Here is a 72,089-nt window from a genome sequence, read left to right as displayed (position 1 = left end):
GGGACAACACATCCATCCTAGGACAAGCCAAACAGAGACATGCACGAGAATTCCTAGAAGCATGGCATTCCAACCGGAACTCCATCAACAAACACAATGATTTGGAGCCAGTCTACCATCCCCTGACAAAAAGAACAGGAAATGACATCACTAATGCAGGAAATGACATCACCAACCCAAGGAAACCTAACCAGATAAATAGAAAGCGGGACATAACACCAGCGCTTCATCGGAGGCTCACTGATGATGTTCCCTAGAATGGTGACGAAACGTCTGAAAACTAACCTTCCAGCTCAGCGAGCAAACTCACATCCAGAACCTCAACCTGAGCTACAAATCTTCTCAAAACTTGCTAGCTTTTATTGCTTTTTCATTCTGATATTGAAAAGTTACCTCCAGACGTTGAATTCACAGAGGAAAAAAAATGAATTGGCTCCCGCTTCGTTTTGGAATTTTGACACACAAGTTCCTCAGTTTTTTTATTTGTCATGTAAAACTAACAGAATTACTTTTTTTAAATGTAACCTGCTGAATCAATCAATATAGCTTTTTCATTTGGTGAAAAGTAATGAAACATAAATGTTTGTTTTGGGTTCTTCCACTGGCTTTGTCAGTCTTCCACTTGAGTTGTCGTTATCTGTGTGTGGCCCAATTCTTGGTGTGCTTTGAGATTCCGGTGTAACATATTGAAAAAAGACCTCATCTATTTGTTTGGGTGGATGGTAAAGGTCCATGCTACAATTGGAAAGAGTGCAGGGAGGTCTTTTAGTGTCCTAGCTATCACTTAACCTACCAGCTACCGCATTAAAATATGATTTGCCTAATTGTTATTTGTGAGACATTGTTGTAATCAAATTGTTTGCTCTGTTCACATCAACAATCATCATATTATTTGTTCCATTCTGAAGCAAGTTGGGATACTGACTGATTATGAGAGTGCCAATTGTAAATTAAATTACTTCTTCCTTCTAAATATTAGGCTTCAATTACCCATATTATTTCAGGTGCTTTAAATTTCCATTGTTCATATTTTGCTATAAAAATCATAATGAATACTCAAAAGTAATACTATGAAGGATTATGCTTAAGGTCATTACAAAAGTACAGTGGAAATATGTTGACAACTCTTGGAATGTTACGATTCCCAAAATGTGCCATGGATTGCAGAAACTGTCTTTTCTACTGCTGTGTTTTCACAAATGACCTTTTGTTTAATACGTAATGACTTTATAGTACAGAAGAAGGCCCTTCAATCTATTGAGTCTGCACCAGTTAAAAACAACTACCGATTATTCTGATCACATTTTTTAGCACTTAACCCATAGCCTTACATGCTACAGCATCTGAAGTGTACATCTGAATACTTCTTAAATGCTATGAGAGTTTCTGCCTCATACGCCCTTATAGGCAGCGAATTTCAGATTCCTACCACCCTCCGAGTGCCAGAAATTTCTCTCATGTCCCCTTTCAACACCCTGCCCCTTACCTTAAATCTATGCCCCGGATATTGATGCCTCCAACAAAGGGAAATACTCCTTCCTTTCAGTCCTGTCTATGCCTCTCACGATTTAATACATCCCTGTCAAGTACCTCCTCAGTCTCCTCTGTTGCAAGGAGAGCAGCCTCAGTCCCTTCAATCTCGCTTCATCCTAGAACTGTCCAGTCCAGGCAACATTGTGGTAAATCTCCTTAGCGCCTTCTCCAGTGCAAATGCACCCCTCCTATAAAGTAGATTTCAGAATTGTACACAATACTCTATCCATGGCCTAACCAATTTCTTAATACATTTGCAGCATAACTTCCCTGCTCTTAAACTCTAAGCCTTGGCTAATAAAGGCAAGTATCCCATTTGACTTCTTTACCACTTTATCTTCTAGTCTTGCTACATTGAGGGACCAGTGAACATGCACACCTTTTGATCCTCGATGCTTCCCAGAGTCCTACTATTCATACATTCCCTTGCCTCATTTGTCCTGTCCAAGTGCATCACCTCACACTTATCCAAACTGAATTCCATTTGCCACTGATCAGTCCAATGGATCAATTCATCAATATCCTCTTCTAATCTAAGGCCGTGTCACTATTTACCATTTACCACCCAATCAGATTTTTTTTGTCATCCAAGAAATTACAGATCAACCTTCCTACATTGAATCCTAAGTCATTTACATATTTGAAAAACAGCAAGGGGCTAGCAGTGAAACCTGTGGAATCCCGTTGGAGACAGGCTTGTATTCACAAAGACGTGCAGGATTGAAACTGACGTGGGGAAGCCTGACTACAGAAAAACATGTCACTGTGGGGAAACTGATTGTACACAGATCTGAAACAGAAACAGAAATTACTGGAGAAACTCAGCAGATCTGGCAACATCTGTAGAGAGCAAGCAGAGGTAATACTTCGAGTCTAGTGGCCCTTCTTCTTAACTGGCTGCAGTTTGGAAAAGGAGATATTTATGCTCATGCCTGGGGGTGGGGTGGTTATGGATGGAAAGGATTGAGTTAGATGGAGCCCAGAGAAAGAAAGAGGAAGTTTGGCAGATGAAAGGATGGTTGATGGTAACCCAGGGAAGGAGAAAAGCCAACAATGGGAATAATGAACAGATGATGTGCCCGAAACCCCACCTCTTCCTCCATTACATTGATGACTGTATCGGCGCTACCTTGGGCTCACTTCACCAACACCTTCCACCCTAACCTTAAGTTCACCTGGACCACCTCCAACACATCCCTCACCTTCCTGGGCCTCTCTGTCTCCATCTCAGGCAACCACCTAGAAACCAATGTCCATTTCAAGCCCACCGACTCCCACAGCTACCTAGAATACACCTCCTCCCACCCACCTTCCTGCAAAAATTCCATCCCCTATTCCCAATTCCTTCCCCTCCGCCGCATCTGCTTCCAGGATGAGGCATTCTACTCCCTTACATCCCAGATGTCCTCGTTCTTCAAGGACCACAAACTCCCCCCCCTGCAGTGGTCGAGAACGCTCTTGACCGTGTCTCCCGCATTTCCCACAACTCATCCCTCACACCCTGTCCCCGCAATAACCGCCATAAGAGAATCCCCCTCATCCTCACATACCACCCCAACAACCTCTGGATATAACGCATCATCCTCGGACACTTCTGCCATCTACAATCTGACCCCACCACTAAAGACATTTTTCCATCCCCACCCTTGTCAGCCTTCCGGAGAGGCCACTCTCTCCACGACTCCCTTGCCCAGTCCACACTCCCCTCTAACCCACCACATCAGGCACCTTCCCCTGCAACCGCAGGAAGTGCTACACTTGCCCCCACACCTCCTCCCTCACTCCCATCCCAGTCCCCAAGATGACTTTCCACATCAAGCAGATGTCCACCTGCACATCCACCAATGTGGTATACTGCATCGCTGTACCCATTGTGGCTTCCTCTACATTGGGGAAACCAAGCAGAGGCTTGGGGACCTCGTGGCAGAACACCTACGCTCGGTTCACAATAAACAACTGCACCTCCCAGTCGCGAACCATTTCAACTCCCCCTCCCATTCTTTAGATGACATGTCCATCATGGGCCTCCTGCAGTGCCATAATGATGCCACCCAAAGGTTGCAGGAACAGCAACTCATATTCCACTTGGGAACCCTGCAGCCCAATGGTATCAATGTATATTTCACAAGCTTCAAAATCTCCCCCCACCACCACATCCCAAAACCAGCCCAGCTCATCCCCGCCTGCCTAATCTGTTCTTCCTCTCACCTATCCACTCCTCCCGCCTCAAGCAGCACCTCCATTTCCTACCTACCAACCTCATCCCGCCCCCTTGACCTGTCCACCCTCCCCGGACTGACCTATCCCCTCCCTACCTCCCCAAATATAGACTCCTCCCCACCTATCTTCTCCTCTATCCATCTTCGGTCCACCTCCCTCTCTCTCCCTATTTATTTCAGAATCCCCACCCCATCCCCCTTTTCTGATGAAGGGTCTAGGCCCAAAACATCAGCTTTTGTGCTCCTAAGATGCTGCTTGGCCTGCTGTGTTCATCCAGCTCCACACTTTTTTTATCTCTAATGAGCAGATGAAGATGGGTTAGCAACCCATGTCAAGATATGGCCAGGAGTGTGGGAATGGATAAAGGACATGAAAGGGGGTATTCAGGCTCTAAAATGATTGAACTCAATATTGAGTCCCGAAGGCTACAGGTCCACAGGCAGGAGATGAGATGCTAAGATTGAACCGAGCCACAGAAAGAAATTTTGGCATGGCGTTGAAGTAAACATTTTGGCTAAGTTTAATTTAATTGTGGACAAATCATAGGCTGATCAGATACTATTGGAGAAAGATCATCACTGAAGAAGAATTGGAAGGGTAAACAAAAGAACAGGCGCCATTTTAATGAGGAAACACTGCAGAAAAAAGGGACTTGGAGGTACTTGTGCACGAAACACAGGAAACTAGCATGTCGGTGCAGCAGATAATCTGAAATGTTAATGGAATGTTGGCCCTTATTTCAAGGGGCTTGGTGCATAAGGGTTCGGAAGTCTTCTTGCATCTGTAAACGCTGCTGATGAGACCACATCTGGAGCATTGTGAGCAGTTTTGATCCCCTTATTTAAGGAAAGATCTCTTTTTATTAGAGGCAATTCAGAGAAGATTCACTAGGATGATCCCTGGTAAGGAGGGATTTTCTTTTGCGCAAAGACTAAACAGGTTAGGACTCTAGTCACTGGAGTTTAGAAGTATGAGAGGTGATCTGACTGAGAAACTTACCAGCCATGAAGTTTATGGAGACACAGAAGAAACTATGATAATTCTCACTAGAGCAAAGAAGGCTGAGCAGATTTGATGAAGTGTTCGAAATAGCAAATGGTTTTGGTTGATTAAGTAAAGAAAACTACTCCCAGTAGCAGGAGGATTCATAAGCAAACTATACAAATTTACGTTGATTAGCAAAAAAAACTGAGGCAACATGATTTTTTTTAACCAGTGACTTGCTGTGATCTGGGAAACATTACCTCATAGGATGGTGAAGCAAATTTGATACTAACATTTAAAAGGGAGTTTGCTACATATTTGAGTAGAAGCTGCAGGTCTATAAGAAATGAACAGTTCTGTGAGATTAATTGGATAGTCCTAACAATGAGATAACATGGCCAGGATGGGCCAAACTGCCACCTTTGGCACTGTATCATAATATGGTTCTATGATAATTGGACATATTACTGAAGCAAAACACAATCAATCACCCCTTAGAGTTTTATCCCTTTCAGTATGAATTATTATCCACAGTGTTACTGGAATATTTTCCATGGAAAGTTTTCCACTTTGACCTTTACTAAATAATTCAACGTTTCAGGAATGACAAATGACTTCCTGCTTTTTTCTTACCTTTATTTACATACTCCCTAGACAAGGACTTCTCTTAGATTATAATGTTATCACTGAACACATTCATGTTGATAAATCAGAATCTATGATGATGGTGGAATCCACTAGTAAACATACAGATGTTGTAAATTTTACAAATGATCTGCTTAGTCACTAGATATGGTGTTTAATCATAACACTTAACTCTTACAAAGCTCCATTAGATATAAACACAAATGGATTTTATTTGGCCGTTACAAATGGAGCAGGCACAATCAAACACCGTAATAGTGTGAAGTCAAAAGAACAGTGAAAATCTTCCTCTTGAAAAGCTTACTTGTAAAAATGACATTTGGAAAAAGATAAGCAAAATATGATTATAAATTAATGACAGCTAAATTTTAATACATTTTTATTTTTTCAATAAAGATTTTATAGTTTTATGAGGAATTTAAAGAAAAAATGGTTATGTGCGAAGTTTCTCTGGTTTTAGTGTTTCTGTATTTGCATTGCATTAGCTGTGCAACACCCTCCAAGTCTAAAGATTTTCTATTTAATAGTTGGCAAAACTGTTTAGAAAACAGCATGAGGATTATGCATAACAGCAAAGTGTGGAGCTGGATGAACACCGCAGGCCAAGCAGCAGGCTATGCAGGAAGCTTAGGAGGATACTGACATGAGCGAGATTGAAGAGGCTGCAGAAATCTCATGAACCGAATAACATAAGTCCATAAAAGTGCTCAGGATCACGTACATTCAAATGTCTCATTTAATCCCAAATGCTTGTTCATTGTTGGCAAAACATGCAAATTAATTAGAAATAAAAATGTCATAGCAATTCTGTCTAATTCTTAGTGACCAATCTGTTTAGCTGCTTCTACGTCTCATTATTTGCCAAACCTTCTTTCACGTTTCCAATGACCATAGACCTGAACTTACTCTTGCTGTCTCCCATTGCTACTGAAGTGTTCTCTGAATTCATCTTAGCAATGTTACCCCTTAGCCTCCTGTATTCCAGGGAAATAAGTCCCAGCCTATCCAGCCTCTCCTTATAATTCAAGCCTTCTAGCCTCAGTAACATCCTTGTGAATCATCTTTGCACCCTTTCCAATCTAATAACATACTTTGTGTAGCAGACTGAGCAGAGTTGCATGCAGGCACAAACAAAGTCCATAATCTCAGAAGTCTTCAGGGCTATAGACTGGGGAGAGTGAGAGAGAGGAATAAAGAGCATCGGAAAGCAAGTGGAAGTGTCAATGGATAGGAGAAAGAGATGTACTCATATCAGAATACAGCCTCAAGTCAGAAGATCTTTAGAAGGTAAAAGAATTAGAGAAAACCCGCAGCCAAAAGCAGCATAGGTAGTATCTCATGGTTGGTGTCTTGTGCCTGATAAGTGTAAGTTACTTGTCAGGTCTGGAGGTGTCCGGCCTGTAGGTTGGAATGTAGGAGTGGGAGGCTGGGCTTTCGGGTCTGGGACATAGGCCAACAGTAGGGGCAGATCAGATCAGGGGCAGGATGGGGGTCAGGCCTCTGAGGAGTGAATGTTAATCAGGTCTGAGGGGTGGAGTGTGGGTCGGTTCGATGGGCAGGGTGCAGGTAAATGTCGGACTGTGTCAGGGTCCAGGTGGGAGTCAGGGCTGTTGGCTTGGAAAAGTGGGGAAGTATTGGTAGGTCTGGAAGCCGTCAGGCTGGTGGAGGTGATGTTGGCTCACAGATGAATGTTGGGCCTGGGAGTGTCAGATTAGAGAATAGATATGGGGGAGTTGGAATCATATCAGTTCCATGTGTGGCCTGGTGGGTAATTGGTTGGTTGTGGCCTTTGGGATGAAAGGGGATGGGGGATGGTATAGTTGTGAAGGGTGTTGAGGTCAATTTAATAGAAAACCCAGAGTTAGAGTAGGTTTAGATTTTCTAGCGTTTTCTGGCCAACAACTTAATTCCACTGAGGCAGAACCCTTCAAATTTTCTCACTCTGAGGGATTTTGTCAGACGTTTAGCAGATTCAGGAGAATTAGTCTTGACAAATTTCAACTTCCCTCTAGGTCTACAGTGTCATGAATGCCACATGGTGCCAATGTGCAACTCCAGTGGATGCTGCTCAATGGTAGTCTATCCTTCAGAGTATCAGGGCTTGTAGCATTAGGTTTCAGAAAATCTTTTAAAAGGTAAAAGGTGGATTTGTTTGCCTTGATGGAAAAATTTGACATTTCACAAACATATTGTCTTGCATTGTCAGTGACAGCAGTTACTATAAGATTGCTACTTTGCTCCTGCTTTTCTGAGCTATGACAATATGTTGGATTTCTGGCTGGGTCTCCCAATTCGAGCTTTCTCAGAAATGTGGAGCAATTGTTCAAAGGAAAGCTCCATTGTGGTGAAGAAGTGCAGGGGTGAAGAGAGGTCATACCTTCTTTTTGCAGCACTAGCTGCCATCTGGTATTTTTAAATATTCATAGGGAATGTTTGTTGATAGATGAATATTAGTGGATGAACAAGAGGTGAGTAAATGAATGAGTGAGCTTACATTTTGTCAGGGTGGATTAATTGATTAGGTAGTGTGGTATATAGGTGAAGGGGTAGGGTGGCAATTGCATAAGGTGCTGGGTGAGTGAGGTTAGAGGGTGAGGTGGAATGAGTCGGCTGGTTGGAGGATTGGACAGGTCATGAGAGGCTTTCAGGTCAGGGCCTAGTCAGTGGAGGTGAGTCAGACAGTGAGAATTCATCAGGCTAGGCAAATGTTGAGTGTTGTGGACTGGTCAGCTGAGGTTGGGAGGATAGTCGGGAGATGGGGGCTGGTGCTGTTGGGTTTGAGGAATCAGGTCTAGATTGGGGTGGAATCAAGAAGTCAATGATGGGAAAGTAGTGGGACTCAGAGTCAGTTATCACAATAACCAAGAATTGGGAAAAGACTTTTCTGTAACATGTTTTCTGGGTAACTATCGATATAATACCGATGAGAGTAAACCGGTTGATGTGGTGTATATGGATTTCAGCAAGGCATTCGATAAGGTTCCCCACAATAGGCTATTGTACAAAATGCGGAGGAATGGAATTGTGGGAGGTATAGCAGTTTGGATCAGACACTGTCTTGCTGAAAGAAGACAGAGGGTGGTAGTTGATGGGAAATGTTCATCCTGGAGACCAGTTACTAGTGGTGTACCACAAGGGTCAGCGTTGGGTCCACTGCTGTTTGTCATTTTTATAAATGACCTGGATGAGGGCGTAGAAGGACGGGTTAGTAAATTTGAAGACGACACTAAGGTCGGTGGAGTTACGGATAGTGACGAAGGATGCTGTAGGTTGCAGAGAGACATAGATAAGCTGCAGAGCTGGGCTGAGAGGTGGCAAATGGAGTTTAATGCAGACAAGTGTGAGGTGATGCACTTTGGTAGGAGTAACCGGAAGGCAAAGTACTGGGCTAATGGTAATATTCTTGGTAGTGTAGATGAGCAGAGAGATCTCAGTGTCCATGTACACAGATCCTTGAAAGTTGCCACCCAGGTTGACAGGGCCGTTAAGAAGGCAATACAGTGTTTTAGCTTTTATTAATAGAGGGATCGAGTTCCGGAACCAAGAGGTTATGCTGCAGCTGTACAAAACTCTGGTGCGGCCGCACTTGGAGTATTGTGTCCAGTTCTGGTCACCGCGTTATAAGAAGGATGTGGATGTGGACATTCCCAGGGAGTGTGGAAATTGCCTGTCAGAAGTGCAAACTTCCTTGCCAGTTTCCATGGAGGCAGTGTGCTGTAACCTCTGCAGAGCACCAACACATTTTCTGGGTCAGACATCCAGTCTCTGGTGATCAAGTTAAAAATGCTGTAATACCTTATGGAACAAGATGTAAATCTTTCACAATGTTTGCACTGAGATCAATGGCACACTAGTGGAAGTACTTATCGATTTAATTGATTCCCTAATTATTGCAGTTTGGGGATACATCAAGAATATGTCTTCTGGAGGAGCTGAAAGTTACTGACAGAAACTTCTTGATTTCTGTTTTCTTCTCTAAATACATAGATTTCCAAAATTATTGTCAGCTTAAATGGAGCAATGACAATAATTGTTGACAGAGTCCACTCATGACCACAGCAATGTTTGGAACAAAATTCCGGTTTTGCTTCAGCACCATTTCTTAAAAATTACATTTCTGGCAACATTTTGAATACATTTCCATGTTAAACACATAACATAAATGCAAGGTATTATTAGTCTTACAATTTACTTGAGGGAACCATTAGAGGAATATTTGGTGGGTGTGTTAAGACTTGTAATAAGTCATGAAGAGTTGAAAGTATATACAGGTATAAGCTTTAAGGGTATACACAACACTAAATGGCGTAGAAAAGTTATGTTTGAAAAAAAACTAAATTACATTGTAGAAATAGGATAAGTGAAAATATGTTGAAACTTGGAAAAGGTAATTCTAAGGCCGTTATCGGGAAGTTTATTTCCATGCGGGGGATGATCAGGATTTTCAGATATCAATAATCGGTAAAATATCATACACATTGAAGAAACGAACAACCAATGCAAGGGGGAAACTGTGAAGGGTTTCTGTATGGATGAATGGTCCTCATAATTTGTAATGAACTTGTAAACATATCATCATGGTAGGCCTTTTATCTCAGGACATGTCAATAAGTTATTGCCTTTATAACAAAACTAGAATTGTGATCTGTTTCACTGGAGATGGACATTTCTGTAAAAGTGCGGAGGAACTGTAAGACATTGAAAGGATTTAATTAACACTGGAGACATTCCTATATACTGGACTAAAACAAAGTTGCTGGGAAAGCTCAGCAGGCCTGGCAGCATCTGTGGAGGAGAAAACAGAGTTAACGTTTTGGGTCTGGCGACCCTTCCTCAGAACAGGAAGGGTCTGAGGAAGCGTCACCAGACCTGAAACGTTAACTCTGTTTTGTCCTCCACAGATGCTGCCAGACCTGCTGAGCTTTTCCAGCAACTTTGTTTTTGCTCCTGTATACTGGACTACCTGACTTCTGAGGTGCTCTTTCCAATCACCATCATTACCATGTGTGCTTTGCCTGAGGCAGGTCTTTTGCTCATTGATATCTTTCAATGCCTCCTTATTCAATACCAACTTTTCATTTGCAGCTAACTTAATTCAATTTTAAAGCACTCGACATTGATACTCTATCCTTTCTTCATTCTCTATCTTTTGCTGTGAAATATTGTTGTAGCGTCTCTTACTGGCCTGTGTAGGGTGTGCTGCCTGGTTTAATGTTCACCAGCTCCCTGGTTCTGACACTAGATTTATGTTGCAGAATGTGGTGTGATGGAAAACACGGAGACAAAGAAAATTGAATTTTATTGGAAAACATGCAAATTGAATGTATTTACATGAAAGCAAGAAAGTGAATATCAAACCCACCACCAGTGGTGGCTCAGTGGTTAGCACTGCAGCCTCACAGCGCCAGGGACCCAAGTTTGATTCCACCCTCAGGTGATAGCCTGTGTGGAGTTTGCAAATCTCGCCGTGTCTGTGTGGGTTTCCTCCGGGTGCTCCAGTTTCCTCCCACAGTTCAAAGATGTGCAGATTAGACGGATTGGGCACACAAAATTGCCCGCAGTGTCCAGGGATGTGTAGATTAGGTGGGTTATAGGGGGATGGGTTTGGACAGGATGCTCTGAGGGTCAACGTGGACTTGTTGGGAGAAAGAGCCTGTCTCCATACTGTAGGGATTCTAAGAATAATGACTGAGACCTGTCTCACAGTAACTTACAGCTAAGACTTGATACGCTGGGTGGCTGTTACCTATGTTAACAGGGAAAAGAGGGAGAGAGAGATTTCCTGCTAACCCAAAGTCCTATCCTGCTTCCCCTTCTTGGGGTTGCCCAACACCATTAGCCCCCAAATTCCACCTTCCCCAATCAAAGGCTAACCAAGCTGGGTTAGAGGGTCTCGATGACCTTAAGCTCAGTCCTGGAGTGAAAATGCAATTCATCTCGCTCTTGTCCACAGTCTCTTGCTATAGCCAGGCCTCTACAAAGGGCCGCAAGTGCTGCTAACAGTCAGAATAATGGTGTCCGCTGTGTTTAGGTGTGTTAGACCTGACAGGCGAGTACCTTGGGTTTCTTTTCTTTCTTGGATACTTGTTGCTAGTGGTTTGTTGTCTCAGATGGTGGTGGATTTTGCTGGTGTTGCCCCAGTTGGTGTCTTGTGACTCTGGATGCTTTTGGTTGCCTCCAGCTGTCGAATGGAGGCTCGTGGTTGGTGATGGCATTCGGTGATTGTGAAGGCTGCTCTCGAAGTGTTTGTGGAATCCTTGACTTGGAGGCATCTCCAGGAACTTTGCTTGGAGATGGTAAGTCAGACTGATCTCTTTTCCCTTCCTCACGGCATTAGCTCAAGGGTTTCTTCGCATGCAGGGCCTGCTGCTCATTCCGACTCTCAAACTTCTCTCGCGAACCACTCACACTAGGCACGTACAGAGCCCTCCTTGGAGCACACACACTTAGTTGGAATTGGGGTCTCCAGTTGTACCCAACTGCAGGCCCCTTTATCTCCCACCAAATCTGGTTTCAGCTGCCGAGCTACTGTTCCTCCTCTTAGGGCTGAATGAAGTAGGTGTGAATGGCTTTTTGATTAAGGTGAGTGGTTTTGATGGCTTGGAATGTCCAGTATTTCCCTCATTAGTAGCAAGAACAGCAGATGCTGGAGTCAGAGACTTGCATATTACCCAGTCTGTCCCAATGAGCCTTTTCCTGGTTCAGTTGTAGCCCATGCATTCTTGGGTCTAAAAGTTCACTGAATTTTAATCCGAACTATCTTCCACAAACTTCTGTCTTTGGAGAGTTTTAGCCCAGGTATGTCCATAAAGTGATTGGGATTTTTGCCCCACGTTACACCTGTTTCCAGTTCCAACTATCTCTCCTGTCTTTTGTATTGTTTTTCTTTTGTTAGTTGCATCTTCTATCAGCAGATACTTTTTATTCTCTCGATATACAATTTGATTCTTCAATATAAATTACTTTGATTTTGCCAATATTCACTTTCATTTCATGTGCTCCTTCTTCCATTCTGCCGAGAACCAGCTCCAAACACCTCCCTGCCATATTTATGGAAGGTAGCAGAACAGACCCAGGTAGCTCTAAGCCTTCCTGTACACATTAGGTAAGATGTATTCAGAAGGAGAAGAGCTTACCTGATAAATCTTCTTTAATGTTTTTGAGGGAATAGCATCCAAAGTTGGAAAGCCATATGATCTGTCTAAAAACCATGGTAGAAAACTTCAATAAGCCTAAAACTAATGGGATATTATGATAAATGATTGAAACACACTGATTGCTTCCTCTTTCGAGAGCACTTGACATTCAATCTGCCCAATCTGTTACATGATGTGGTGTGTATCCAGCACAAGGAATGTTGCTGAGTGGCAGCACATTTATGCAGCGTACAAGAAATTGTGAGAACCCAACTGAGTTTAAATTATAGCCCGGACTACTTGAAGTCAGTCTATAGCTCTTAAAGAGGAGCTGTATTTAAACTCAAACTGGGAGGTGATTGGACAAAAGCATCCAAGTGCAAGAAGAATGACTGCAGTGAAAACAGGAAAGAAAGTAGGCTCTATGCATCACCTGGCTGCCTTGGTTTAACTAGTTGACTGAAGGAAAGGCGTTTTCTATTCATTGAATATGAGAGTGCCCTCCATACTGCAAAAAGTGGGAGCAGAGAGCCTTCGCAGTCAATGACAGCAATAAGTCATTAGGGCATGAATACACAAGGTGTTCAAAGATATCAGTACTGGAATCAAAATAAGTGATTGCATCTTCAATGCTACATCACTAACCTCACTTTCTGCTCAATTCACTACCCCAATCACTCATCTATCCATAATCCCCCACAAACATGACTCAGACCTAGAAATTATAGCTTTAACTATGTGATCAAATTCTGCCCAGGTTGCACTTGCTCAAGTTTAAGATGCTCAGGATTAAAATGGGGAACAAATTAAAATCAAAATTTGAAGGGTAGGAATCATTGGGTACTTAGTGGACATGTTATGTTAGAAGGGTCAGTTGAATCTGAGGAGGCAGTACCACAGATAAAAATCTTCAGCAAGTGTATAAGTAAATAATACAATGGATGATAAATTTAATAAGAGCACAGGAACAAATAATCCCATCACTAGATTTTATGTCTGATACAATTATAAGTACATAAACAGTAAGTATATAATGACAATCAAATATTAAGTTAATCCTAACGGGTAGCTTCAGTAATTAAAATGCCCTACTAGTAAACAGAAGATTCTTTGTTTAATTCCCAGGAGAACCACTATTTACTATTTCAAATCCATGAATTTACAGAATAAATTAATGCAGATCAAAATGTCTAGTACTATGGAAGCTGCAAAGAAATTATTTTATAATTGCCTTGCAAAATTCTTCTTCATTGTCCAGATGAGAGAATGTTGTAACCAGGAGTGGGCCATCCTTCTTGACTGGGTCACAACCAGTCACAATTGGTAGTTGGATTTCCAGTTGAGGCTAAATCTCAGCCAATGAATGGGCGTAGCAGCCCACTGAACCCTGAATATACACACCGTGTTGTGTATATTCAAGGCCTGTAATAGGGTGTGCCTGTAACATGGTGTGTATATTCATGTTTTGTTATCACATTAACCCGCAAGTGTCACTTCTCCCGAAGCAGCCCTGTCTATCTTGAAATATGCCCAGTTCATTCTTCAACACATCATTCATTTCCATTAAATAAATTATTTCATGTGTTTTGGTTTTATGTATAATTTAAGTTTATTAAAGTGGCACAGGTGAGTGCAGAGGTAATTAAAATGCAGAAGTGAGGATCTGATCATACTAATCAGAATTGAAAAAAAATTAACTTTGTGTCACATGGTTGGCTCCTAAAGTTTCAACTTTATCAGGAAATCCTGGCATGAAGTACAAGCAGAAGCAGATGAAAGCTAAAAGTCATTTCTTCTTGTTGAAAATAATTTCTTCTGGAGGATTATTAATGTTCCTCAAGACTTCTTCTTCTCTCATCTGTACATTTAAAAAAAACACCAGGGTAAGTAGTTGTGGAGGAGCTATCTCCCCCATTCCTTTTTAATGTACCCATTTAGGAACTTTTATGCATACCTAAGAAGACAAATTGGTCCTCCCTGAAGGACATTATAAATATTCTAATGTATTTCCCCAGAACCATTTTCAATACATGCCAATCAGATGACTGAGCCACACAATACTGAAATCAGGTGGAGATCCACGCTGTGCCTGCATTTGGTCAGACTGGCATTTAGTTTCCACTCTGTTGCTCTCTGTTGAAAGTCCATTTTGGCTGCTACTTGCTGTGAAGCTGATCCTGAGGAATATTTAACTAATATTTTGATTTGATCACGTGAAATTATGAGTGCCAAAAGTTGTTGATATGTTACAGGTGTTAGTTAATCAAAGTTCCAAGAAAGTATATTATTCTTCATTTGTACTCTACATGTTAAGCTTGTTTCCCTACCCTACAGGAGAAAGAACAAGAAATTGCGCTGTGCTGTGGAGCAGATAGAGAGAGGCCTCGAATTACGTGAATTTCTTCAGGGCATGAAACTGTCTCACACTAAAAGGCAAGACTAACTAATTACTATTTAGGGCTCTCGGCAGGTAGAGCTGGGAGAGCCACAAAGGCAAGACCATGTTATCGGTTGACAGCAGCTTAGAAAGCCCCGCAGGTTGCCCTGAAAAGGAGAGCGACAGGAACCTTTCAGAAAACAGGTGCTAATTTAGATATGGTGCAGGGCTGTGAGCTGATTAAAGTGTATTATATTTCAGCAATGGAACAGGAAAACAGCCAAACGCTTCACACATCATAAAACACTTATTGTAGGAGGAAATACAGTCAGCAGATGATGGCAAGAAGTTTAAAAACAAAGCATTGGACTTTTTGAACTAGAATAAAGCAATAACTTGTCCCGTTATTTTGTACTGTTGTTGAGCATCTAGTGCACTCTTTTGGGTGCACCTTTTGGGTGGCTAACCTAGATAAACCAAAACAGAGCCCAGATCAAGCTCAAAACTGTCTGTACTTGGATTCAAGCATTGACAGAGTTTGGAGCCTGCATTAACATGTCTACTGCAGCAAAGAATATGATCTACTTGTGCCTGTGGCTCATTTATCGTGTAATGTCTAAGATTATGTTACTACACTCTGAAGGGCAGTTTTCAAATGATTTGTTCTATTTTAGGATGTGGTAGCTGCTGGATATAATTTAGCATCAAGTGGTATATGTTCATAAACTGTTGGTTTCGCATCATTTGCTACTCTCCACTTCAACATCATTAAAGTTAACCATGTAATCTTTAAAATTTTCAATGCCAAAGAACTGTGAATGCAGCATTCGAGGTAGAGCTCAATAGATGTTTGTGTCCTGAGGGCATCGAGTCCGATTTTCACAATTAAGGTGGATAGTTTGAAATTTCCAAATTGCCATCTCCTTATTACATACTATTAACTCCCGGCCTCACTCCCAGTCTCAAGTGACTAAAATGCACTTGATTTACACTTTTTTAGATACCTCTACAGATCTTTGCTCTTTATTTTTACATTTCTAGCCGGCTTCAATTAATTAATCTAACGGCCATTCTCTTTGCATTCTGACCAATTATCTGACCTACCATTCAACTTTGAGTAGTGTTATGCTTTCCCCTTAAGTTGGATTCTTTCCATAACTTTTTTAGTTAACCACAAATACTGCATCTTCCTTTTCAATTTTTTTTTAATGGGAGGGATATAGTTAGGCTTAAATATCCCCAATTTTGATGTATGTTTGAAGAGCAATGGATGTAGGAAAACACACTTTAGTTCATATCAGTTACAGAAACGTTGATTGACCTTGAAGAGCATTAGTATCTAGCCCATCAACTGTTGATTTCTATATTGTGGATTAAGGCTTTTGCAACTGCTAAAATTGGGTCTGTTACATTTCAAAAGGCTTGACTGAGTTCAAGTTTCCCTGATGAGTGAATCATGATTGCTGTAAATAGAGGCAGAGACTCCATCTCCAGCTCTATCCAGGTCCATGGAATTGGGAAAACTTTGCAAAAATTTGTCCCAGTGTGTGAATGTGGAGTAGATGAGCTATGTCCTTGTTAAATGGTGGAGCTGTCTTGAATTAGTACTCCTAGTTGCTTTGTTATAAGTGGACTTAAATAAATCTGTGAAATCCACTGAGGTTAAATTGCTTTTCTTCAAAAGCTCCATGCCTCTCAGTCAACTGAACTTACTTTGAAATTTTGGTTCTGCTGTCATGTAGGCAAACATGACTGCCATTTTGCACACAGCAAGTTTTATAAGTTTGATGATTATTAATTCTGTTTTTGCTTGCACAGGTTGAAGAGGAAATGTTGACCAACATGTTTTAACTGCCCCTTGAACTCACACCTAAAAGATAAAAGCCTAATATTTTTCAAACAAAATAGTTGTATGGCATGGTAAGATATGATTGCATGCCCCTAAATGCCCATGTCTCATATGATAGCTGTAATATGATAGCTATCCAGAGGAACCACTGGCACATCATTTATATCTGTTCAGCCACATTTTACGTCATTGTCTTAGTGTGAACAAAAAATTAACTGTGACTGGTTTTGATGGCTGTAACAAAATTAAGAAAATAGAAATCAAAGTGAGTAACTATATTTTTTTTAAAAATTGCTTTCTTTTGTGCAGTTTTGTGCATACAGCTAGTGACTGTCATGCAAATTTCCAACAGACCTGAAATATTTCTCCATTGGCTTATGCATAACACACGCAATCTATTAACTTATATGTGAATCAAGATCCTAGCATGTATAAGCATTTCCAGTTATGTCACTTGATGAATGAAGGGTTGTTGAATGAATGATCTCTTGCCACCATCTTCAGCAATATACCTCTCTTGTCTGAAGGAAGTGGCATTGAGGACGATAGACCCTGGGGCTCCTGTGTCTCCTCCATACGCAGGGGAGTCCTTCAGATGTGATTTCTTCAAGTGGAGGCTGATCAGCAACTTCTGGAGGTTACTGCTGGTCATGGGCTTGTTAAAATGTCTGCTCCTATTCATAGAATCCCTATAGTGTGGAAACAGTCCATTCGGCCCAACAAGTTTACACTGACACTCCAAAGAGCATCCCATTCTGATGTATCCCCCTAAACTATCCCTATAACCGTGCATGTCCCCTGATTAATTCACTTAGCCTACAGATCCTCAGGCACAACGGGAGATTTAGCATGCCCAATCCATCTAGCCTGCACAGCTTTGGTCTGTGGGAGGAAACCAGAGCACTCGGCAGAAACCCACTCAGTCACAGGGAAATTGTGCAAATTCCCACAGACAGACCCCCAAGAATAGAATTGAACCTGGGTCCCTGGTGCTCTGAGGCAGCAGTGCTATGCACTGAACCTCCTCCTCCATCTTTCTCTGTTTTTGTGTTACTTTGACACTGGGGCTTCAATCCAATGTTTGCTGCACAAACCATGCTGCACAAATACAGTAGGAGATTGTAAATGTAGTCAAGTTACTGAAACCCTGTACTGCCACCCCAGGCCATACCATCCAAGAAAAGCATCATTGCATTGAAGAGCATGTTGGAAAATGTTTATAATTTAAGGTGACAGGGAATGAGTTCTATGTTCTTGTCCACCCTGTAAGATCTTAGATTGTCTGTGAACTGTAGCCAACAGGTCAGATTTTTAAGGTTGCCTATGATGACTTCACAGGGACGACCATGTTCAGTTTGCAAAACCAATTGATGTGGTGAAGTTTCTTGTGACTTGGATTTCTATCCCACACAGTTGGACCCTGCATACATTGCTTCACATGCAGCTTACCGTGATTGCTGATGCCTTCAGCCTGTACTGCGAAAGTGTCTGATTAATGTAATTGCCTCTTGATGGACCTCACATTGCTCACAAGCAGTGACTGTGTATCAGACAGAGAAAAAAAAATGTATTTGGTCCAGTCTGGAAACATTTTTCATTTTTATTGTGTATTTACAATTTGCTTGAGGATAGAAGCCAATGCAGTTTGCATGAGATACAGTGAATGGAGAATCAACCTTTTAATCAAGGGACTCACTGAACTTGCATGACCCCTCCTTCCTGACACTCCTTCTATTAATTTGCACCTAGCTTTTAGATTTATAGTTTCATCTCACAACTTGCATTTTGTAGCATAACCATGCCAATCATTGTGCCGTATTGATCTTCTATTGAAATGTGTGTGGTTGCGAATATTAATGACCAACCTCCAGCAGTGATCTATATCCTCTAATGCATTATTGGCCTCACTTCTCCGCTTTATATATTGCTATTACCCGCCCCCCCTTAACAATTATTGTCCCTCCAGTATCCCAGAATGCAGGCTCTCGTCACCACAATTGACTTCCCTACACTGACCATCACAACTGTGGCCCCGATAACACCCTTTAACCTTTGTTAAACTTACCTCTAGGGCTGACAGTAACTTACCTTCCGACTAACATGGGAGAACGGCCCTGATTGATGAGTAACTGGACCCTGGCTGATCTCTATGCAGCTCCTTGCAGATCCTGGACTAATTGTACTGGATCTGCAGGATGGACTATGAGCCAGACTGCAGTGTTTTAGAACCCTGACCAGTATTGGAAGTGGCCAATTGAACTTGTCCGAATCCTCAGACTGAGATTGGGCAATGTCCTTTTCTGATGGTGGTGGATCCTATCACTGATTATACTCCCATTGACTTGACTGGAGACTACTTCCCTAAACTTGGAGACATCATCATTTAGTTGAAGCACCTGCAATGAATTTGCTGTGTATGGTGCTGGCACATGAGACTCATAAAGCATGGCGCTGGACAGCAAAATACCCAGCATCTTGACGGATCACTGCTGACAATTATGGCATGCAGCCTGGCTCTGTATTTGCATTAAATGGTGAGGCAACACAGGACTACTATGAAACTTAAGTTCTAAATAAGGCGGCAAAGTACAAAAAGGCAATGCAGAGGTATCAGCATCCAAGTTATCGCAAAGAAGTGAGTATTAAGAGAACAGATAGGAAGCCTTGAGAAATACCCTGGTCCATTCCACAATGTGGCTGTTTGTTCCTGCATTAAAAATGTCATGGTACCGAGATTACACATGAAGTGCTGGTGCACCTTTAGTGTCTCAATGAAAAGGAGAGCTGAACTGTGATTGAGTTGGAGATGTGCCACAGTAATGTGGCCAGGCTGATACTTGTACAATGCCATAATCTACTGAAGGTGGTTGCAGGTGGTCACTGTCATTGAATCCCTATAGAACGAAAAAGGCTATTCAGCTCCTCTAGCCCGGACCGAGCCTCCGGAGAACATTCCATACAGATCTAGCCCCCAACCCTATCCCCACATTTCTCATGGCTAATGCATCTAGCTTTCACTTTCCTGGACACTATTGGGCAATTTTCTATGGCCTGTCCACCTAACCTGCACATCTTTGGATAGTGGGAGTAAACTGGAGCACCCAGAGGAAACCCACACAGACACAGGGAGAAAGTGCAGACTCCACACAGACAGTCACCTGAGGGTGGAGTAGAACCCATGTCCCTATAAGGTTGGGACTCGGAGCGTGACCTGAGATGTCTGGATTGCTAATCCAATAGAGGCCTAGAGGAGCGAGCAACGGGCTGGAGTCACCAGGTATCTGCTCCAAATGTCACGTCTGAAATCATCACCATCTAGTTTCTTTCCTGGTGGAATAAGAAATGACATGCAGCAAGATTAGGTACTATTCCTATGCATATGTATAAAAATAGGCCTCTCTCTCCTAATTTGTAAGATTCCTGTCTTCCTGTTCTACACTTACTTGCTAAATCGGACTTATTTTCTTGATGCAAGAATCTCATTGTTCTGATTTTGCCAGTATTTATTCATCAGCAAACATTGTCCAAGACATTTAATGTCCCAATTACAGTCAGTTCCCTTCCACAACTAAATTATTTGGATTGACTTTTCTCTTTGTCATTGCCAACACCTCTCGTAGAGCCATAGAGCCCTACAGCATGGAGACGGGGCATCAGCACAAATTGATCCATGCCAACCAAAATGTCCATCCACACCAACCTCATTTCCTTGAACGTGGCCCATATCCTTCTAAACCTTTCCTATCCATGTATTCATCCAAATGTTTTTTAAATGTTGTTAATGTACTGCCGCAACCACTTCTGCTGGCAGCCTATTCCACATGTGTACCACCCTCTGTGTTAAAAGGTTGCCCCTCAGGTTCCCATTTTTTCTTTCTCCTCTTACCTTAAACTGATGCTTTCTAGTTCTTGACTTCGCAACCCTGGGAAAAAGACTGAGTGCATTCACCCTATCCATATCTCTCATGGTCTTATATGCTTCCATAAGATCCCCCCTCAGTCTCCTATGCTCTGAAGAAAACTCCTGACTTGTCCGATCTCTCCCTATAACTCAGTCCCTTGAGTCCTGGCAACATCCTTGTAAATTTCTTCTGTACTCGTTCCAGTTTAAGAACATACTTCCTATAGCAAGGTGACCAAAAGTGAACACAATACTCCAAGTGCAGCCTTACCACTGTCTTGTACAACTGCAACATAACTTCCCAACATCTGTACTCAATGCCCTGACTGATGATGGCCAGTGTGTCAAAAGCCTCCTTCACTGCCCTGTCTACTTGTGACTCCACTTTCAGAGAACTGTACACCTGAACTCCAAGGTCCCTCTGTTCCACTACACTCCTTAAGGCCCTACCATTCACCATGAAATTCCTAAATTGATTTAACTTTCCAAAATGCAATACCTCATACTTATCTATATTAAACTCCATTTGCCATTTCTTGACCCAATTCCCCATTAAGATCTTGCTGCAATTTCTAATAACCTTCCTCACTGTCCATGATATTGCTATTTTAGTGTCATCTGCAAATTTACTAATCAATGGTTTAGATGGCAACCAGCAATGGGTCCAGCACCAACCCCCGAGGCACACCACCAGTCACAGGCCTCCAGTCTGACAATCGCTTTTTCTCTTTGTTTCCTTCAAACAAAGCAATTGTGTGTCCAATTTGTCAACTCTCCCTGGATTCCATGCGATCTAACCATTCAGAGCAGCCTACCGTGTGGAACCTTATCAAAGGAATTACTGAAATTCATATAGACTATGTCTAGCACCCTGCCCGCATCAATCTTCCTGGTCACTTCAAGAATTTTTAATAAATTTGTGAGGTATGATGTCCCATGCACAAAGCCACACTAACCACTCCTATGCAAACCCTGTCTTTCCAAATGTATGTATATCTGATCCCTCAGAATCTTCTTAAGTAACTTACCTACCCAGATGTTAAGCTTACTGGTATATAATTCCCAGGTTTTTCTTTGCAGCTCTTCTTGAATAAGGATAAAACATTTACTCCTTCCAGTATTATGGGACTTTGCTCATGGCTAATGATGATGCAAATATATAAGGCAGGGTCCCCACAATTTCTTCTGCAGCTTTTTATAGGGTTCTTAGATATATCTGATCAGAATCAGGAGATTTATCCACCTTCATATATTCTAATACTTCCAATACCTCCTCTACCGTGATATGGACTGTCCCCAAGATATCAGTAGTAATTTCCACAAGTTCCCAAGTCTTCATGTCTTTTCCCATGGTAAACAGAGGAAAAATATTCATTGAGGACCTCACCCATCTCCAGCAGTTCCACACATACATGTCCTTATTGCTCCATGAGGGGCCCTATTCTCTCACTAGTCATTCTTTTTCTTCTCACATACTTAAAGAAACTCTTCAGATTCACCCTAAACTTTTCAGCCAAAGCTTCTCTTGCCCCCCTTTTGCCCTTCTGATTTCCTTCTTTGGTACATTCTTGTAGCCCCTACATACCTCCATGCATTCCCTTGATCTCAGCTATCTGTTCCTGAGCTATGCCTCTTGTTTTTTGGTCTCTTGCATTTCTCGCTCTTCACCAGAAAGTTTATAACACTTTGCCAATTTACCCACGAGAAAATGTTGGCAAAAAATGAATTTGTGCTTAAAATTAATTGGCACCTTGATAAGAAAAAGATGCTAATTTTACTTTGATTGCAGTAAGTTATCTTAATTTGTGAATGTAGCTGGCCTATCATATACAGATTGTTATAAACATTGTATACATTGACTGCAAGGACAGGAAAAATAATTGTAATGAGTCCTGAGGATAGCTTTCTTATTAATATTTATGTCATTAAGCCAAGTAAAAGATAGACGGGTAGATATGCGCACTGCACGTCATTTATTTATTTTTGGCACCGTTACTAACAAAAAAGTTAATGATGAGAATAATGAACTTCACCTAATGGTGTTCTAAATAAAAATGAGAGACCAGCTTGTGTCAACATGGTTTCATTTTACTGGAAATAGAAACTGAAATCCATTATGCTATTGTCAGTTTAAGTGCATGTTTCTAAAATAGCTTTGAGGCTAAAGGAATTGGGGAAGAGTATGAAAGAGGGAAAATGGTGTGTTAAAGTCAAGAAAATTCCATTTTAGTTTTCCATTTTTTTTTTAGTATAATTTTTGCAGTAATCCAATTAACATTGTATGCTATGGTACATTGGATGAGAAATACCATTTATAAGAATTTTCCAAAAAGGCTAAGGTTATTACCTTTAAAGATACAAAAGAAGAATGCAACTGCCAGGAATCTGAAATAAAGCAAAATGATACAAATACAAAACAGGTGGCCAGCATCTGCAAAAGACAGAGAAACATTGATAATGGGGTTAATGAGTTGTATCAGATTTTAAAGTTGGACCATAGGAATTAGGAGTGGGAGTGGGTAATTTAGCCTTTAAGCCCACCCTGCCATTTAACACTATCATGGCTGATCTTATCCTGGTCTTAACTCCACTTTCCTGCCTGCTCCCCATAGTCCCTCATCCTGCATTTCACTAGAAATATATATATATTTCATTCTTGAATCTGTTGATTGATTCTGTCTTCACTGCACTCTGGACCAGTGAGTTCCACAAATTCACCATCCTCTGAGAGTAGTTTCTCCTCATCTCTGTTTTGAACCTACCTCCTTTCACTCTATATCTATGATGTCTTGTTCAAGACTGACCCACAAGGGGAACATCTTTTCAACATCCACCTCTATAATCCCCTTTAGCATTTATATACCTATAATTTTATTCTGATTCTAAAACTCACAAAAAGAAATCATCATAAGTGAAAAATAATAGATTGAGTTACTCATACATCTCCTCAAACCTGCTGTGATGGTCAAAAAGATCATGGTTGATCCACTTTACTGAATGCTTTTCCCAATCTACTGATGATCTGTGAGATCAAATGTCAATTGATCTCAGCCTTCATAAGCTCGATGATCGAGCATCGTAGCCCTTAGAATAAAGAATTCAAAAGGTTCCCATTTCTGCTCAACTCATCACTGAATGGCTGATCCTTGTCATGAGATGATCCCTGGAAGGCTGAACTTGCCTGTAATGAGATACAGCTTCTCTGCAACTACCCTATCTAGACCATTCAGAACCTCATACATTACAGTGACCTACGATTCTTCAAAGCTGAAAATAGCTTGGAGCTTGAATGGTGCAGTGGTAGGGTCCCTGCTGCTGGACTATTAATCCTAAGTTCAAGTCCTGTGTGGTCCAGAAAATATCTGGTTACATTCTAATCACTCTGCCATATAGAGCAATCCTGTTATCTTAAGGATTAATTTGTTGAATCATTTTTGCATCTCTTGAAGCCAGTATGCTCATTCTCAAGTAAGGAAACCAGAACTGTACATAATCCTCTCGGTGTCATCCCCATGAAAGCCATACACATTTGCAGCAGGACTTAGTAGGTTTTGCACTCCAACTCTTTCTATTGAACCAGAAGGAGGTTGCTTGGTGACAAGACCTGTCTGCTCTACACTTGACCCTGTACAACATGTGGCTCAAATTCACAAAAAAGTAACCAGGTTGTTGTAAGGAATGTTGAGAACAGACCAACAGGGTGCAGAAGGCGTGGGCTTTTAGTCTGCATAGGTCCAGTTGAACCTTCCACTTCTTACCAGACTGCCCACCCTGGTGGTCTGTCGCCATCAAAAGTCAAGAAGAAAGGGGAGGATATCTGTGTTCTGGTCAAGCTGTCTGGGAGTGCCACCTTTGATGCTTGCTCCCATAAGAACAGCTCAAAAGTCTCTGTTATTCAAATGTTCTACAACTTATCACTCCTCTATTAGATATCAGCATTTTCTTAACCAAATCCTGAAATAAAAGTCACCATAAAGCAATAATTCAATGCCAACTTTATTCAGCAATATATCAAAATACTCCACAATACAACCAAATTTTCATACTTGTGCATTGCCTTAGTGCATTTCTTGTGAGTGCCTTGGCCTGGCCTGACCTGGTGCTGCTACATTGTGTTAGGGCTTAGCTGATGGAAGCTTACTGATTTTCAGTGGGAGAAGACCACAGGTGAGGTGAGAGGGGAAATGAAGAGATGTGTTATCACCCTGAATGTAGGCTGTGCATCATTAATAGATTGCAGCATGAGGATGAAGTGGGATTGGAAAAATTGCATAAGGCAACCAAATACTCCCTTCATGACTTCAGCATGACACCGCAGCGATTATGTGTTCCAATTGCATCCAGTACCACTGGATGGGGCCACATGTGCAGCTTTAACTGCTTCCTGTCTGTTAATTAAGATTGCTATTTATTAGGGGCAACATTATCCTGCAGAAGAAAGAGAATTGTGTCTGTGAATGTGCTGGCAGAGTATTTGTGGTGACCATAGTTGAACAACAGGCCATGTGTACAACTGTGAGATTTTGGTGGGCAGCGTCAAGCAATTTTATGTGTGTGATGTTAGTGCTTGAAGGTGAAGTGCCAGAATATGAGGTATCTGGTGTGTTTGACATGCAGTTTTGGTTAGTAAGTAATTGAGGTATGGTGCATTGAACAATATGGGAAGCTAATGACGTAGTTGCTGGGATGTGACATTTGAAGACACTTTCAGTGGCCTTGTTAATTGTGCAATGTTAGTGAACCTCTTCTAGCACTGTATCCAGATTCTTGGGGCTAGGCTGCTGACATTGGCTGTTAACATCTACTCATTACTATTACCTTCTCTGTGTTAGTCCAGGCAGTGTCCTTGCCTCTTAGAGAAGGGAGTCTTTCATGATCCAGTCCACCCTTGTGTACCAAAGCTTCTACTCAATATTAGAAAACTTTGGGGCCCACACTTTGTCCTGCTGTGCCATTTTTGATTTTACTTCTAGATCTTTCATGCTTCTCCCTGCTGGAGCTAGAATTCACCTTATGTACAGGTTAGTGCCAAATAGTGCAGGATAGCTTTAAATAGTGCGAGCTTCATACCAACCTGGCCTTCCTGTTAAGGGATACAGTCACTCAGCAGGTCACTTAGTACTGTGCTGCATGCCATAGTCATTATAATTCTGACAAGGCAGCTCTGAATTATGAAACTCCGTGCCTTACCCATCAATTAAGTTGTAAAGAATTGACACTCTAGTATAAATATAATCCCAATAGGATCCAGCAAATAATGACCTGCTTATTGCTATTCTCTATTGCCTGGTCTCTATTCATTTTAGGAAACCGTGTTGGCTTAATGATGATTTCACTATTTTGATTGTTATCTGTGTCCCAGAAAAGGATTCCACCCTTCTCCTGATGTTTTATGCCAGGCCAACCCACTTATAGTTTCCTGTTTTCTCGCCCTTTCCCCACCTCCTTTTCTAAACAGCAATTACATTTGTGACCTTCCAATCCACTGGCATGATTCTAAAGTACAGAGAACCTTGGAAAATCCCGTCAAAGCAGTGTGGAACTGGAGGATCATAGCAGGTCAGGCAGCATCAGAGGAGCAGGAGAGTCAACATTTCAGGCCTAGATCCTTCATCAGGACTGGTGATGGATCTAGGCCCAAAACATCAACCCGCCTGCTCCTCTAACGTTGCCTGAACCACTGTGACACTCCAGTTCCACACTGTATCGACTCTGACTCCAGCATCTGCAGTTCTTGCTATCTCCTTTGGGAAATCCCCATCAGTGCATCCCTTAGCTTAGTGTTTTTGTACCTTTGGAAATGAGTCATCAGGCCCTGGCCAATTTTAAGCAGTTCAGTTTATTTTGAGCCATAATTTGAGTAAAAACAGTGGTGAAGTCAAAAGCACTGACTTATCTATGTGCAAAGGCTTTGTTAACTTTGCATAAAAGTCGATTTGCAATTCATAGAACATAGAACTTAGAACATTACAGCACAGTACAGGCCCTTTGGCACTTGACGTTGTCCGACCTGCCATACCAATCTGAAGCCCACCTAACCTACACTATTCCATGTACGTCCATATGCTTGCCCAAGGACGACTTAAATGTGCTTAAAGTTGGCGAATCTACTACCGTTGCAGGCAAAATGTTCCATACCCTTACTACTCTCCGAGTAAAGAAACTACCTCTGACATCTGTCCTATATCTTTCACCCCTCAATTTAAAAAGCTCAATTTAAAGCTATGCCTCCTCAAGCTCACCTTCACCATCCTAGGAAAAAGGTCCTCCCTATCCACCCTATCTAACCCTCTGATTATCTGATATGTCTCAATTAAGTCGCCTCTCAACTTTCTTCTCTCTAACGAAATCAACCTCAAGTCCCTCAGCCTTTCCTCGTGAGACCTTCCCTCCATACCAGGCAACATCCTAGTAAATCTCCTCTGCACCCTTTCCAAAGCTTCCACATTCTTCTTATAATGTGGTGACCAGAACTGTACACAATACTCCAAGTGCGGCCGGACCAGAGTTTTGTACAGCTGCAGTATAACCTCATGGTTCTGGAACTCTATCCCTCTATTAATAAAAGCTAAAACACTGTATGCCTTCTTAACAGCCCTGTCAACCTGGGTAGCAACTTTCAAGGATCTGTGTACATGGACACCGAGATCTCTCTATTCATCTACACTACCAAGAATCTTACCATTAGCCCAGTACTTTGCATTCTGGTTACTCCTACCAAAGTGCATCACCTCATACTTGTCCGCATTAAACTCCATTTGCCACCTCTCAGCCCAGCTCTGCAGCTTATTTATGTCTCTCTGTAACCTACAACTTCCTTCGTCACTATCCACAACTCCACCGACTTTAGTGTCATCTACAAATTTACAAACCCATCCTTCTATGCCCTCATCCAGGTTGTTTATAAAAATGACGAACAGCAGAGAACCCAACATCCACCCTTGTGGTATATCACTAGTAACTGGACTCCAGGATGAACATTTCCCATCAACTACCACACTCTGTCTTCTTTCAGTAAGCCCATTTCTGATCCAAACTGCTATATGTCCCACAATCTCATTCCTCCGTATTTTGTACAATAGCCTACTGTGGGGAACCTTATTGAATGCCTTGCTGAAATCCATATGCAGCACATCAACCGGTTTTACTCTCATCTACCTGTTTCAATTCAAAAATACAGAAGTTCCTACTTGAGATACACTCTTCTGCTAGGAACATTTGTAAAAATCTGGCTCACCATGAAAGTGCATTGATTGGTGTGAAGTTTAGAACCATGGAAACAATCTAAACATATCACAGGAAGGGAGAATTAATCTAAAGAGATGTAACGTGTCCATTTTGAATCCATTTAAGGTCCACAATGTTTAATTAAACCTGGATTTGCTGCCAGAAATTCTTTCTATTATGTGTTAATTCCTAGTTGTACATGGACTTCTCCGCCTCTGAGAATCAACCATCATAGGAGTGAGGTATCATTTCTTCACCTGTAAACTGCTGGACATATTAAAGGCACAAAATTTAATATGGAAACTCTCTTTTTAACTTTTGCTTTATTAAATTTCCTTCTTGCTCTAATGTCTCTTTCTCTTTCTGTTCCTGATTTAGCGTTAAGTTTATCCAATTGAAACTGCACTCCCCAGCCCTTTTACTGTTAATTTCACATGTTCACATGTTCATCTGACATGTTGAAATACAAATGATTACCCTCTCAGAACCCAGATGCTATGCTTTTCTCACTGGGTCTTCCGTTTGTACTTTTCAACAACTTTCAGCATAAAATATTATCAAGATTAAATTGGCTATTCTATCTATTGATAGGTATCATTCCCACTGCAAATTATGGCCCAATCTGATATATATTTGATGGTTACACTTTATTTAAATGTTTTTCTTACATTCCGGAATTATAATCAATTTTGAAATGATGAGAATGCCAGAAAGAAAGTAAAAGAAAAATGCATGATAAATGAGTCAGTTGTTTCTTCTTCTGATTTCCTTTCATTAGCATCTGCTGGAAGTTTAAAAACATTATTTGCAGACTGCCTAAGTCCTATGAAACTAGAATATGCTGTTTGGAATGTTGAACTATTGGAAAGTATGGGCCATTTCTGAAGAAGGGTACCAAACCGAAATGTCAGCTTTCCTGGCCCTCTGATGTTGTCTGGCCTGTTGTGTTCCTCCAACTCCACACTGCGTTATCTCATTGATATTTAGCTTCCTATCTTCCCATGAGCACTAAACAAACTTGATGTTGAGAAATCTCAACATGGAAGTTTGGGCGGGTACCTCAACTGCAGCTTGCTTCTTGCTCCAGAGGACCTCCATGTTGCACCCCTGGCACCAACATCCCAGGGCACGTTCCATGTACACCCCACATCCACAGACATTGGCATCTGACATGTGGCAGCCTCTAAGAATCCTCAAGGCATACCTTTAATCTACTTACACGATGAATTTATGCTTCAACGCTGCACTATTGTAATGCTGCTGCACCATCACTTTGTGCATAGGGACACGCACCCATCTCATGGACTGGACCAGGATGCATTTCCACGCTGTACATGCTCTGTCATAGTGCTCAGTCACTCTGAGCTATCCTGGATGTTATCAGCATCCCTGCCATGCATTGCATTGCCTTGCCTTTGGGCTTCGCCTCCTCAGCCTGAGATATCAGGCTTGTTTTACTTTCGGCTTGCATTTCAATGTAGAGAAGATGCTGGCTCTTGGACCGGCACTTGACCCATGTGCCCTCAGGATAGCATTGCTTTATGGGCTTCTGCAAAATGTTGGTGAGATCAGGGCAGTGGCATTTTACAAGAGCCGTGCTGTGTGAAAGCTGCTAATGGTGTTATCCAGCCCTTTACTCCTACATTGGTGCCTCCAGAGCTAAGCAACTTAAGTTTGCATCGAAGAACTTAGTTTTTAAAATGTGGTGCAAGAAATTACCATCAACTTATGCATTACTTTTGCTGCGGAAAATGAAATGGATGGAATATAATCTTGACACGAGGATTATGTGGATTGAATAATAACAGCAATCTGATTCTTGTTTTATCCTTTGTTTGAATTTGCATAAACATTGAAAAAGAAAATCTACTTGATCAAGAACAAAAGTTTATGTGGCAATTCAGATATGTCATACTCTATCTTTGTATATAAAAAGCACCACTGAGAAAGCATTTGAATTATTCAGTTTGAGTGCAGTTATCAAAGATATTTGTTGAGTTGTATTTCAAAATGACATGTTTTGAGGCTTTGATTCTCATTTTACAATCATATCTTTCCTTAAGACCATAAGAAATAAAAACAGGAATAGGTTGTCTGGCCTCTCAAGCCTGCTCCACCATTCACTAGGATCATAGCTTATCCTACATTCCTTACATCTACTTTCCTGCCTTATCCCCATAAACGTTAAATCTTCTACTGATCAAGAATCTACTTATCTCAGCCTTAAATATATACTGAAATACTCTCCCCCACCCCACAGATCTCGGTGACAGAATTCTAAACACTCTCAAACCTCTGAGAGAAGAAATACCTCCTCATGTCAGTGATAGATTGCACCCTTTTGCTCTGAGTCTATGACCTCTCGTCCTGGACTTTACCATGCGGGGAAACATTCTCTCAGTGCTTATCCTATCAAACCCCTTCTGAATCTTATATGTTTCAATGAAATCGCCTCTCATTCTTCTAAACTCCGGTGAGCACAGCCTGAACCTTTTTAAAGCTGATGCTCATATTTTATGATGGATTTTGTTTTAGTCTATTTAGATGGGGTGGCATGGTGGCTCAGTGGTTAGCCCTGCTGCCTCAAAGCACCAGGGACCCAAGTTTGATTCCACCTTGAATGACTGTCTGTGTAGAGTTTGCTCTGGTTTCCTCCCACAGTTCCAAGATGTGCAGGATAGGTGGATTGGCCTTGCTAAATTACCTAATAATGTCCTGGGATGTTCAAGTTAGGTGGATAGGCCATGCTAAATTGCCCCACACTCTCGAAGGATGTGCAGACTAGGTGGGTTAGCCATAGGGGATGCAGGGTTATAGGGGGAGGGGGGAGTTGTCTGAGCAGGATGGTTTTGGAGCTTTGCTGTGGAGTTGATGGGCCGAATGGCCTATGTACACACTGCAGGGATTCTATGATTTTTTTAAGAAGGCTAAATTGCTTAACAACATATCCACACAAAAATCAGATGCTCCCATAACAGAGTGAAGATGAGATTGTGCTCTGTTAGAATTGCTGAGAATGTTTTTCTCTCTCTGGAGGATCAGACGCCTTGAAGGTATTCATTTGCAGTTAAAATTAGTGTTAGTGATTTCATTCTGAAATATTCTTGTTGCATCATGTATATTTGTTTGGAGATTTACCTGTGTTTCTCGGGAAAAAGAGTGAGATTGTGATTAAATAAAAACGGAAAGAACTGTGGAAGCTGTAAATCAGGAACAGAAACAGAAGTCACTGGAAAAGCTCAGCAGGTCTGGCAGCATCTGTGAAGAAAAATCAGAGTGAACATTTTGAGTCTGGTGACCCTTCTTCAGTGTGTGTGAGATTGCGATTAATTTGCTTTGAGGTTCAGAGGTAAACTGCTGCATCGCCTCCCATTCTTGAGGCAGCTGTTAGAAGATTGCCAAATCATTCCTTTCAACTTACTTTAGTTCTTTAATGCTGCATCTTGAGAATGCTTTCGCAGCATGCAGTGTTTATATATTGAGCTGCAAGGTCAGCTTTTGCATAAAGTCATTTTTAAAATCTGAAGGTCTTATTAATTTGATGTTAAGAATTTTGGAATAGATTTACTTGGTATGTCATCCAAATAACAGACAGGAAAATTAACGAAGTATATAGCAGAATGTGAAATTCACACCATAAGCAACATGATAACTGAGAGTCCAGGTGATGAATGGAAAAAACTCCTTGCCGTCTGTCATAGACATAACATTTTTAATGGAATTACTTAAGCAGAGACGAAAGTTTTGTGCTGATGATCAATTTAAACTGCGCCTTGAAATATGGACTTTTTTTTTGAAATGTCCGACAAAGAGACAGTCTAAACAGCAATATTATTAATTTTCTCACTCCTCTCCGAAATGCATTGTACTTAAAAGAAATATAATGTTTTAATTAATGTATTCCCCCTGTGTACTGTTAAGTCCACACATGTGCTATATTACAGATGCAGCAACAAGCACAAAGTCAAAGACTTGAATACAAAAATGAGAACAAAGGATTAACATTATTAATTTTCTCCTGGCTTGGAGCATCCACTGCTGGGGGCTATACAGAATGCAGAGATAATATTAAGCTTCCCACTGATGTTAATATTAATATTAATATTAGGCTGATAATATTAAACTTAATAGATGGAAAATTATGGATAGTGTGTCTGTAATTTCTTGATATATACAGTCAGCGGACAAGACGTCACAACATTTGTAGCATTGATCTGTAACTTATTTTCTAGGGCATTTCTATTGCATAAACATATATGTTCTTGATTAGAAATATCCCTAAATATCTTTTCACCCTCTTAAATCAATAATGTCAACAATACCTTATAAGATTACTCCAATTTGTGAAGAATTTATAATATAAAATGACATACTTAAAAATCTTGGCAGCCCTTCCCATCGACTGGGGGTTATTTATTTTTCCTGTTTCCAATTTCTGTTGCTCCATTATTTAAATCTTTTTTATGCTACTACCATATTAATACTTACCACATTAAGTGGATGCTTATGTTCTTCTGTGACTCTCAAAACTATATTTGGTTAGCTCAAAGGATAGAGATTTGGGCTGACAACCACACCCCATAAAAGGGTAAAAATTATGAAGATGGTACAAAATTGAAATACTAAATAGTCCACATGATGAAAATGGATGACATCACTTTATTAGGATGTCAACCTTGGTTCAGTGGTATATTCACCCTCTGAATTAAAAGGCAGTGATTTTTTTCATAGAATCCCTACAGTGTGCAAACAGAACCTTCAGCCTGACAGCTCCACACCAAACCTCAGAGCACCCCACAAAGACCCCAATACCCTGTAACCTATCTACACACCCATGAATGCTATGGGCAATTTAGCATGGTCAACCCACTTTGCCTGCACATCTTTGGACTGTGGGAGGAAACCTACACAGACACAGGGAGAACGTACAAACTCCACACGAATAAGTGCCGAAAAGAAGAATTAAACCTGGGTTCCTGGTGCTGTGAGGCAGCAGTGCTGCCCTATTTACTCTGAAGTTCTGGGCACATAGATTAGGCTGATGCTTCACTTTACTATTGAGCGAATGAAGTACTGTCAGAGATTTTGCATTTTGGATAAGATGTTAAATGTATTTGTCTGTCCTCGGAAGTGAAGGTAAAATATCTTGTGAGACAATTTCAAGAAGCATAAGGGATTTTTCTATGCCCTGATCAAATCTTATCCTTTAAATAATATCAATAAAATACGTGTTTGTTTATCTCATTGCTATTTATGTGTTGTTTATAAATCAATTGCTACATGTCTTATATTACAACAGTGCTAATAATTCAAAAGTATTTTATTGGCTGATATTTGGGATATTGCAACATTATGAAAGATATTGCATAAAGGAACACATTATAGCAAGTGGAAGCCTAGTTTGCTTTTAGTCAATGTTATTTATTACTAAAAGATGTTGATAATAATCAGAATTTTCAGAATTCAGGGGAGGTGATGGCCTGTTGGTGTTATCACTAAACTGTTAATCCAGAGACCCGAACAATGTTCTAGTGACCTGGGTTTGAATCCTGCCATGTCAGGTGGTGGAATTTGAATTCAAGTTAAAAAATACTGGAATTAAGAATCTAATGATGACCATGAATCCATTGTCAATTGTTGGGGAAATGCCCATCTGGTTCACTAATGCCCTTTTGGGAGGGGAAATCTGTCATCTTTATCTGATCTGGCCTCCATGTGACTCCAGACCCACAGCAATGTGGTTGACTCTGAACTGCCCTCTGGGCAATTAGAGATGGGCAATAAATGCTGCCAAGCCGGTGATGGCCTCAACCCATGAATGAATAAAAGAAAATTAAGTCGAATTTTTACTTGTCACTAAACATAAGGTCGGAAAACGCAGGTGATTTTTACCAGTCAAAATTTTTGCACCAGATTATCCCTCTCTGTTGCTGACAAACATCAAATGACAAAATTATAATAAGGATGTTACTGTTGATTGATGGTGTAATAACACAATGGCTACGTTAGTGAAATACTAATTCAGAGTCTGGTGCCATTATAAACAATCATGAGCTCAAATTCCACTACAGCAACTGGAAAATTTAAATTAAATAATGAAAATAAAATCTACAGTTTAAAATAAAAGTAGCATCCATAATGATGACCACAAAACTGCTGGACTGAGGTTAAATCCATCTGGTTCATCTGGTTTAACTCAAATTGTCCTTTACAGAATTAAATCTGCTGTTTTCTCCTTTTTGTCTTCTACATATTCCAGATGCACAGCAATATGTCGATTCTTAATCTCCCTCTGAAATGGTTTTATTTGCATACAAGAAGCATAAGCATCTTTTAAGGATTCACAATAGAAGTCCTTGCCAGACCATTCATATCCTGCGAAAGAATGAATAGCAGGCCCAGGAATAAAACCCACAACACAAACAGAAAACATTGGAAATACTCAGCCAGCCTGGCAGCATTTTTGCGGAGAGAAACAGTTAATATTCCAGGTCATGACTCCCACCAAAACTTTTGCATTGGAATCTGTGCACTAAAGTAAAACCAGGCTTGCAGCATTTTTTTTTCAACCTCTCTCTTAGCCTTGAAAAAATGGCCATTTATAAAGAAAATATTAATAAACATTGAATATTCTCTGTCAACCACAAACTTGATTAAGTTGAATTTCATTCAGCTTTTGACTAACTAAATTTTGCTCAGGTCCACACTCCTTTAGCTGAGGATGTCAATATTAATTGTTAATTAATTATCTATGTCATATCATGTGTCTTTTATGGAACTACTAAAAATTATTTGATGACTGAAATATATTTTCAATTCTTTTCACGGTATTGCAGAGAGGACTGTGAGAAATATATTGAGTTACTCTATTCTGATTGACTATGACAGTTGTGAAAGTTGAATTTTCATTCTTTTAAGGTGATGAAGAGAATTGGCCATGAAATGTTCACAAAACTCCAATATCCAGGACATTAGAAGTTAGCGGTAAGCTGGGAAATGTAGACCATTTTTTTACACCAAGAATTACAAGAGTTATGGAATGGGTTTGCCGAGAAGTTAATCAAAGTGGTTTAAGAGACAGTTCAAGGAACTTCTAGAAAGGTCGGCAGATAGGGCTGCCAGATCCAGCGTGGCACAGTGGCTCTGTGGTTAGTACTGCTGTCACACAGCACAAGGGGCCTGGGGTTGATTCCAGCTTTGGCCAACTATCTGTTTGCACATTCTCCCAAATTTGTGTGGGTTTCTGCCAGATGCTCTGGTTTAGTCCCACAGTCCAAAGATGTCTAGGCTAGGTGGATTGGCCACGCTAAATTAGCCCATAGTACATGGGAATGTGCAGGCTTGGTGAATTAGCCATTGCAAACGTGGGATTACTGGGTTAGGGTGTGATGTCCTTTGGAGATCAGTGCAGACTTGATGGTTTGAAGGGCCTCTTTCTGTATTGTAGGGATACTATGATATATATACGTAAGAATGCCCTTGGTGAACATAATGGCTTTAAATGTCCCTGGCATGTGTTGTTGGGACCTGTTTTGTATTAGCTGGCCTGAGTTGACAGTGAATGCTAATAAATAGTACAGGACATAAATGTTTTGATTGCAATGTTATTTAAGTTCATTTGACATCTGGGTGTTCGGAGGTCACAAATAAATCTCCTTGTCCCACTGCCATTATTTGTTGAATGAAGAAGAAACTGCTTTTAACTTTATATAGTTGTTCTGCCCCAGCGACTGATTTGCGATTTGATAAACACCTTACAAGCTGTCAATACAATAGCTTGCACGCTTATTCGTGGACTCTTGTATGTGATATAGCTGCACTGCTGGTTTGCGCTGTGCCTGTTAAACTGCTGGCTACCCTTCTGGGACTTTTTATGGGCTACTTTTTTCCCCCCCACAAATAAATCATGACTTCTGGGAATATCTTTCTCTTTGTTTGCTTTGGAGAGAGTTGCAGTGGTTTTGGTAGGCTTTGCCTGCTTGGCTGGAGGATATTACATTTATCCAACAATACGATCGAAATACTTCATAATCTTACAGCAACAATGAGTAGTTTCAAAACACTGCTTGTTCTTAAGTTGTTCAAATTTTCTATGTACCATGAAAACGTATGTCTCATTTTCAAAAAAGTTTGTTTTAGATACTTAAAGAAAGAAATCACAAAACTAAATGTACATTAGATGAAGTGACGTCTTTATTAGAAAACTTTAATTGTGTTTACAGTCGGCTCTTGGAATGGACAGAAAACCAATTTGCTAATGCAACAAAATCATAAACATGTAAATTAGATATATTTTCAAACCTGTATTGCAAATAACAGAGACATTTTCCCTCCTACAAGTGCATTTAAAACTGCCAGAACTGAAATGCCTGAATACAAGAAAACCTATGTTATAGCACAACAACTTTTAGTTTTACAACTGTCAAATAATATTAGCCTCTTCACAGGAAAATTACATAAAGCTGCAGGAAACCTATGTTGAATGTTTGCCTTTTAATGTTTTAATAAGAAATTCATTCTGGGTAATGAGGTTTAAACTACAAGAAATATTGAATGAAATGTGTATGTATAGTATAACTCCTATCTAATAAACAGATTGTACAGTTCACTTTAAAGTGTCGACTGTGAATTTTGCAAATATTTATCGTCAACATAGACACAGTAACTGATGGAAAGTTCTAGATTCTATGTTCAGCAAAATGCATCATATTGCACCACACAGTTCTGTACAGATACATTGCAAATGCATCACCGTGTGTTTTACTTTGAGTAAACATTCAAACAAATTTCACATTTTCTTTATAAAAGGGATAAATTCATCACTAATATTCTCCAGATAGTCTTCCTTTATTAACCTATGTCTACAGCCTTATAATTAGAGGTTTCAGCGAGTTTCGCTCTTCATTTATCTTGCTTAAAATGGCCTGTTTACACCTATATCTGATGTCTAAAGGAATGTACATCTGTTTAAAAGGTTTAGTAGTCTTCCATTTTTAAGTTTGTGGTTATACTGTATTGTGTGTCTTAGTGGAATATCTAGTTGGCAACTCTGCATGCTAAAAGACAGCACTGCTTACTTGTTTCCATGTATGTAAATATGGGTAATGTAATATTGGGAGAGTATGAATGGGACACTCTACATTTTCATTATGTTGAAAACACACTGTGACTTAAGTTTATAAAATACGCCAGAGATCCAGCCAGTTGCTTGAACATGAGGTACAATATTTTTACACAGAGAGTGGTTCATGTGTGGAATAAACTGCTGGTTAAGTGGTGAATGCAGGTACAAATATAACCTTTAAAAGATATTTGGTTAAGTGCAAGAATGGAAAAGGTTTGGAGAGATATTGTCCAAATGCATGCAAGTAGGACTAGTTTAATTTGGGAACATAGTCAGCGTGGACTAGCTGGGCCTGTTGCCAAGTTGTCTGAGTCTCTGTTTTTCCAATCACCTTTCAAAAGATTCCCCACAAGATGAAGTGATGTGAGATGGCCTCCTGGGCACAGCGGGAGGAGGTTTGTGGTCTCGATGGGGGCTTACAAAATCACCTAAGCCGACACACAAACTTAATTTATATATTAATTTCATGAATTATTGACAAAATTAAACTAGATTTGCAATCCACAATTCCATTCTCTAAGTATCTACGAAAGTAGTTTTACATAAAATGGAAAGAAACATCCTCTAAATAATGTTTGATCTAACAAATTGCATTCATGTGTAACAAATGCTCCCTTATTATAACATATATTTGAATAATTTTTACATACTGAATGTCTCCTTATAAAATTGTTTCAAATATTTTAACATTCTTTGTAACGACATGTTCCTTTCCTTTAAATAACTTTTTACACCTAAGTTTGTCTTATGTAGTCTTACTTTCCTGAGCAGTTTGAAATATCAAGGAGTTTTTTATCTACTATTTAATCTTTTACATATATGTTGCTTAAATTTCTTTTAAAATTACCTTTTTGTAAAACAGAAGAGTATGAACTATTCTACGTTTTCTTTACAGGTTACCCTTTTAATACTTGGAATCAGCCCTGTTGCTCCTTGAGAACACTGTACAAAGATATACATAATTTATGGCTTGGACTTTGTGGGAAGTGGGGCAAGGCAGGTAGCTGAATAAATTCCACAGTGGTTCCCTTGTTCATTTATTGTACCCTTTGACTTCAGAAACCCAGAATAATCACCAATGATATGATAAGGACAGGCACATCACACCAGCTTGGGGATCTATTAGTAAGGATGATGAGACTGAGTTTGATTTATTGTCGTCGCATGTAGCAAGATATAGTGAAAATGTTTGTTTTGCATGCTATACCAAGCAGATTGTAGCATACAACATGCATTAGGGTAGCAGAAAAGAACACAGAAAACAGTGTTACAGGAGCAGAGAAGGTATAGAAAAGAATTAAAGTTTGAGAGGACCCTTAAAATGTCTGATGACAGCAGTGAAGCAGCTGTTCTTGAATCTTTCAAACGTGTATTCAAACTTTTATATCTTCTGCCTGACAGAAGAGGGAGGAAGTGTATAGCCAGGTGGGAGGGGGTTTTGATTATGTTGGTTGCTTTCCCGAGGCAGTGCTCTTAGAGGCAGTGGGAAATGTAGATGGAGTGGATGGAAGGCTCATTTGCATACTGGACTGGACTGCATTCATGAGGTTACAATAGGGAGAGCACAGGATATAAAGCAAATCAGTTATTGGGATGTGATTTTTAAATTTGAAGTTTGTGGGAGCCAATATAAACTTCCAACATTGGAATGATGAGTGAGCAAGATTTAAGACGGGATAATAAAAAGCTGTTGAAGTTTTACAGAGGGAAGAAGAGGAGAGATTGGCTTGAAGAACACTGATATAGTAATGTCTGATGAATCTCATGGGCTAATGCTGAGAAATTATTCTCCTATTAAAGAAACATGTGGTTTACAGTTTTTTTTTATCTTCACCAGTTGAGCTAGTGACCTTGATTGTGAACATAAGCAGAAAAAGTGACATGTTTATTTAAAATAAATAAGAAGGCAAAGGAAAATCTCATTCAGTAAAGAGGGCTTGAAGAACTGGTCCAAAAGATTTTTGAAAATTATCATTAAAAAATCAGTCATAATCATCTTTGTAACATTGCCTATATCCTACTGGAACTTTAGTCTCTGCTCTTGTCACCGCCAGGCATTATTATGCCAATGCTCTCCGATCCAATTCCTGCTCTCTATAAAGGTTGTTTCAATCACTACTTCTTATATCTTATCCCATGGTCATAGAAAACATCAGAAATCAACTAGTAACTCAGCTTGGAATTAATCTATTACAGTTGGTGACCTACTTCGTGAATTCCCAGTCCAAGCAAGTGAGTATAATAAATATCCTGTGAGCATAAGAATATGCAAGATATACAAGGCTATGAGCTATGGTTCTTTTTAACGAAGATGAGATTTTCTTTCAAAAGAATGGTTTTGATATTTTTGATTATTTTTGTAGACACTGGGGATGGAAATTTGTTCTTTTATCACCACTTTTAGTATTGATTCCCTGGGGACAGGAATTGTCACAGCACATACCTGTGCGTTCTTCAGTGAAACTGGAAATGGCACGATGAAAAATAACTTCTCTCTTAGAAATAATCAATGTGCTTCCTAAGTTCAAATATTGCAACAATGTGTTACAGTCATCCCGATATTACTAGGTCACACATTTCCCATCAGATCCCATTTTATCCAGGCCCACATAAAAACATTTGTTTCAATTTGTTAACTTTTAAAACATTTTGTGTAAAATTTAAATTCTATCTTCATGCTGTTATTCAAAATAAATGGGCAGCATTAACCCTTTCATCATCCAGGTTCAACATTGACATTTTCCTTTATATTTCTGCATGTGTTAATTTTGCCGTGATATCTCCCACTTATTAAATGTTTTTATATTCACAACCGTAAGCATTGTGACAATCAAGATAAACAGCAGCTAAGAAAATCACTCCCAACACTGAGAGTTTTGTCCAAATAAAGTCAGTAAGTTGTGTCAGTCATATCATGATATTTTTTAATTTGCAACATAAATATAAGCAACTGCTTTTGTTATTTGGACTGCATTGATATTAAAAGTATTTTTATACAATGTATATTTTAATAAGTGATTTCATTTTTTAGTTTCATTATTTAATTAACGCTACTATGTTCTGGATCATAAACTATAAAACCAAGCTGCTATATATATATACACTATTGTTATATTCAAATATCCAATTGCAGGAATGGTGTATATTGTGAATTTGTATGCAAATGTAAACATTGTTACTTACAGCATATAATAAGAATTTTATATGAATTGCATTACACCATGGAGACAGTATCCGCCAAGTCTTAATCTGTTTCTAGCATAAAACTAATTATATTAATTAAACAGCAGTTGTTCAAGGCAGGTAGTTTTATTTTAATTGCCTCTGAGTTTTACTGGAAGTGAACTTGACCTGAAGTCAAAAGCGTTGACAACTGGTCTTGATGTGAACAACTTACTCAGTAAAGCTATCAGCAACAGTTATAATAATCTTTAAGTAAAATTTAATTACTTCCGTTTTCTTTATCAATGACATAACTGTCATGATCTCACTGAATCGTACAGCAGTCTCAAAGAGCGAATTTGTCCATGCCTGCTCCGATTCACTACGGTCTTAGCATATTGTAATCCCTGCCAAGATAACTTAAAATAGGGCTATTGATTTTCTAATTGATTGATTTAACACTGCGATCATCATGGACTGAAAAGGTTTTAAAAAAAGGATCAAAAAGACTGAATTAAAATGGTCACAGTCATCATTTGACCACAAGCAGTCAAGTCAGCCAGTCAATCTCTCTTGCAAAAGGGTCAACCTCATCTACAATTTTTGTTTTACACCATTATGGTTATGTTCACATGGGCATGATGAAAGCAATGCCTGGAATTATCAACCTTGGAGACAATGAACTCAGACATGGAAATACACTAACAAGTCTAAATTTCAAGAAGCTTGTAATACAGAGTACAAAGAATCTAATAATGTCAAACTGAGAAGTTGGAGAATTCTCTCTCTCTATGTTTCAAGGAGGAAAAGGTATGCCACAACAAAGTAACAATTAAAAAGAAATATCAAAACAGCATGAATTCAAAGAGCAAATAATCTCTACTACCAGACAATCTCATTTGAAAACTAGTCAATCATGGTCTCAGGTTAAAGCCTTACACCTTTAAACCTTTAATATTTCTTCCATGTTTCTCTTGTAGTGGAGATTACCACTTTGTACCTGTGTATCTATGCTTGATTGCTTTTTCTTTTTATCAGGATTACCAGGTAATAAAATTGCTTTCTTTCACTTAAGAAACTTGAGATTGGCTCCTTGCTGATACGGTAGAAATTAGTTAACAACACTATAACTGGAGAGATACATAGTCTTGTGTTAAAAAGTTCATAAATCTTTGTTGCAACTAATCAGGGAGTTTGAAAAGAATGGAGCTGATTCACCCCTCCTCACCTGATCATAACATCCACATGTACTTGAAAGTATAAACATTAGTGCTCTTCAAGTGAAATTGAAATTGATGGTTAGGCCACATGCGTATTTAATAAGCAGGAAAGACATGCTTTTGGCAAAATAACGTTACCTACTTGAATTCCACTGCTCTAAGTCTGAACTACATTACAAAAATTTAATCCAACAATCCTTCCTTCTCAACATCTCAGCTCACTTGAGACATGGTAACCTTCAGAGTAAACCACCAGGAGTTGGCTCTCTGTAACAAGAGAGCAGACCTATGGTCCTCTGGGACTATGGTGACTTTATTAATAGGATCATTGATAGAAGAAGAAACACTTCAGGGGAGTAGGACAGGAAAGGCTATATTTTCATTGGCTAGTGAATAGCTGACAGGGAAGAATAAACTGAAGAATCCCCAAAAGGCTTTTTTTGGATAAGGATTCTCTACCACAATTGGCCACTGATACTATTTCAATCAGTGCATTTAACACTAGATTGTGTCAACACTTGGAAAATAAAGAAGTATGGAAGAAATATGTTAAGTGCAGAAAACTTGATGCTAGAGCTAGCACAAATAGGGAATCTAAAATGTTGCATGTTTTTGTTAATGATTCTTTGTAAATTCAAAGATGATGTACCAGTAGGTTGGAATAGATTAGTAAACATTTGTGTTGAAATCATATAAGATGCAATTAATGACATTTTTTGACAGAAAATAATACCAAATATACTAACTGAGGCTTAAAAAGCCACATTAAATGTTACAGCAAGATGCCTTTATAACATTGTTAAGAATATTAAAGGAAAACGTTACTAAAATAAAGTTTACAGCAAAATAATCAAACACAGACAGAAATATTATTTGCTTTGCTTTCTTTGAAATGTTGCCTTTGTTCTGATTACTCTACATTAAATTATAAATTTGCTCTTATCTTTCTGCCTCAGTGTGGTAAGAATACTCCAAACATGCATAAGGCAATGACTTCATGCAATAGTATTTCCCATATACATGTCTGTGCATTGAGACATACAAAACTTTACAAAGTGCAAGACATATACTGCTTGATTACCATTTTATAAATAAGGTAATTTTATCAATTACATCCCTTGTGAAATTGTTACTGTGTAGAGACATCACAGGATCTGGGTTAATGTGAATTAAAGTTTTATTTTTTCCTTGCGCATTGGCTGAGACAGAACATGTAATGAATTGTGACCCATGTAAACATCCTTAAATTTAATTTCCTGAAAACAAATAAATGACAAGGGCCTGTGAAATATATGTTTGAGATTATATGTCACATTCCAGATGGAGAAAACATGTCAGTCAATGCAGTCAGTCTCAACTGTCTCACATAAATTCTGATATATTTTACAATTCCATTATCTGCTTTTGCTTTATATTTCTTTCTCAATTTCCCTTTCTATAGTTGTCATGGATCTCTCCCAGTCTGTCTCCCATTCTTCACTTTGAGTATCTTTGTCCTTAATCTTCATTATATTTTTCTCAGTATCTGCATCACTTTGACATGGATACCTTGATTAATGTAATAAGTTGTTGACGCTTAGCTTTTTAAAGATGCAGAGTAAGAAGGTAAAGTTCATCTGGCAACTGGTGGAACACACAAAGGAGTTTCAGGTAAATGAGAGTGGGAAGTGGGTCTGAATAAAACGGGATTTGATGGTTCTCGGAAAGGATCCGATGACTGGGCATTCGGGCATTCATTTTGAGGCAGTGAGCTATGTAAGTATGTGAACACTGAAAGGGCAGAAGCAGTTTGCAAGTTCTGGAGAAAATACTAGTGTTTTGGAGAAATTTAGAGTTTCAGGGTCTGAATTGGACAAGTTTCAAGGAGGGATATGGAAGTCTGTGAAGGATCTTGGGATCTGTTGATAACTAGGTTGTAGTTCCAGTTGAGGCCCAAGGGAGAGACAGAGATCACAACTCAGAATTGGGAAACAAATTATCATACCTGAGAGTAGAAAGGAAAGCTATGACTTTAGGAAGGAGGCCAAAATGTCAGCAACTATAGATGTTGGTGAAGTTCTTGAAGGTGCTTTGAGGTGCACGGAATCATATGCCTGGTGTCTGTGAATGAGAAAATGTCACTGAGGCTGAAAAGGAATATGAAAGCTATTGAATTTTCACACGTACCTACCAACAAAAACTACTCCAGAAGGCTTAGCATTTTAATCAAAAATATAGCTTTCCTCACAGAGCCATAAGTCTATGACCATTATTCAAATTCTGTCATTTTAATGCTGCAACTTATCTCAGGATATCTCTGCAATATTTGTGCATGCAGCGCAAACTCAGGTGAGTTTTCCACCTCCACAGTAACCCAAATTGTGATTTCATTTTTAGTTTTATTTACCTTGATTTACAACCAGGGGAATGTTATTTCTGATCCTGTGCTTTGTGTCTGCACATGTCTGCCTCTTAATGTTTGTCAACTGAACAAAACTCTTGGATTTATCTGCAAGTTAACTTACCATCTGAACTGACCATATTGTGATGGCCTTGATTATCAACTTGCAGAGTGTGCCTGACAGATGCCCTCATAGCTCAGAGCTTTTATTACAAGGAAGCTCAAGGGCCAACATCTGTAGATCCATGGACATTCGCTGTCAAGTGCAAAGATCATTCCCTGTACATATCTGGTGCCCAAAAACTAGGCCAAACCAATTTCTGCCCGACTGCAGTTCTCCTGTAGACAAAGCAATTCTGTAAACATTATGCAATAATAGACAATCTCGCTTTTTGCATTCACACCAGCAACTTGAATCTAATCTGTTTCTTTTTCCCTTTAGACATGAAAAGCAGATTTCTTTAAGGATGATCATAAGAAAACTGTTCAATAAGGAAATGTCAGTTTGTAGATTTACAAAATGGCAGCTTTGAGTATTGAAACATTTCTCTTCTGCTTGCTTTGCTTTATCTGAAGCCAAACGATTTAGTTTTGTTTTAAAATAAATACTTCCGTGTGTCATCCTCATGATTGCACTTTCCTTCATTATAAGTGCTTGGACCTTGGATTCAGACAGAAGGTAGCAGTGATTAAGTTTCAACAGGTGATATTGTGGCTCCTTAGAAAGCAAATTTCCTTCTCCTTGGCAAAAGATGGTGTCTCATTTTCTCTGCAACATAATAACATTGACACGATAAATACAACATTGAACAAACTCCCATTCTCTCTGCATATGTGTTCAAGTTCTGTTCCTGGATTATACCTCTGAATTACTGTCTCAACTGTCAGTGTCATTGCTACTGAAATTACCATCTCTTGCCTCACTGGACATCTTTTACAGAGAGTTAGAAATGGACCTCGCTGTAGCAGGAAGTGGTTGGGGCAAAATTCACAGACACATTTTAGGTAAATCAAGAAAAGCATGAGTATGAACAGAATATGAAAGATGTACTGATGGAATAAGATAAAGAGGAGTGGGAGGAGGACTGTGGGGCATTAGCATGGATCTGTTGGTCTTAATGGCCTGTTTTGGTGTTGTAAATATTTTGCAATATTTTCTAATGAATATGGTAGCTTTCTGCTGAATACCCAAATTGCAAACACACATACACAATGTCTGCACATCAAGGAATAGTTCAAAATCAGGTAGAAAATTCTTCAGAGTATATGTTAAGATGAAACTGAAGATCTCCAGATCCATAACAATAAATAATTTTGTGAATTTTGTTTCGAGCAGTTGCAATCTTGGTCTGCTAATGAAATATTAATGCTTTATCAATACAAACACAAACAGAACTTACTGGAAAAGCTCAGCAGGTCTGGCAGCATCTGTGCAGAAAAACTAGAGTTAATGTTTTGAGTCGAGTGACCCTTCCTCAGAATTGATAGTAGCTAGTAAGATGTCAATTTGTATCTGGAAGATAGGGTGGGGGAGGGATAAGGAGTAAATGATAGATGGGGCAGAGTCCAAAGAGACAGAAGAACAGTTGGACAGACAAAGGAGTGGATAACGATCTGGCTAGAAGGGCGAATAGCTTTTAAATGGGGACTGTTGGTGGCTGACAATGGGTTTTGCGTAACAGTAGACTATGTGTTAACAAGGCCTGATGTATTGGGGGTTTTGAGATAAGGACATGGGAGAGCTCAAGCCCTAAAGCTGTTGAACTCAATATTGAGTCCAGAAGGCTGCAGGGTCCCCAAGCAGAAAAGCTTTTACCATCCAGTGAGAACACTCCTACATAATTGTATCTTTCTTTGTGCATAAGATACTTTGTCTGGGATTGGATTTTTAAGATCTTATCTCTGGATGATTCTTAGCGCACAATTCCCTGAAACACAGTCACACAGAAAATTTATTGATTTGAAGGATGCACTCACATCAAATTTCATTCACTCCTTTCCTTATTGACTCATACTGACTGCTAGTTCAGCAATGTCTTAATTTGAAATTTTCATTCACAGTGCTCTCACCTATCTGTGGAACCTCCTTCAGCTTTACAACTTGCCAAGATGTTAGCTCTCCTCCAATTCTAATCTTTTGCATATCCCAAAATTCTTTGCTCCAACATTATCTATAATGTCATTAGCTTCCTTAGCCCTAAGATCTATAATTTCCTCCTGAAATCTCTCCAAATCTCTACCTCCCACTCCTCCTAATGTGACTTCAGAAAAAAATGGGTTGAACCATCAGCTGGATGCAAAGATATTGTTTGGTAATTGAACTTTTTTGGAGGAAATCTCATCTTCTGCTGTATTACCCAACAGAATGAAAAATAGGAAAGTTTGATGCCTTATCCTTACACTTATTCTTTACCCCCGTTTGCATGCATTACAGTACTTTTTCAATCAACAAAGCACCACAATGCAGGAAAAAATGTTACAAATAATCTGTGATGTGATCTCATCTTTTGTCTGAAAGAATTAAATGACTCTGACTGTTGATGTTGACATGGAGAAACAAAACGCCACCTGGTGCTTTACATTTGTGGTTTATACACATAACCTACGCGTGAAAAATCTACTTCTCCGCTGCCTTATTTTGACTGACAAGCAATCTGCTGTAAATTGAATTGAAGTCCTTCTGTTCCTCCTTTCTCTGATAGTGGGCCAATTATTTCAATGACTGTGGCAGTATAAATGCTGATGGATTACAACATATTAGGTGTATCATTTGTCGGAGAATGACTTTTCGTTTTGAGAAGCTGTACAGGATTACAGATATTACAAGGTTCATTTTTGTGTGAATGAATATTGTTTCTCAATATCAATGATAATGAGGCTTTTATTATATCCTCAGAGGCTTGTGTTCCCAGGGTATGGAGGCAGACCATTCATCTCGGTACATCCTTTCTTGCACTTCTCTCATATGTCAGTGCAGTTCACAAACTGCACAATAAATCTGGCTCTGGTGTGAAAAGACAAAAATAGTGTCAGGAGTTGCACATGATTCAGGTGTGCAGTTTGCTAATCACAAAGAAGGCAAGTCTTGTTTTCCAAACCCAAAGGGAGATTCAAACCCATTTCTCTTTGATCAGACTTCTAGCTCCCTGTATAACTATACCCGCGTGTGTTTTGGCATCAAACTTTCCTATGTTTCGTTCTGTCGAGTATGTTAGCAAATGTTGACATGTTTAACATGGTCTGTAGACACACTTGCTCGCTGTTATTGATGCATTCATTGATATTCTCATTCATCCACATCACTATAAATAAATATACTTTACTACGAATCTTTTCTCACTATTTCCATTTTTAAGTCAGGATTGTAAGATCCATAACTATTTATGAGAATATTTATCATGTGTCATGATGCATAAATCAACCTTCAAAATCTTGAAAGGTCCTTCCAAAATTAGGGTGTCAACTTAAATGCTGAGTATAAAATGTGAACTGCCTATGTTGGTGGAGGTGTTCACCATTTTGAAACATGGAAAAATCATAAAATTAAGAATTAAATTTAATCCATATACATGTTGTATTGAATGGAATGATTTTAGATGAAGATGTTTAATGACAATCAAAACATTTTAAAAACCATAAAATGCATTGCCTTCAGCATTCAAAACAGAGTTAATCAAATTCATTGAATCATTTTGGTTATAGCATAATTATATGCATCCCACTATGAATCAAATTGGGACCTTACAATTTCAGAAGCATTCTTTCATAACAATCATCATCTCCATCCATTCGATTGGATATTTTGCATTTTTTCAATAGTCAGATTTCAATTTCTGTTCTTAGATAATGAGAAGGCTTACTGCATGATAACAGTAAGTACACCTACATTTGCTTAGGCATAATTACCAGGACCTTAGGGAGTGGTACAGATAAATCTGCTTCCTCCAAAAGCTAGAGTAGAATGCCTTGTGAACACCCACTGACTGTGTGTGACATCAGTTGAATAAATGGAGTCTGATAATGTGAGCATTATCTATGCAGCACTCACTAGATCTATATTTGAACTTATCCATTCCACAATTGAGATGCTGGATATTATGGTAAATCATGAGTCTTTCAACAATGTTGCTGATGTGACATATAGAAACTTTTTTGCCATGGGATGACAATAATTTGAAAACTGATCTTTTTGGCAGTGAGGTGTCTTAGTAATCTCTGGGTAATCTACCACAATAGTAGAAACTTTCATTCCATAAACTGACTAGATCAACTGGTTATTCCACTGACATTCCTGGTCGATTTGAGGTTTTATTTACGCATTGTGTTTCTGCAGGCGATGTAGCTAGTCAGATATTTTCATGGGCTCATTCTTATCAGGTTCAGGCCAGTAGCTGGTCCCTCTTCTCATCAGTTATTTGATCCTGAGCATCTTCTTCAAAATAGATTCCTTCTTCTTCTGTTCTCCCATCATTTTTCTCAACTGGATATCAAATAACCTCACTGCAGAACATTTATTTAATGAGTTAGTACATGTTACAACTTTTATCTTGAAAACAAAATTCCTCCTTCATTCTTTTCACCTGAAGATGCTTTTCTCTTAGTTGTTCACCAAGCAGATCTGCTGTGTTTGGGCACATCATAAACTCCTGTCTAGCATTTTGAAAACAGAACCCCTATTGCTGATTGATCTCATGTACTGGCATATAAAGTGTGTATACCATGAATTTCGAGGGTTAACAAAAAGATGCCCATTTCCTTATGAAAGTGTAGTATTTCTTAGCAGAAGAGGCAGGTCACCTTATACGAACGAACAAGGATGAGGAATAGGCCGTGCAGCCCCTTAATCCTGCCCTTTCTTTTGATAAGATCATGGCTGATCTGATTTTAATCTTAAATCCTCATACCCATCTACTCCAATAATATTTTAGCACCTTGCTTAATAAAAATCTACAAACTTCTGCCTTAAAAATTCCAACTTTACTTGTACAACCCTTTCAGGGAGAGAGCTCCAAAGACTCAGCGAATTTTGACAGAAAAAAAATCAAACACATCTCTTTTTTAGAAACAAAAATAGAAATTGCTGGAAAAGCTCAGCAGGTCTAGCAGCATCTGTGGAGAGAAATCAAAGTTAATCCTTCAGGTTGAGTGACCCTTCCTGAGAACTTTTCTTTTTTTAACTTGGTCACATCTGATTTTTGAGCAGTGACCTCTCGTCTAGATTCTCTCTCTTCTCTGCATTTAATCCATCATGACCCTGTAGCATTTTACACGTTTCAATCAAACTATGTCTCTCCTAACTGCAGCAGATACAAACCTAGCCTACCTAACTTTTCCTCATAAAACGATCCATTCATTTTAGGTATTATTCTTCCAACCCTTCTCTGAGCTGCTTGCACCCCATTTACACCCTTCATTAAATAAGGCCACCAATACTGTGTGCTGTGATGCAGTAGTCTTACTGGTGTTGTGTATAACTGAAGCTTAGCCTTCGCAATATTGTATGTATTCAATTCTCCTCACAACAAATCTTAACATTCCAGTAGCTTTCCTAATTACGAAGTGAACCTTATATTTATCCTTTATGATTCATGCACAAGGACAACCAGCTCACTCTGCCTTTTAGAGCTCTGCAATAACTCACCATTTAGAAAATATGCTTTGTTTTTATTTTGGCTATCAAAATAGTAGTATACATCAAGTGTAACGTCATGAGTGATCTTTGATGACTAGAAAATGTAGTTGTTTAGTATGTTAGGTTGATGTACATACCGTAATCGCTGTTGGCTGGACTAATGAGATTTCTCATGAGAAATATACTAATATTTTCAGCTGACCATTCCAAAAGTAACTTTCTCGAAAGCTGCAAGTTTGTCATGTCTTTAAATCTTCAATTGCTGTGACAAATTTGTGCCCAAATAATTACTTAATTAAAACTTGATTAGAATGCATAGTTAGACTCTGATTAACACCACCAAGTGATATGCAAGTAACATTTTTAATATTTACTATTGGAAATGAACGAGATAATTGAAGAGGAATCATGGAAGTAGAATTTTTCTTGTAAGTAGAGATGCTTTCCTACTAATCTTCTTTACCATCCTGTCTAAATTTTCACCTGGAATGCAATCCAGTCATGTACCCGTTTCAAAATATTGTTGTCATTAATGGCTTGGAATCATGCTTTAACATAAGTAGATTCTAATGAAGGAAATTCCCCAAATGTGACTGCCATTTCCCAGCATCTTCATGCCAATGATTTATTTGTCTATTTTGATCACATATCAGTTTGAACATTTAAAAATATGCCTTTAAGAGTTGGCCAGGAATTTCTTGGAATTTTTCAGCATAGTTATAGAGCAAGTGTTCCCTAAATTCTACCCTATATGGAAATTTTTGAAATGTCAGCTGTTTGGGATAAATTGTGCTAGAAAACAAAATAATTCCATAAGTGAGATTTGGGTTTGAAAAATGAATCCTAACAGATTCATTTCTTTGTATATTTCTTTGTGCTTTTTTTCATATTGTATTTACAATATGAAAAGGAAAGATATAATCACTGGTAAAATAGTTTCGCTTGAATCAAAAACTCTTTTATCAGATTGAACAAAAAATCCAGCAATGGAATTTAGTTGAGATTTCCCCAGGCAGGTTCTGACTGTGAGTTTATAATTTTCTCCATTGCGATAGTATCAAAGAAGAGCTGCTCACATGTTAGTTTATGAATGCCGCATGGATAACAGTATGTGATAGACATGGCTAAGTGACTTAACAGATCCTGCTCAATTAGGTTGCGAATGATGGTGGACAGGAGGAAGAGAATCCACAAATATCCCTATCCTCAACAATGGGGGAGCCCAGTACATCAGTGCAAAAGACAAGGCCGAAGCATTTGCAAATATCTTCAGCCAGAAACTCATGGATGATTCATCTCAGCTTCTGTCTGACTTCCACAGCATTACAAACACCAGTCTTCCGCCAATTAATTTCATTCTATGCAAAGTAGGAAACAGTCGAAAGCACCGGATGCTACAAAGTCTACAGATCTTGACAATATCCTAGCGATAAAATTTGTGTTCCAGAACGAGCCACATTCTGCGATAAAATTTTCCAGTGTCACTAAGACACTGGTGTCTACCTGATGATGTGAAAGATTTTTTTGTCCTGATATGCCCTGTCTCCAAAAGAAAGGACTAATTCAATTCAGCCAGTTACCATTTCATCAGCCTCCTATCAAACATCAGTAAAGCGATGGAAACTGTTGTCCCAGGTAAAGTTCTGAAAAGGTTTATGCTGAAGACTGCATTTAGCTCCACCGGGTCTGATGACGCCAAAAGGAGAATTACAGAATAACTTAGGATCTTGATAATCTTGGACGTGATATCTTAGGTTGCCCACTTGTCAAAATAATAATGTCTATGTTACTAATGTAACTTCAGAGATAGTAGGAACTGCCAATGCTGGAGAATCTGAGATAACAAGGTGTAGAGCTGGATGAACACAGCAGACCAAGCAGCATCATAGGAGAAGGAAGGCTGACGTTTTGGACCCTTCATTTTCTGAAGAAAGGTCTAGGCTCAAAACGTCAGTGTTCCTACTCCTCTGATGCTGCTTGGCCTGTTGTGTTCATCCAGGTCTGCACCGTGTTATAATGTAACTTCAGGCTGGTTGCTATTGTGCAATAAAATACATTTTGTTTAAGATAAAACCCTCTTCTCATTAGACTACCAGTGGATTTTCCTCTACTACCTTACAGACAGTTGGTTTTGTTGGCCTATTCAGAAAAGGGAACAGTGGCAATGATGTATTCAATTACATTTGTTGGCAGTGGGTGGCATCACAAACTCATATAGAATCATTGAGTCGTGGAAATATGCAGCACGGAAACAGTCTCCAGTCCAACTCATCCATGCTGTCCAGATATCCTAAATAAATCTACTTCAATTTGCCAGCATTTGTCCATATCCCTCCAAACTCTCCTACTCATATACCCATCGAGATGCCTTTTAAATGCTGTAATTGTACCAGCCTCTACCACTTCCTCTAGCAGCTCATTCCATACATGCACCACCGTCCGTGAGAAAAGGTTGCCCCTTAGATCCCTTCCAAATTTTTCTCCTCTCACCTTAAACCTATGCCCTCTGGTTTTGGGCTTCTCCACCCAGGGGGAAAGACATTGTCTACTTACCGTATCCATGCCCCTCATGATTTTATAAACCTCTATAACGTCAGCCCTCAGTCTCGGACGTTCCAAGGAAAATAGCCCCAATCTACTCAGCCTCTCCCTATAGGTCCATCCCTCCAACCCTGGCAACATCTTCGTAAATCTTTTCTGAACCCTTTCAAATTTCATAGCATCCTTCCTATAGCAGGGAGACCAGGATTGCATGCAGTATTCTAGACATGGCCTAACCAATGCCCTGTACAGTCACAACAAGATCTTCCAACTCCTATACTTAATGTACAATTTGACAGAAGGTGTCATTGCCAGTGTTATCAAATGACAAATGCAGCAATTTGCTGCGCACTGGCACTCAGTTTGGGCTGCACCATGGTCATTTGATTCCTGATCACATCACAGTATCACTACTAACATTCATGAAAAAAGCTGAACTCAAGAATGGAGGTGAAAGTGGCCATCCATGACATCACTTAGCAGTGTTTAACTACGCATTATTTTTATTCATTCATGGGATGAGGGCATCACTGGCCAGGCAGTATTTATTGCCTAATTGCCCTGAGGGCAGTGAAGAGTCAACCACATTGTTGTGGTCTGTAGTCACATGTAGGCGAGATCAGGTAAGCATAGCAGTTTCCTTCCCTAAAGGGCATTAGTGAATCAGATGGGTTTTTTTCCTGACAATCGTCAATGGATTTATGTCCATCATTAGACCCTTACTACCAAATACTTATTGAATTCAAATTCCACCATCTGCCATGGTTGGATTGGAACCCAAGTCTGCAGAACATTGTCTGGGTCAACAGTCCAGTGATAATGCATCTTGTAGAATTGAAGTCAATGGGAATCAGAGGTGAGCGCCCCATTAAATAGCATAAAAGAAGATAATTGAGGCTTTTGGTGGTCAATCATCTCAGTCCCAGGACATCTCAGCCACGAGTTCTTCAGGACAGTTGCCTAGACCCAATCTTTCTCAGCTGCTTCACAATGATTTGCACTCCATCATAAATTCAGACATAAGGGTTTTCATTGATGATTGCACAATGTTCAGCACTCTTCATGATTCCTCAGATTCTGAAACAGTCCAGATGCAGAAAGTTGTGGATAACACCTAGCTTGGGTTGATGTGTGAAAAATAACATTCATCCCGTACAAGTGCGAGGAAATGGACATCACCAACAAGAGAGAATCTAACAATCTCCCCCTGACATTCAATGGCATGATCATCACTGAACCCCTGACTATCCTGGCAGTTATTATTGACCAGAAATGGAATTGACTGGCTGTATATATGGTTACAAGAACAGGTACTGGAATTTCTGAGGTGGGTAATTTAGCTACTGTCTTCCTACTGGCTGTCCGTCATCTATAAGGCACAAGTCAGGAGTGCAAGATAACAAAGTGTGGAGCTGGATGAACACAGCAGGCCAAGCAGCATCTCAGGAGCACAAAAGCTGACGCTTCAGGCCTAGACCCTTCATCCAGGGTCTAGGCCCGAAACGTCAGCTTTTGTGTTCCTAAGATGCTGCTTGGCCTGCTGTGTTCATCCAGCTCCACACTTTGTTATCTTGGATTCTCCAGCATCTGCAGTTCCCATTATCACTGATACAAGTCAGGAGTGGGTTGGCATACTCTCCAATTGCCTGGATGAGTGCAGTTCTAACAGCACTCAATGAGCTTGTTACCATTTACGGCAAAATAACCTGCTTCGTTGGCACACCATCCATCAACTTTACTCCCTCGACCACTGATGCACAAGATGCACAGCAACAACTCTTCAAGGCTCTTGCTACTTCACTTTCTAAACCCATGACCTCTACCATCCAGAAGGGCAAAGGCAGCAGATGCATAGGAGCACAGCCATCTGCAGAATCCCCACCAAGCCACACTCTATCCTGACTTAGAACTATTCCTTCACTGTCACTGGGTCAAAATTCTGAAACTCGATCCCTAGCATCTCGGTGAGTATACCTGCACTAGATGGATTGCAGCAGTTCAAGAAGGAGATTTCCTACCACGTTTTCCTTGGTAATTAGGGATTAGCAAGAAATACTGGCATCACCTTGGTATCCACATCCCATGAGAGAAGTAGACAAAAAGAGTATAAACTTCTATTACGTCCTATCAAAGGTGTTAGGCAGAATTAAAATATGGTGGGGGACAATTCAAAAAAGAACTACGTCTTTTATTGATCTCTTGAGTAATGTTTACCAACTGAACCACATCACAGAAATAAATAATCTGACCATTTATGTCATTGCTGTTTTAGAATCTCACAAATTAGCTTGATGCATTAGAACGGAGTCTAAGATTTAAAAATATTTTATTGTCCGTGTGGCACTTCATCTTGAAGAGCTGAATGATGCTGGAAAAATGGAAGTTTCCCTTTGATATATAATAGAATATACAACAGTTAATTTAGCTATAAACTATATATAAGACCTGAAATAGGTAATTCAACCTTTGAAGCCTGCTCCATTATTCAGTTGGATCACAGCTGGCCTATAGCTTAATTAATTGCCTACGTATGAAGAAATGTTTTGTGTTGTCTTCAGCCTTGAATGGACTTGCTCTAATTTTAAGGATCTTTGCCACATTGTTCTTGACTATCTCATAAAGAAGTGGTCGGTTTAGTAACATTAATTACATCACTCCTTAATACTGTACATTGCAAGAAATACAAGCTTAGTCTATGCAAACTGCTACAACTTAATCATTTTTGACTCAGTATCATTTGGTGAAAGTGCACTGCACCCCCTCCAAGAACAGCATACATTTTTTGTGACAAACCTGAATGCATTACTCTAGATGGGGTCCAGGCAAAAGTTTTTGCTGCTGTAACATAACCTCTGTCCCTGTGTAGTGTAGCCTTTTTTAGATTAGTTTTTTTTGTATAACTACATATTAGTTTTCAGTGATTTATGTGCTTGAATATTGAAACTTCTCTATTCATTCAGCAGTTTCTCACAAATAGAAAATACTCTATTTACCATTTTAGGTCTAAATCTCACTTTCCTGCAATGAACATATCTGCCACAATTCTGATTATTTACTGAATCTATCAATAGCTCATTGCTATTTGCTATTCTGAAATATCATATTAATATCTAACAAAACTTATAAGTTATGGCTCGTTATGCTTTCATCGAAGTGACTCATAATAAAATGAAAAATTGAGGCTTTCCCAGTGAAAACCTAGTCACATCCTGTAGCCTTGAGTGCATGATTATCCTGGCACTCTTTCCCCTTCTTCCAAACAATCCCCTTTCCAAGGATGCTGCCAATCTCATGAGTTCTCCTTCTTGTTAACAGTCTTTTATGTGGACACTTGCTGAAAGTGTTTTGGAAGCCTATGTAAAGTGACACATCCAAAGACATTATTTTGTCTCAAATATTTATTGCCTCAGTTTTAACTCAATATTAAACAATCAACTGAGTTCCTCAGTATGAGTTACAATTTATATACCTCTTCAGTCTCTGAATCAACTGATATTTGTCCAAATACTCAGTCAATCACTCTTGTAACAGATTAACTTTGAAATTCTTAATCATTTTGTCTAAAGAATTTTGGTTGTTTTATACCTGACACTGTACTTGAAAACAGAAGTGTTTGTTCCCTATCACTAAGATTTTCAGTAATCAAAAATCTTCACATAAATTAGGAATGCAAAAATGACCATAAAATGTATTCACTTTTGCTTCTGTTGCATAACCAAACATAACCCTAATGTACATGAAGACAGCTGCCTAATTTTATCCTTGTTCTTTTCCCCTTAGGGCAAGCCAAAATCATTTACGATTTAACTAGAAAAAAATCCACAGAAGTAATCTTATAAATAATTTTTCAATATGTTCCAACATACCTAATGAATTGTAACATCTTGACACATGAACATTTCCACCTTACTGTAAATATTTTAAACATTAGTTGGAAAAAGATGTTGGTAAAATTTGTCTCCTAACAGATTGAAATATTACCTGATCAGCTCAATGTGTAAGTATTTTTATCTGTTTAGTTGAATAATTACTCCTTGATGTAGTGAACTAAATGGATTTTGATGAGTCATTTTTTGTGTGGTTTATCACTAATTATACTTTGAAAGGTAGCCTTTAAAGGCATTTGCTTTTGGTGGTTGATTATTACATTTATTTTTGAATACCATAGCATTTCAAAAATTTTCCCAGAATTTCGAGATCCTATTCCATTTGTTCTTAATTACAGCACTGGATTATCATGGCTAAACAAGTAAAATACCATTTTTGGGACTTGAGATTTTCAGGTTTCTGCCAGACTTAGGGATCAATTTCTGTGACCTAATTCATTGTTCCATTAAAGCCAGAAACGAAGTTGCTTTGTATTTATGCTAATATATAATAATATTTCTGGGGGAGAAATAAGTGGCAGGTTTACTTAAAGATTAACAAAAGTTTTACAAGCTCAGAATGGATCAAACATAACAAGAATTATAGAGTTAATACAGAATGCTTGACTCGTTTCTTAAATCCCACAGCTTATTTAAGAAACAGTTTGAAGTCACTAATTAAACTATGATATTAAAGAAGAAGAAATTAATCTGTAGGGCAATAGTGTTTCAAGGTTACCATAATTAAATCCTCTGAAAGGCTTCTAAATATTGAATGTATGTGACTATTTTACATTTAATAATAGTTTTGGCTCAGGTAGAAGACTGGGTGTTTTTTTGCCATTTATAAAAACTGTCATAGAAGTGGATTTCTGTAGCCTCTCATTGTTTCTCCAATACCTTGGTATTATTAGTCATTTCCTTTGCTAGTTTTAGCTCACAATTTAGAAAATCATATGATTGATTCACAAAATGGACAGCAGGACCTTGTTTCAAATATTTTTAGCCACAGTTATCTCGATTTCCTGAATTATTAGTTTGTTTAGCTCGTTCAAACATTTAATTTAATGGAAAATATACATTCTGTTGAAAATATTCTAAAATTCAGAATGATTATGAGTCGATTGTACTGCACTACAACTGTTCCAAAGAATACCATGTTGACATTGCACTTCTCTTGTATGATCAACAGAATATATAATTATTAACTGATTACATTATACACTGCTGAATAGAATAATATTTTACAGAAATCACTATTTTGGCTGAGCTACTTGTTCAGATATTATATACTTAACAGAATTGCACACAATCTAATCCAAAGGATGTAATATTTTATATCCTTAGAATTTGATTAGTCAAGTCTAGGCTTGTATATAATAGTAAAACCTTATTAAAAATTTATAACTCATGAATCTCTGCTTCCCTGGGTCTATTGGAATATGGAATAAAACCTTGCTGATCATTAACAAATAAGAACATGTCTCTGAATTAAAATATAAGACTGAGAAAATATGTCAAAGATGATACATTTAATATGGATTATCAAAGGCAAAGTCTCTAAAGTTGTCTGTAAACCACAATTTTCAATGTATTTAATGGGAAAGTTATAGGTGGAATTTGGAACTTTTTCAGCAAACAGCTGACAATATTAACCATAAATTGAAAGTTAGCGCTATAAAAATACTCTATTATGATGCAACATTAAAGCAGGAAATTGCAGGAATTAAAAGTGGAATAGTGCCTTTTTTAACAAAAAAGTATTTTGAAAATTATTGAAAGAAGTATACAGATGCATCTTTGGATTAGCACAAATAATTGTGCCAATGTATTGACTGCTGTTTACTTTGGTAATTATAATGCTGTAATAATGATCTAACACAATTCCAACAATCTATTCACATGGCCTCTGCTAATCTTTGTAGGAAGGAAAATCATCATTAATCAACACCAAGAGCAAAACATCAAAAAATCTGTTTATTTAAATTCAAAAATATTTATTTGTTTGAGATCTGCTCCAGTTGAAGTGCTTTTGTAACTTTTCACATTGTTATAATCCACTTTGTGCTTAACATGTTATAAGAAACTTAGAGGAACAACCTAGTACTGCAAGCTCTAAGTGAATGAGGACATCCTGAAACTGGGAATTCTGGAGGCACTGCATTCTTTTAACAGAGGGCTTGACATTTTCCTCAGAACCTCGTGGGTCTAGAGTGGTGATCCTGTAGATTTCGAGGTAATTTCTTTTTCTGAAATTATTCATTCCCTTTTCTGCACCGGATTTAGCAAAACTCCATCTAGGGCTGTGAGGTATCTCAAATTACTTTGTCAATTGGACAGGATGATAATTGTGTTTGATCAATTGGGGTCAGGTTCGCGCTAAGTGCATATTATTTTTTGTAAATCTGTGAGTACTAAATGATTGGTCGTTTTAAGCCATGCACTCTAAGCAATTTCCCATTACCAGTGAACCAAAATATAATCCTCTTCACTGATGGCTGTACCTTACAATAATTTCACTTGCACTCAAATGATTTGAACACCGCTGACACAAAATTGTTCAACTAAGTAAACTTTTTTTGTCAAACTGCACTTTACCTTTGAAGTAAAGATAAATATTTCGATATTTTGGAACGCTACAGTTCTGAACAGTAGTGTTAACTGTGCTCTTCACTATACAGTATTTTACACTAGAAACTGGGGTAGATATGGACTCTTAACAAGTCAATACTCATAACAACAAATCCACACCTGCACAATTTCAATCAAAACTAACTCATTTTTTTTAAAAAAAAGCATTTTCATCAAAATGATCGAGCACGTGTACAAAATGCAGTAATCGACACTGGCATTAGGCACAGACTAGTCATGAGCGATGAATTGTCAATGATAGGGGAAATTCATGCAGAAAGACAGAGAAAGAGCGCGAATTTCGATCAGAACCCCTTACCGAGATGGTGCTGATGTTTGAGCCGGAGATCTGACTGAGGGTCATAGACTCGGTGTATTGCTGGCTGCTGGAGGACAGCGAGCGGCGGCAGGAGCGCTGGAAGCGGGGGTTCCGGCCGTGGAACGAGCTGCTGTTACTCATGCTCCGGTGCTGATTGCCGAGGTACTCCTTATAGTTCTTGGTGAGCAGGGTGTACAGGAAAGGGTTAATGCAGCTGTTGCTGTAGGTCAGGCAGGTCATCAGGTAGTTGATGTGACCCCGGGTCTTCTGGGACAGGGGCAGGGGGGACTGATAGTACTCGATCATCTGCCAGACCCAGAAAGGCAGGAAACAAGCCCAGAACACCAGGACGATGGCGAAGATCATGTACAGAACCTTCTGGTTGGGCGAGCGCTTGGTCTGCTTGTCGTTGAAGGTGGTGAGCTGGGAGACCCAGTAGGTCCGGGCCAAGCGAATGTACAAATAGCCAATGATTATCCCAGGGGCTAGGATGCTGGTGGTGAACAGCACGGTCATGTAGATTCGGAAGAAGTGCAGGCTCCAAGTGGGCGCACAGATACTCTTGTCCCGGATCCGCATTAACCTGATGATGAGCAGCATGGGGAGGGCGAGCAGCAACGAAGCCAGCCAGATCACCGCCGCGATCGCCTTCCGGTAACTTTTCGACCTCTTCACCGTGTCCAAAGGCTTGACCACGGCCAGGTAGCGCTCGGTGCTCATCACGGTCAGGGTGAAGATGCTGGCGTGCATGGTGAGGAAGTCCACGCTGAACAGCAGCCGGCAGCCCAGGTCCCCGAAGTACCAGCGCTTGGCGAAGTAGGTGCAGACGATGAAGGGGATGGTGGAGAGGTAGAGCAGGTCCGCCAGCGCCAGGCTCATGATGTAGATGTACATGGAGGCAGCCGGGCGCATGGACTGGCACATCAGTACCAGCGTGTAGATATTGCCCGCCACCCCGGTCAGAAACATCAACGACAGGATGGTACCGATGGAGCAGGTCACTGCCAACTCCTCTAGCGAGGCCGGTGCCACCCGCTCACTCACCGTCTGGTTGGTGCTGGAGATGGTGCTCAGGTTCCAGGCAGAGAGGTCAGCTTCAGTGGCCATCTCTTTCTGTCCCCGTCTCCCACCACCTCTCTCTGCCCTGTATCCCCCTCTCTCTCTGCCCTGTCTCTCTCTCTCTGTCTCTCTCTCGGCCCCTGTTTCCCTCTCTTTCTCTCTGCCCCTGTCTCCCCCCCTCCCGCCCTGTCTCCCCCCTCTCTCTCTGCCCCTGCTTCCCTCTCTATCTCTCTGCCCGTCTCCCTCTCTCTCTCTGCCCCAATCTCCTTCCCTCTCTCTGCCTCTGTCTGTCTTTCAGAGGAGGAGGAAAATGGTGGATTGGGCTGGAGGGTTGGGGTGGATTGGGGTGGGAGATCTCTCACAGGAAGTGGACTGACTCCCTCCCACCCCAAAACACACAAACACGCACAAAACCAAACAATCCACCAATAAATATCAACTCAGCCTTCAAGCAATGGTCCTGGAGTGGGGATCAGATTCATCACCTGCACCAGGAACATCTAATGGAGCTCCCAGGTAGACATCCTGGTGGAATGGATGCACGGTGTGTTGGACGGGTCTCGTTGCTCGGAGTTGACTGAGTCCTGGACAGGTTCCTTAGAATGAGTGAGCAGGCAAGCTCTGATTGGGGATTTTTGTTTGGTTTTGATCAGATCAGTGAGAAGCTGGGCCAGCTTTGTTGGCGCACTCTGGGTGACTGAGCTGTCTCCCCTCGGTCCTGGCGAGCGCTATTTATTGCGGAGGATGACGCGGGGCTTTCGCTGTTCCTTTTGAAACGCCAACCCTCGGAGCTATGCTGTCGCTGCCGCCGCTTCCACACTATCACCCCCCAACCCCTCCCCGCGGCCACTGAATATCATTTGGATGTCCCGGCTTTCCAGCCGCGCACCACTGCTCAGTACAATCCGTCGGAGTATGCTTCATAACCGGTGCTCGACTGTGTGCAGTCTGCAGCAAACAGTGAGGAAATCCCAGGAAGGAAACTTACACTACCACAGGCTGTCAAATCTCCTGCCCTCGTTTCACAGCGTTTGGTGATCCTTTTGAAACTGAATACATACCAGAAAAGAGAAACAATTTCATTTTTTGTTTAGTTTCACACTCCTTAATTGGCAGAAGGCTGATGGATTCTGGAAATATGAACTATAATAAAATGTTTTAGGAACAGGAATTCTTTTTAAGTTTGTCAGTATGTAATATCCTGAAGGGTAAGTGTATTCAGATCCTATCTCCGCTAGAAAGTTAGCGCGTAGCCATTCTCACGGTAACATATTACGTTCTTACAGAGCTGCAATCAATTTAGGATCAGCACAGCAAAATGGCCATTTGACTTATCTTGAAGTATTTCGAAAGCCACTTCCCTGTGACCCTCCAAACATTTCCCTTCTGAAGTATTTTCCCCCTTTCCTGCACTGTTGCAATGCGAATGCAAACAAGGACAGTATGGCCCAGGAGGGGAAGAGATTGTTATTATGTCTGATGGAGGGTCGAGGCCCGGAACGTCAGCTTTCCTGCTCTTCTGATGCTGCTTGGCGTGCTGTGTTCATCCAGCTCCACACCTTGTTATCTCTTGTTATTTTATCCGCTCCCTTAGGACGTCTATTATATGTATTTCGCTGAGGAGGAAAAGTTTGCAGGGCAATGGAGAAAGGACGTGACGCGGGATGTGTTGCTCTCGATGGATCAAATGGCCGCCGTCTGTGCTGCAACGATTCAAGGTTCGTATCAAATTGTATTTTGAAAGTGCATGTGCTCATTGCAAACACATTTCGGTGTTTTCTAGAACTGCTCATTAATCAAATTTATACCCACTGCAAAGGCTCTTGTGGTGCAGTGGTAGCGTCCCTATCTCTGAGCCAGGAGACCCATATTTAAGTCCCAACTGTTTTGGAGATGTATAATAACATTTCCAAACAAGTTGATTGAACACATCTTAAATTGATACAACAGAAACTGTGAAGATAACGTAAGGTTTAAACCCACTTCATTATGTTCTTATAAACATCTATTCTGTTGAATGCTAAGATAAGATGTAAGGAGTTCACACTATCTACATCCAAGCTTTTTATCTAAAGACACGCTTCGCCAGCAACCAAATCCTGACCTCAGCGTGATTAGATCTCCATGCAGATAAGTTCAGCCACTTTTGTGTTGAAATTTGGCAGCAGTTACCTTATTGTGGATCTGAATACATAATTGAAGCCATAGAATCCCTACAGTGTGGAAGCAGCCACACTGTAGGGATTCTATGATTCAAGTCCACAAAGGGAAGCCCACCGGGACCCATTATCCCTGTAACCCTGCATTTCCCATGGCTAATCCATCCAACCTACACATCCCTGGACATAATGAGCAGTTTCGTGTGGCCAATCCATCTAACCTGTGCATTTTTGGACAGTGGGAGGGAAACCAGAGCAAAAATGTGCAAACTCCATACAGTTCCTGAGGCTGGAATCAAACAGAGGTCCCCAGCACTGTGAGGCAGCGGTACTAACCACTGAGTCATTGTGCTGCCCAGATATGAAATGTGAGCAGAGGAATTCAAGTAGAGTGGAACAATTTGATTGTGAAGAGCCAGAATGCTGTCTGTAGATCTTCACTAACTAATGAAGGGAAGCAATGGCCTAGTGGTATTTTCGCTGGACTGTTAATCCAGAGACCCAGACAATGTTCTGGGGACCTGGGTTTGAATCCTGCCATGATAGATGGTGGAGTTGGAATTCAATAAATATCTGAAATTAATAATTTAATGATGACCAAGAATCTGTTGTCAATTGTCAGGAAAAACCCATCTGGTTCACTAATGTCCTTTAGGTAAGGAAACTGTCATCCTTGCCTGGTCTGGCCTCTGTGTGACTCCAGACCCACAGCAATGTGGTTGCCTCTTATCTGACTTCTGGGCAATAAATGCTACCTGGCCAGCAACACCATCAACCCATGACTGAATGAAAACAATGTAAAATTATTGTAGTAGTTTGTCATTCTTTTATTTCTCAAAGGTGAAATATTTTGGTTTTAGATTTATGCTTTAGAGTTCTATATTTATGTGAATTACAAATGTAACTTCAGCTCTTTTATCAGTAATTATGTCATTTATAAGACAATAAGCAATCCAAGGATCCATGACGATTACTGTACATATTATACCACCCATCTAAAATATGTGGAACTTCAATAAGTACCCATTTTGAGATATTTGCCAGAAATTGAACTTAACCAGTAATATTGTCTACCTGTAATTGGACAACAGTTGTCAGCAAGTCATTGCAGGTCATCCCTCATGTCATTGGCTAAAGTCTGCTGGTGATTAAATGGTCAGTGGAGTTTTATTTCCAATATAATCACATTTTTTGGGCATGCTTTGGCATGCCTATTTACCGCTAGGCGGTGGGGATCCACAGGGGAGAGCTCTCTATGTGAGAGTCCTCTCTCTTTCCCTCGGGGATCTGAGAGGGTGGGGGTGGGAAAAGCGTTGCATGCAGCAGGCCCATTCAGATTGTGGTGGTTCATGGACTCCCAGCCAACTGTTTGTTTAGTGGTTCTCTGGAGTCGGTGGACCATGTCTATATTGGGTTCGTGCATTTGCTCTCCCTTTCTAGTTATCTAATAGACCTTCTCCTCGACTTGTGGTTGCACTTCAGCCCCACGCTCCTATTCTTTGGGCATCTGATGCAAAGAGGAGCAAGCAAGTTGGGGGATCTGCTCATAGATCTGGACGTGACCAGGTTGGCTATTTACAGGCCCAGGTGGTGGATTGTGGAGGGAGTCATTTCTGTCAACTGCCTGCCCCTCTTTCACGATTACGTTTGAGCCTGGAAGTTCTTGCAGAGGGAGCATGCAGTGTCCACCAACAGTACCAATGCCTTTGAGGGAGAGGTGGGCACAGTGATGGGTAGAGTGCTTTATTTGCCCCTCCTACTCTATTTTGATTTAATCTCCACCCTCACCCTTCAGTTTTTCTTTCATGTAAGGATTGCTCCTATTGAGCTTTGCTTGTTACTGGTTCCCTGGCCACTTAGGTGTTTTTTTCTGGTGGGGTAAATGTTGACTAAAATTATTTGGCACATGGTGTTTTTACACACACGTAACACAGCTGCTGTGGCGAAAAGATGAGCACTCCTGGTGTATGGTCATACTGTAGGGGTATTTAAAAACAAAACCGGAGGTTAGAATCTTCTCATCTGAGGATTAACTCCAAGCTGGCTGGCCATAGCCAGTGTACTGTGCACTAGTAAATAAAAAAAAACACACACTTTCAGTGAGAGACAGATGTATGCAGAACCTGCCTTAAATAAATCACCATGATATAATTAGAATCTATATTGGAACCACAAGAATTCTGAAGATTTTGAGTTCACTGATGATGGGAGATATTGGAATGTTTATGTTCAATTCTAACAGGCAAGTTAAAATATAAAAATAAGAATTACAGCATCAGATAAAATAATTTTGACAATGATCTGGGACTTCAACAAAGGGGGAGAGACACTGAAGGAAATAATGACTATCTAGATTTTGGACTGGGGTTTGACAGTGAGGCTATTAGCACTTGCTGTTATTGTGGGGTAAACCAGCCAGCGTTGGCTGATGTCCGTACATTGACATTCAAATGCAGAATCCAGAAGATCCTGTTCAATTTGCTTTGTTTGTTCGCATGCCTCACATTTCCCTGACAGATATCCCATGAAAGGTATGAAGCTGCAACACTTTGCCAGTTGTTACACACTAATTGTGTCTCAAGTCAAGATGCAGTGAAGTCAAAAAATATTTTTATTCATTCCTCAAGTCTTTATCAAAAACCGACAGTCTGACCATGAATTTTATTTTTAATTTGTGGAGGGTCACTTTTTCAGAATTTATTGTTGGAGAGATTAAAAATGGATAATGAAAGGTTCCATCTCTCTGTCTCTTTATATAATCTCTCTGTCTCTTTTTATTTCATTTTATACTTGATTTTACATTTGAATTAAAAATTCTCATTTTGTTTTAATTCTCATGAGAATTTCTTCATATATACTCAGAGGGCTTGATTTTAACGCTGGATTTTGACTAACTTAAAACTCACCCTGCATGTGACAAAAGGTTCTTAAAATATGATGGATTAACAAGTCATGCAGTTGCTGCCTTGCTTATCTTTGCCCATGTTAGAGTAGTGGGAGATATGGTGAAAGGACATTTAATTACTGTGCATTATTGCTTAAAGGCCCTGGAAAAGAGTAATGAACAAGGGGTACCTGCCCTTTGCTGCTCACCACAAAATTGAGACCAAGACCTGGAATATTGTTACAAACCCAATTGATAATGCTGGATTGATAAATCACAGAGTGAAACCTGATTTGATAGATCTTAAGTTAGCGAGTTTTGGGAAGATTTGTAGCTCAGGTTGAGGTTCTGGATGTGAGTTTGCTCGCTGACCTGGAAGGTTAGTTTTCAGACGTTTCGTCACCATTCTAGGTAACATCATCAGTGAGTCTCCGGTGAAGCGCTGGTGTTATGTCCTGCTTTCTATTTATCTGTTTAGGTTTCCTTGGGTTGGTGATGTCATTTCCTGCATTGGTGATGTCATTTCCTGTTCTTTTTCTCAGGGGATGGTAGATTGGCTCCAAATCAATGTGTTTGTTGATGGAGTTCCGGTTGGAATGCCATGCTTCTAGGAATTCTCGTGCATGTCTCTGTTTGGCTTGTCCTAGGATGGATGTGTTGTCCCAATCAAAGTGGTGTCCTTCCTCATCTGTATGTGAGGATACGAGTGATAGTGGGTCATGTTGTTTTGTGGCTAATTGATGTTCATGTGTCCTGGTGGCTAGCTTTCTGCCTGTTTGCCCAATGTAGGCAAACAGAGACACGCAGAGAATTCCTAGAAGCATGGCATTTCAACTGGAACTCCATCAACAAACACATTGATTTGGAGCCAATCTACCATTCCCTGAGAAAAAAACAGGAAATGACATCACCAATGCAGGAAATGACATCACCAACCCAAGGAAACCTAAACAGATAAATAGAAAGCAGGACATAACACCAGCACTTCGTCGGAGGCTCACTGTTGATGTTACTTAGAATGGTGACGAAACATCTGGGAACAAATCTTCAAGCTCAGTGAACCAGCTTACATCTGGAACAAAATAAAGACCCACTCTCTTGTGGACCGAGAGGAGGAGAGTGCTGTCTTGGAGGTGAAAGGAAGACATCGGGTTGACTGTGCACCCTTGCATCCGGTGGATCTTAATGCTGGCTTCGGCCTAACGCTGGCTCAGGGGAGCAGCCAACCTGCAACGATGGCTGCGGCAAGTGCTCGTGCCCCAGGTCAGGGGGTCCGGAACACCATCCGCGTTTCCGTGAAGAAGGTGGATGAAGGTGCACCTGTGGACTGCACCTTCTTCGTGAAGAGGGTCCTGTTGGACTGTTGTGGGTTCGCTGCTGCGGACATTTACTGCCTGCAGGATTCCCCCGGAGGAGGTTTTTACGATGTAACCTTCAGGAGTTCCAAGCTTTGCGAGCGCTTCCTGGAGGTTTTACAGGAGAAAGGAGGTGAGGGCCCCCTCTCTGTATTGACCCCTGTCCTGCTGTTTGTGATGCCAGCGCAGAGGAGCCGTATGGTGACTGTACACATGAACAACTCGCATGTGCCAGCAGTTGATGTCCTGACCTTCCTTGGAAGGTACATGAAGGTGTAAGGAGACCTAACTGACATCATGGACCCCTTTGGCATATGGAGCAGTAAGAGGCAGGTCAAGGTGACGCTGAGGATGGGCACGGACGGGAACGTCATACGCCCACCGTCCAGCTTCGCGATCGGCGGGAGCAAGGGCTACCTGACCTATGCAGGGCAACTTAAAGTCTGCCATGCCTGTGGTAGGTCAGGTCACGTGGCAGCCGACTGCAAAGCCACCATCTGCAGGGAGGAGGGACACCTTGCAAAGGATTGCCCACGAGAGAAAAGCTGCAACCTTTGCGGGGAAGCAGGCCACCTCTATAGGGCATGCCCGCAGCGGGGGACCACCTACGCCCAGGTCGCTGGCAGGGGCAATGCGGGGCCAGCCCCCTCGGAGGAGAGGAAGGCACCAGGGCCCTGCAAGGACCCCACTAATGTGCTGGAGGGCCAGGTCGTGCAGGAGGGCCCAGCCCCGCAGGATGGGCCCGAGGCCAGCAAAGTGCCCCTCCAGGCTCCGCTCCCCCTGACAACCTGGAGTCGATGGAGGCGGCGACAGGCGACCCAGGGGAGTGGACGACGGCCAGGAAAGCGAGGAGGAAAGCACGCCGGCAGGCCCAGGCACCGCACCCATTAGGTGGGAAGAGGCAGCTACAGGGGGGCTATAAGAGCTCCTCTGACAAGGGAGATTCGGAGGAGGCCCGCCCAAAGCAGAAGCTAAAGATCTCAAGGGAGAAGGAAAGCAGCACCTGGCTTTCAGGTGGCGGGAGGCGCCTTGAGGCTCCCTCCGACACCCAGCCACGTGCCCCTGGGGCCCTGGATGGCCCCCCTAAACTTCCAGGTGGGAAGGAGGAAACAGCGCGTCCCCAGCCTGACCCAGAGCCAGACTCTCCTGCTTCCGTACCCCCGACAGGGGGATGCCACCCGGAAGGCAGCACGGACGGATTCCTGAGCCCGGAGAGCATCCAGCAGTTAGCCCGGGCAATGGGCATGAAGGGACAGATGAAGGGGCTGGACCTTGGACTTGGGGAGGGTACTGCGGTCACTGCCCACAATGGGGGTACAAGTTGCGAGCATTAATGTGTGCAGCGTCAAGTCCACCGCAAGATGTGTGTCCACGTTGGCCTACCTGACCACCATCAAGGCGGACCTCCTGTTTCTGCAGGAGTGCGGGATACCGCACCTCAACAGGTACGGGAAATGGTCTGGCGCCTGGACCTGTGGGCCTTCAATCTGGTCGGGGGGTAACGACTGTCGCTCCTCGGGCCTGGCTATTCTGCTGCGGGGGCGCAACTTCACCTTCTCTCAAGTTCAGGAGGTGGTGGGGGTCGCATCCTAGTGGCTGATGTCACCTACAGGAACGCTCCCCTGAGTCTGATCAACGTGTACCCCCCAGCGGTATGGAGCGAGCGGTTGGCCATCCTGCAGCGGCTTCCACCCCTGCTGGCTACGTCCAGGCCAGTCATCCTAGGCGGAGACTTCAACTGCATCATTGATGCAGATGGAAGATCCGGCGTGGGGACAGCGGGTGGGGGGAGTCAACTGGACGTCACGTCCAGATTCCTGATGGGCACGGTGAAGGATGCCAAGCTGCTCGACGTCTTCAGCACCCCTGCAGACGGAGCGCAGCGGAGATACACCTGGTTGCGGCCAGACGGGTCTATCCGCTCAAGGACAGACTTCCTGTTTGCGTCACGGGCGTTCTTGGTCAGGGCCACCAGTGTCGAGCCGGTGTTCTTCTCTGACCACTGCCTCCTGCTGGCCGACTGTCACTTACAGGACGACCAGCCGGCCGGCAAGGGGACGTGGAAGCTCAACACGACTCTGTTGACCCCAGAGAACGTCGAGGAGCTTAAGAGGGAGTACGCCGGTTGGAGAACCGTGAAACCCCTCTTTGAGTCTCCGGGCGACTGGTGGGAGACGGTGAAGGAGAACATCAAGAGGTTCTTTGTCCTCAAGGGTGTTCAGAAGGCAAGAGAGAGGTGGGGAAAGCTGTCGCGACTCCAGAAAAGGGTGCAGAACCTGCTCCTTCTGCGGTTGATGGGGTTTGATGCCACGGAGGACCTCCGCGAGGTGAGGGGCCAGCAAGCCTCGCTCTTCACCGCAGTGGCCTCCAGGATAATCTTCCGGTCCAGGGTCCCTCCGAGACGTGCTCGCGTTTCTTCTTTCAGAAGGTGCACAAAGAGAGCTCTGTGCTTAGCCGGCTGAAGGAGGATGACGGCTCGGTAACGTCGTCTCGGCCCGACATTTTGAGGATCAGCAGATCCTTCTATTCCGGACTGTATGACGCGAAGCCCACAGACAGCACGGCCTCCGAGTCGTTCCTGTCGTCTATCACGGAGGTTTTAAATGACGGCACGAGGGAGTGGCTGGACCGGCCGATATCCCTGGATGAGCTGACCAGAGCCCTTAAGTCCTTGGAGAGAAATAAGACTCCCGGGAGCGACGGCTTACCGGTTGAGCTGTATTCCGCTCTGTGGGACCTGGTCAGCCAGGACCTGCTGGAGGTGTACGATAGTGCGCTTCGGGCAGGGGAAATGTGCAAGTCCATGAGGAAGGGCATCATCACCCTCATTTACAAGAGGAAGGGGGAGAGGGAAGAAATTAAGAATTGGCGTTCCATTTCACTATTGAACGTGGACTACAAAATCCTGGCCAAGGTCATAGCCAACCGGGTCCGGTCTGCCCTGGAGTCGGTGATTCACCCTGACCAAACCTGTGCTATGCCGGGCAGGAAGATCGCTGAGAGCCTCGCGCTCATCAGGGATACGATCGCCTACGTGCAGGACAGGCGGGTGGACACCTGCCTCGTCAGCCTGGACCAAGATAAGGCCTTCGACAGGGTCTCTCATGCTTACATGAGGGACATCCTCTCCACATTGGGGTTCGGGGAGGGCATCTGCAATTGGATCCGGCTGCTCTACACCAGAATCTTTAGCGCAGGCTCGATCAACAGGTGGGAATCGGACAGTTTTCCTGTCAGATCTGGAGTCAGGCAGGGCTGCCCGCTCTCTCCTGCCTTGTTTGTGTGCTGTGTGGAGCCCTTCGCCGCATCCATCAGGAAGGATGTGAGCCTGAAGGGCGTGACTATCCCAGGCAGCGGAGGCCTTCAGGTCAAGATCTCCCTGTACATGGACGACGTCGCCATCTTCTGCACCGATCGTCGGTCGGTGAGTAGACTATTGGACATCTGCGGCCAGTTTGAACTGGCCTCGGGTGCCAAAGTCAATAGGGGTAAGAGCGAGGTCATATTCTTCGGGAACTGGGACAACCGCTCCTTCATCCCCTTCACCGTCAGGACAGACTACCTGAAGGTGCTGGGTGTTTGGTGGAGCTGGGGCATGCACTAAGACTTGGGAGGAGCGTATCACCAAACTGAAGCAGAAGCTGGGCAGGTGGACGCTCCGGTCCCCCTCCATCGCGGGTAAGAACCTGGTTGTCAGGTGCGAGGGGCTTTCGGTACTGTTGTATGTGGCGCAGGCCTGGCCTATTCCCTGGACCTGTGCCGCTGCGGTTACCCGGGCCATCTTCCACTTCATTTGGGGATCGAGGATGGACCGGGTCCGCAGAGACACCATGTACAAAGACCTGGGAAATGGGGGAAAGGGCGTACCGAATGCCACCCTCGCCCTGATGGCTACCTTTGTGTGCGGCTGCATCAAGCTGTGCGTAGATCCTCAGTACGCAAACACCAAGTGTCACTACTTACTGAGGTTCTACCTGTCCCCGGTGTTGCAAAGGATGGGCCTGGCCTCGTTGCCGTGGAACGCTCCGAGTAGTTGGACCGTCCCGTACCACCTGTCCTTTGTGGAGAAATTTTTGAAAAGAAACACCTTTGACCACAAGGCTGTCAGGGAGTGGTCAGCACGTAGTATCCTCGAGACCCTTCGGGAAAAGGAGAGGGTGGATCCCGTCGTGTGGTTCTCCACGCAGACTGCCAAAGTCGTTTGGCAGAATGCCTCATCGCCAGAACTTTCAAACAAGCACAAGGACATTGCTTGGCTGGCGGTGAGAGGGGCTCTGCCAGTGAGATCCTTTGTGCATGCCCGGAATCTTTGCGCCACCGCACGCTGCCCTCGAGGTGGCTGCAGGGGTGGGGGGGAACGAGACTGTCGATCACTTCCTTCTGGAGTGTGCCTATGCACAGGAGGTCTGGAGGGGGATGCAGTGGTATTTGTCGAGGTTCGTCCCGAACAGCTCCATGATGCGGGACTCCGTGCTCTACGGGCTGTTTCCCGGGACGCACACTGATACCAACATCAATTGCGCCTGGAGGACCATCAATGCGGTGAAAGACGCTCTTTGGTCTGCCCGCAACTTGCTGGTCTGCCAGCTGAAAGAACTGACCCCGACCACGTGTTGCAGACTGGTGCACCCCAAGGTCCAGGACTACGTGCTGAGGGACGCGCTAAAGCTTGGGGCAGCCACCGCCCAGGCGCGGTGGGGAAAAACGACCGTATGAAACCCCTCGGTCCAGAATAGAAAAAAGGGCCCTATCTGGCAACTGGGCCCAGCTGGCGCCTTCCCCAACTGGTCAGGGGCCAACTGGGACTGTGCGAGGTGACGACTGCCGGGGTATTTGCTTTGTTGTTTTTTCTTTGTTTTTTTTTCCTTTAGTTGGTGTACGTACCCCCTGGGTAACCTGGAGCGGCTTGCATGACTGGGTAGGTATATAAATATGTTTTATTTTTTGTACATCTTATGAATAAAGTATATTTTTTTCAAATAAAAAAAAGTGACGAAACATCTGAAAACTACCCTTCCAGCTCAGCGAGCAAACTCACATCCAGCTCTTAAGTTTTATTTTTGCAGTCAGATAGCTTTGTGGTTAATTACTGAACACATCCACACTAGGCTGCCTATGTTCTTTTAAGACAAAAATCACAAGCTTATTACACAAAGAAAACAAAGTTATGCATATGCAACAAAAACAGGAATTGCTGGAGAAACTCTGCGGGTTTGGCAGCATCTGTGGGAAGAAAACAATTGAAGTTTCAAGTCTGATGCCTTTGCATCAAAACTGGTGAACTGATAGAGAGTCACCAGACTTGAAATTTTAACTGTTTTCTCCCCACAGGTGCTGCCAGACTTTTTTTGAATTTTTTTCAATCACCAGCACCCACAGTTATTTGTTTTAGTTTCGGCTATAACAACACACGTTCCAAATGTACCAACAGTTAAAAAGGCTGCCCTCCAGCAATTGCATGCTGGGGGCAGCATAAATCTGCTGAACTCCAAACTCTCAGTCCTTAGGAGACAGTCACTCTGCCCCATCCAGGGAGCTGACGGTTCATCTGATTGGCAGTGCCAGAATCTGTGGTAGCCACACTCACAGCTTATCGTATTATCATGAAAGAGAATAAAGAGAACAAGTGTGAGGTAACCTCTGGAAAATTGTAGGCACCCAAGGCGGGCTGGGGGTCTGGAAAGTGCAGAATTTGGAGGCCCTGGTGGAGTGGAACAGATCACATCTTGCAGGGATTTCTGGACCCCCAGGTCCCCACCCATACCACCTAATAGTTTCCTCTCCTTCCTCTCCGCCTTTCAAAACAACATTTTGAAAACTGGCCTCTCCTGTCTGCTCCACCAGCACTCTACAGCTACAGGAAGATTGAGGCTGTTTATTGCCAC

The 72,089-nt window shown here is 41.3% G+C and overlaps 1 protein-coding gene across 1 annotated transcript; it reads right to left on the bottom strand.

Annotated features, from left to right (window-relative positions):
* Positions 1 to 36,092: 36,092 nt before the first annotated feature.
* Positions 36,093 to 59,951, bottom strand: LOC125463478 (urotensin-2 receptor). The gene is made up of 2 exons (XM_048554759.2): positions 58,748 to 59,951; positions 36,093 to 44,527 (listed from the first exon to the last, which is right to left on the bottom strand). The coding sequence occupies exons 1-2, from the start codon at positions 59,852 to 59,854 to the stop codon at positions 44,519 to 44,521; spliced, it is 1,116 nt and encodes a 371-aa protein (XP_048410716.1). The 5' UTR covers positions 59,855 to 59,951; the 3' UTR covers positions 36,093 to 44,518.
* Positions 59,952 to 72,089: the final 12,138 nt, after the last annotated feature.

The sequence above is a fragment of the Stegostoma tigrinum genome, chromosome 22 (assembly GCF_030684315.1).
Source record: "Stegostoma tigrinum isolate sSteTig4 chromosome 22, sSteTig4.hap1, whole genome shotgun sequence".
Lineage (NCBI taxonomy): Eukaryota > Metazoa > Chordata > Chondrichthyes > Orectolobiformes > Stegostomatidae > Stegostoma > Stegostoma tigrinum.
This window is presented reverse-complemented; position numbering and strand designations above follow the sequence as displayed.

Excerpts from the sequence above, each read along its gene's own strand:
- LOC125463478 (XM_048554759.2), bottom strand. The coding sequence starts at position 59,854 with ATGGCCACTGAAGCTGACCTCTCTGCCTGGAACCTGAGCACCATCTCC.